Source organism: Cyprinus carpio, chromosome B4 (assembly GCF_018340385.1).
Source record: "Cyprinus carpio isolate SPL01 chromosome B4, ASM1834038v1, whole genome shotgun sequence".
NCBI classification, from domain to species: Eukaryota; Metazoa; Chordata; class Actinopteri; order Cypriniformes; family Cyprinidae; genus Cyprinus; species Cyprinus carpio.
This window is the reverse complement of record NC_056600.1, coordinates 22,429,451-22,497,646: the sequence shown is the minus strand read 5'-3', so window position 1 is coordinate 22,497,646 and position 68,196 is coordinate 22,429,451. Positions and strand designations below refer to the sequence as shown.

The 68,196-nt window shown below is 36.7% G+C and overlaps 3 protein-coding genes across 5 annotated transcripts in view; 2 read left to right on the top strand and 1 right to left on the bottom strand.

The window, feature by feature from the left end:
- Nucleotides 1–20,878: 20,878 nt before the first annotated feature.
- LOC109071508 (tyrosine-protein phosphatase non-receptor type 5-like) lies at nt 20,879–47,305 on the bottom strand. The gene is made up of 13 exons (XM_042722400.1): nt 47,065–47,305; nt 45,321–45,613; nt 38,110–38,253; nt 36,579–36,689; nt 31,844–32,193; nt 27,517–27,706; nt 27,244–27,328; nt 25,604–25,683; nt 25,197–25,334; nt 25,001–25,111; nt 24,624–24,781; nt 24,336–24,449; nt 20,879–22,789 (listed from the first exon to the last, which is right to left on the bottom strand). The coding sequence occupies exons 1-13, from the start codon at nt 47,120–47,122 to the stop codon at nt 22,696–22,698; spliced, it is 1,926 nt and encodes a 641-aa protein (XP_042578334.1). The 5' UTR covers nt 47,123–47,305; the 3' UTR covers nt 20,879–22,695.
- A 2,992-nt stretch (nt 47,306–50,297) lies between these two features.
- rab21 (RAB21, member RAS oncogene family) lies at nt 50,298–59,657 on the top strand. Its single transcript, XM_019108397.2, has 7 exons — nt 50,298–50,652; nt 51,685–51,744; nt 52,773–52,880; nt 53,176–53,239; nt 53,841–53,895; nt 58,271–58,359; nt 58,936–59,657. The coding sequence occupies exons 1-7, from the start codon at nt 50,521–50,523 to the stop codon at nt 59,076–59,078; spliced, it is 651 nt and encodes a 216-aa protein (XP_018963942.2). The 5' UTR covers nt 50,298–50,520; the 3' UTR covers nt 59,079–59,657.
- A 2,697-nt stretch (nt 59,658–62,354) lies between these two features.
- The window catches only part of LOC109094514 (transcription intermediary factor 1-alpha-like), a 14,965-nt gene continuing 9,123 nt past the window's right edge, over nt 62,355–68,196 (top strand). The window contains exons 1-9 of one of the 3 annotated variants that reach the window (XM_042722397.1): nt 62,363–62,478; nt 62,553–62,883; nt 63,911–64,029; nt 64,172–64,319; nt 64,524–64,656; nt 65,199–65,315; nt 65,874–65,988; nt 66,349–66,495; nt 66,698–66,812. In XM_042722397.1, the coding sequence (XP_042578331.1) occupies nt 62,628–62,883; nt 63,911–64,029; nt 64,172–64,319; nt 64,524–64,656; nt 65,199–65,315; nt 65,874–65,988; nt 66,349–66,495; nt 66,698–66,812 (1,150 nt within the window). In that variant the 5' untranslated portion in view covers nt 62,363–62,478; nt 62,553–62,627. Of the gene's footprint in view, nt 62,884–63,910; nt 64,030–64,171; nt 64,320–64,523; nt 64,657–65,198; nt 65,316–65,873; nt 65,989–66,348; nt 66,496–66,697; nt 66,813–68,196 lie in introns of all 3 variants that reach the window. The other 2 variants (XM_042722395.1, XM_042722398.1) reach the window with 2 other exon arrangements.

Here is a 68,196-nt window from a genome sequence, read left to right as displayed (position 1 = left end):
AAGAACCACAACGATCTAACAACATGAGACACCCGTTAAATTCACTTAAATTTAATTTAATACACTTAATTTAATACACTTAAATAGACACATATAATGGAACGCAGGTGGTGCTGTTAATCAGCTGTGATCAAAGACCAGCCCACAGACACACACCTGCACACTAAACAAGCCGAGAGAGAGACAGCGAATTCATGAACCGTGACATTTCTCTTAGTCTAAAGACTCTGGTGGTCTCACATTTTTCTCCTCCAAAGTTTCAAACGAGATCTCATAAGCATTGCACACTGTGCTCAGATATTTCTCCTTCGCTAGTGACTCTGGGTCTGTCACATTTGTCTCCTCAAAAGTTTAAAAGAGATCTCAACAACATCACACACTGTGCTCAGATATTTCTCCTTAGCTAGAGACTCTGGATCTCTCACATTTGTCTCTTTTAAATCCTAAGAAGAGTTCTCAACAGCATCACACATTCTGCTCAGATATTTCTCCTTAGCTAGAGACTCTGGATCTCTCAAATTTGTCTCTTTTAAAGATTTAGAAAAAAAAGCTATCTAAAAGCTATATCTGAGCACAGTGTGTGATGTTGTTGCGATCTCTTCTAATGCTATAAGGAAGATCATTGTGAGAATGTTAGAGTTTTTTTCTCAGAAGAGAAGTTTGAGAAGCAGGAGACTCAAGCTAAAGTTTTCATTCAATCTTAAGGTAACCTCATTTCTGTCTAGGAGAAATATTTGAAACGGTAAAGAGATCTCTTTACTTTTTATTTTATTTTTCTTCCCTCTGGTTAGCTTCAATGTCATTTATCTACACCATTTCAATCAAAGACAGTACATCCATTGTCATATTTGAAGTTGTTTTATGTAGACAGTGTTTTATTGCACAGTAATTTAACAGAGGAAACCATAACCTATATTTACATACATGCAAAATTTTAATACTAAACAAAGTAAAAAAAAAAAAACAAAAAAAAAAAACACTGGGATACTGGTTTTACATTTGTTAAAAAAAGGTATTGCTCTTATATTAAACATCTTGCACTTGTAAGTCCTTTCTAGTGTGTTTGGAAAATGTGGTGTATACAATGCTGGACATTGAAGATAAATTTAAACATTTAAACTAGTAACCCTTGATATTCTAAAATGTTTAATGCTATTTAAATGATATTATTATTTATAGATTTATAGTTATTATTTACAATATTAGTAAAAGTTTAAAGTTTCTCCTAAAATAAAACTGAAGACATCTTAAGACAAAGCTGATATCTGAATGAGACATATAAGAGAATCAACCCTTAGTATCCTGAGCATAAAGTAACCTCTGTCAGAGTCATAGCCTTGTGGACAGCGCATCGATGTGAAGCACACCTGGACCTCAGACAATATGTGTTCGAATACCAGCTAAAGGTACTTTTCTGCTCCTGTTCAGTTCTCATCTGTCCAATTGTTTCCTTTCTCTACTCCTACTGTCCTGAACATTAAAGGTGAAAAACCCCATTGCAATAAAAAAGCAATAGCAACCTCTGAGCAGTAAAACGTTTTTATAATGGAGTTTGCCAAGAGATTCCAGCAAGACAATAAAGAGATCTCCCATGTTTCTCACATGTTTCTCTGCATTGTCATTTTGGAATCCTTTCTTTCAGAACTTTCTCATGTCTCAGTTGTGTCTACTTTTTTTTCTCCTAAGTATTTTTAGAAGAAACATCTGAGATAATGTTGAGACTAAAATGAGAATATATGAGAATCACAACTAAGTCTCCTGAGGTTAGAAAGAGCAACCACTGAGCAATAAAATATTCCTATAATGGAGCCTTGATAGAGATTGCAGCAAGACAATAAAGAGATATTCTATGTTTCTTCCAACACATTCTCTGTTTTGACTCTTATTTTCTCAAATATTTCTTATGTCTCATTTGTGTCTACTTCCATTTCTCATAAGGATTTTTAGGAGAAACGTCTGAGACACTGTTGAGACTAAAATGAGAAATACATGAGAATCACAACTACAGTAGGTGGACATCCAAAACGTTACTTCTACCGCCGCTCGTACCGCCGCCACGGCGTCTGCAAAGTGCATTTGCAGCTTTTGACCGATGAGTGGCGCTTTAATCACAAGTTTTCAAACAAGCGCATCAAAGCACATTTTCGGAAATAGACATCAGTTTTATCTCGCTGATGTGTTACATTTGACGGCTGCAGTCAGGGAAAATGAAAGAAAAACACTATTGTTAAAATATTTAATATTCACAGATGAAAGTTTGGTACTTAGGAAGTTATGTGCATTTCTTAGAACGAATTCAAGCAGGATAAATGTCAAGCCTGTGCCTGAGCCTGTGCTTATATTTTCTCTAAGCTACACAGTATTACACCATATTTTAGATTTGACACATTTAATAGGTGTGCAGTATTATTTATATAATATGAATTATGTGTTATATTATTCAAAATAAATTGTGGTTTACTTTGCATCGTAGCATTAAAAGTGGTAGCCTATTTTAGTGAGCTAGGCTACATGGATTTATATGCAAAATGTCAATATTCTCATATATTAGGCCTATATTTTAATTTATATTTTAAAATTCCTTTAATAAAACAACATGCATTTTTGTTATTCGTTACCTGTCCTTTATTTTAAAAGACAACTTCTTGGGAAAATATATTTGTCTGTAGACTGATTAAGAAATTGTTGCGTGTTTTATAAATTATTTTCTTTATTTTAGTAAAACGTGAGGCACTGTATAATTTCGTTCCCATTATTTAGGCCTAATTAAAACAAGAAACAAATAAATTAAACCTGCACGATTTAGCTAAATCATTGAAATTCTAAAGAATGGACGGATTAATAAAACGTCCTCACGATTAAACTCAAGTTCTCTCATTATAATCACCAAAGTGCAAATAATGTAAAAAAGAGCTTCATTAATAGACAACTTCAGTGATTTTAAAGGGAGCCGCCGTTACTGGCTTACATAGAATTTAAGTAAAAAGAAAAAAAAAAATTGCAGCCGCATTTAAATGCAGGCGTGTAAAATGTCTGCGTGCAAGATTTGCACGGCGCGAGTGATGCTGAGTGCACGCGCAGCATTTATTCTCATTTGTTTTATCTTCATTACAAATCTTGTTTGGTTTTATTTTGGAGAATTGCATGTAAAAAATAATTTACGTTGTAATGCATATGCAAAATGTGAATAATTATTCATATTTAAGTGTTTGTGCGAAAATTATTAATGCGCATGCAGGACAGGGAGGCGCTCTCTAGATCACTTGAATTTTTTCCTGATAATGAATTCACATAAAATTGTGGTCTCTCACATACATGATAAATATATCTACAGAAAGCTTGAAATGTCTTTTAAACGAATCAAATCAGAATAAAAGCATTATGTAATCTGTGAAGGATGTATTTCTCTTTAAAGGCGCGTTCATGTGGAGAGAGTCAGCACTGTGAATTTCATCTTGCAGCCGACAATAAAACATTTGTTTATTAATAAATAATTAAAATGTCTCCTTTTTTACAATTATTAGGCTACTTCTGCCTGTGCTTTGGGGCAAACTTAATGCATGGGCTTGAGCACGGAATATATTAAGGCTCATTATGGATTATAGATGTAAATGTAATATAAACCTGCGATTAGTTGAATAATGAACGACTAGTAACTAGAAAAATCTTACATGGGAGCAGGGCACGACTTAGGGGGGCGGGGGCCCCTGGGCTTGAGGTTATGTCTGGGCCCTATACCTATACACTACAAATGCCCTCAAATAGAACATCATTGTGGAGAAACACAAAATACACAAACATATGCTTTAGGTAAATAGTACAATTAATATGCAACATGTCTAGGCTAGTCAAAGATTAAATGTAACATTAAATTTCCATTATAATATAATAAACAGATTGTTGAGAGATCAAAACCCTGAAATAACTTCGAGCAAAAAAAAAACCGGGAGCTGTTGGCTCATTACTATTATAAAAGTTATTGTCATATATGTGTCCTCTTATTAAATCAAATAAAAGGACATGTTGGCTATTAACAATCAAATGAAATCACTATCAACAAAATTCATAGATGAATTGTGCATAAATGTTAAGTTTAAATATAAGATTTTAATGTAGAAAAATTAAATGATTGCAAAAATGAAATAGGCTACTTATTTAAATATGAAACTAGAATCGCCAGGTGGCAGCAAGTGACTGTCTTAATGAGTGAGTTGAATCAACCGATTGGTTTGAAAAGCTGATTCATTTAACTTTGCAAACGACTGTACTTCTAGCCTGATTGAATCATTTGCTGGTCTGTGTAACGCTGAGGAACAAAACACAGTTGTTCGGAGACGCAGAGGTTCTGCTGTTTGTTTTATTTTCTTTCTGACGGTGCAAAACGTGTGTGTGTCATTCTTCTATGTGAAATAATCATAAATACCAGTTTATGCTGTTTGATTGTGGCCTCGAATGTCATAGTTGTAAGGCCGGGCATAGGCTACACTGTGCCATTTTTTGCGATTTCATCAAGGTATCAACTCACACTGTACGGGCAGATCGCATGCGATGTAAAGTCAAAGCTCACGATTTACGGATAATAAATTATTAAATTAGCCTATTCCTCATTGAAAATGATTTAGATATATTACATAATGATTAGGCCTATAATTAACATTCTGTCTAAAGTAGCCTATGTCCGAACACTGTAATATTCAGTCATCGATGAAAATATAAAACTTGTTTTAAGGCATGTCTCTCGTCTCCTCTAAGAATATGTGCCGTTAAGCGTCAGATGCCAACAGCTCGGTCAGTTTTTACTTTCACTTTCTGAAGCTTTGGGAGTTTAAAACTTCTTCACGGGCATAACGCTCATGCAGTTTGCACATTGTTTGTGTGGAATGCACTGGCTCACCTTCATGGTTTAAAACTTAAATATTTAGAATTTTGCGACGTGTTTGTCTTTATCACTAATTGCAAAATGATGGACAATGGTTCACATTTCCCGTGATAACATTATTTTATCAAAAGATCTCTCTCTTTTCGTTTTCTTTCTCGCTGTAGCCTATTAAAGATTAAATAGGCTAGTTGAAGTTCTATTTTCGTGTTCCTGTTTCGAGTTTAGGGCAGTCAGTGCTTCAACTATGCTTTACCCTTACGGGGGCGACCAAAATTTCTGACAGGACGAAATCGGATGAAAATCGCAGTGTATGTCCGGCTTAAGTTGTAGCACCGGCTGGCCCGTTTAGATCTTGCGTGCTCAGTGGAAATGCGGCTAATAATTTATGAATTCTGACTGGCATATAACGAACAAATCAAATAAACGTAAACGGGCAAAGGCGGGGCCCCCTACAAGGCGGGGCCCATGGGCTGCAGCCCACTCAAGCCCAATGGTAAGTCCGGCCATGCATGGGAGGCAGACCTATTAAATACCCTCTAGACATCTCTTTTAAAGTTTTTAAAGCATTTTACACGCGTTTGCATAAATTCTTCTTTCAGAACGGCCTGTAATGGAGAGATACCTTAACACTGATTTTTCCTCTGAAACACAAAAACGAAAATGTAAATAAAATTGATTTTTTTTTTTTTTTGAGAATGTCCAAAAGTACTAATCATACAAAAAAACATCTGGTTATAAAATTGTAAATAGGCTACAAAAAAATAAAAATAAATAAATAAATAATAATAATAATAATGTCTCCAAAAACTCCAAAATGTTTTTTTTTTTTTTTGTCATGTCTGTAACGCATGTGTATTCCCAAATCTAAAAAAGCCTATAAAACATCATAGACGGATAATACTGATGTCTGGACTCTGTTTGGGATTTAGAAAAACACAAAGAGATATATAGACAATATATGGTTATGAAAAGGCTACATTCTGTGAGAATTTATATTTCACAGTCTAAAAAATATTGTTTAGACGAAACAAAATAAAATTAACGCAACAGTTTGCATCATTTATTTATTTATTTTTTTTGAGTTAAGGCAATTTCATCTGAAATTAAGTTATAATAACTAATAAACTGTATTGCGCTATACAGTAGTCAACATTTGAAGTGGATCAAAACCTTTCTTCAAAGTTGCCCTAAAACCAAAATAACGAGTCCTATCTAAACCTGTTCTACAAGTTTGATACCCTCATAAGACACTGTCCATATGAAAGACCAAGAGATTCACACATTTATCTCGACCCCCACAAGCTATACAGGACTACCCCAACCCCCTCGAGCTGAACTGAACTCGGTCTGTTTTTGGGCTGTGAGGAACGCTGTGTTGTCATGTTACTGAGGTAAAACATGCCTGCACTCACAGCAGCCCTACTCTTTTTATTCATTATTTTCCCGCAGCCCATATTATTGTTTTCACAAGACCATAATAATAACAAATTATCAATTGATAATTAATCACTATTTTACGAAAATCATTGTTATTTGTGAACGTAGCGTTTGCGGAAGGCTTTAAGACCAAGCGGAGTCCTCCATCAGCTGCTCCCGCTTCACACTCGCGCTAACTGCACCCAGCTTCAAAGTCCGCAAGTTTTGATTTAACTAAATCAGTTTGAGCAAATACAACTTACTGATCATGAGCCCAACATTTAGCAAGACAGAAAAACATTCAGTCTACCTGAAGGAAGACGTATTTCATTGTAAGTTAATGCTGTTATATAGAGAGTTAAATGGAGAGAGAGAGAGAGAGAGAAAGAGAGAGAGAGAGAAAGAAATAAAAAAAAAAAACCCCGTGTTGGCTATTCCTAATTTTGGAGCTCATTATATTGAAGTACAAATCCAAACACCAGAAGCAAACTCTCAGTGTTCTTTCATTGAAAAGTATGCATTTTGTTTATTCACAGGCTATATGGTTGAAATAATATTTTAGTTCAAAACTTTAAGTGCCATTGTTTAAAAAAAAATGCTTTATTGGCTAACGTTTCATAGACCTTCAGTTGTTATGCTTTAAAATCCCATAACATTTGTAATTTCACAGTATTTTCACCTGTTTTTTTTTTTTAGAATAATTGTAGCTTACATAAATAGGTGAAGCAAAACAAATATGAATAATATTTGGATCGTCCCTTATTTTTTCCCTTATTTTCTTAAAGAATAAACACTTATTTTCTACAAGAATAAACATAACATATTATTAATTCATAGAAATAATTTAAGGATTTAAAACCTTTTTTTAAAAACTTGAACTTCAATACTATTAAACTGACTTTAAAATCTCAAGGAGTTTATAAGTTAAAACAGGGTAAAATGTCACAGTGCATGTTAAATAGCCTAAATGAACTTGTGTTAACAATATAATTAGAACTAACAATATAATTTGATTTTTTTTTAATGAACAATTCCTTTATAAAATGGGACAGCAACCTTTATAGCAAACATTTTTAAATCGTCCACAACTGAGCAACATGCGAGGCAGGTTGAGCGTGCGAAGTGAATTTGCTGCACAAAGTCATTTTCAGATGCAATGAAAATAAAAAAAAATCAAAAACCCTGGATAGCCTAGATTAGGGCCCAGACTCTGTTCCTAAGTATATAATAATTATAATTACCCCACAGTAACAAATTTTAACCGATTAATCGCCTATTTCCGTTTGCTGCATGTTATTTTATTTTATTTATTTATTTATTTATTTATTAAAACAGGCTAAAAAATAAATTAAGTTTGTGAGAGGAAAAAAATATATAAGTCATGTATAAGTTGCATTTTATTACACTCAGAAATAATAACGGCTGGCCTAATAATGTTATAATGTGCCAACAGGATATTTTTAGTTCTCTTCACTTTACCCTTTAAATTTAAAAAAAATTGCAATATCAGAACAGTACAATAATTACAAATATATAATTCTAATGGATGAATAAAATTGCAGTATATAATAATATAGGCTTAACTATAAACAAACAAACAAAAAAATAAATGAATAATAATTTACAGCGAACCATAAGGTAAGGTTGGGCTCTCATTCGGGAGAAATCCATATTCGTGATGTTGCCTATTTCAAGCTTAACTATTATTCATTAGGAAAAATAGGCTTTGTAGTTCACGCGTGTTTCAGTCTCGACGAAAAAAAAAAAAAAAAAAAAAAAAAAAAATCATAATTAACAAAAATATGCCAAAGTGGACCGCTGCTCGCACTGGATGGCACGGTGAACGACTACTGTTTCCAATGAATGTGCGCGAGGCACCAGCGCGATCAAACAGCTGAAACAGAAAATACAAAATTTTTGGTCACACAGTAAAGGCATAATTCAAAAATGCAAAGTGTCAGCAGTTTGAAAAAACAAGAATAATAACAGAATTAACAATAATTATTGCTAAATGCTGGACCGTTCTCATTTCGATCTGCAAATGGAACCTGAAGGATTTTTTTTAAACCAAGAATGAACCGAAATGAAAACATTTAGCTTTTTATCTGTATATATAGGCCCTATATTTAATGACTGTTTAATAACAATTGCAAGCATAAGATCGTTTGTGTAAAGGTCTTTCTTTTAATTTTTGATGAGTAGACTGTAGCCTAAGACTATCCTACATTTTGAAATGAACTCACTGTACATTTTTTAATGGTTTTTAAATATGGTACAATGTTATATCATAATGTTATTGTTGTTTTTCCTCCTCCTTTTATCCCATTTTACAATTACATTCAGTTCGCAATCCGTCCCTTTGCGCCACCTGGCGGTAGTTTCGCGAATAAATTTAACACGCGGCTGACTTGCAGTTAACGCCGCGGCCCTGCGGCGGCGGTACGCGCGGCGGTATTACTCATTTTGGTTGTCTACCATCTGTACGTCTCCTGAGGTTAGAAAGAGCAGCCACTGAGCAATAAAATAATCTCATCTAAGTCTATTGAGCTTAGAAAAAGCAACCACTGAGCAATACATTTTTCCTATGGGACCAGACCTCAGTGACAGGTGTCCAGTCCAATGTACATTGCTCCAGGCATCCTGAAGTTGTGTCGCGCTTTGAGGGATAAACATTTGTAATACTGAAAGCTCTGTTTTCACTGCTTGGACCTGGGTCACATGATAGCTCTGAACCAGGCTGTGCTGAGACCCCGATGGGCTCCTCTCTGTTTTTCTGGAAGGTTTTTTATTTACAGCCTTCCATCTTCTTCGAAAGAATGCAAATATTTTGTTGCTCATTCATACTCTTTCCTTTGTATTTTTGATAAAAGAAGAAAAAAAATCAAATAATAAGCTATTTTAAACATCTCTAACCACAGATTAAACATTAAAAATTTGTCTATCTTTTAAAGTTGTCCTAATTTTATGCTGTTTGACTTTAACAGGGTCAGTATGGACTATGAATTTGTTGCATTTAACTCATATGGATACGGATTAGGTTTGGGAAATTAATAGTTCATTCAAATACTGTCCTTCTTATCAGAATGGCATGCAAATATATTGCATAATGGCAATATAACCATACAATGTATTGATGCAGAGCTAAGTAACAAAGTCCACATTTCTATTTAAATCTCACTGTAATTTGTAACTCAAATGCTTTGTTGACATTAACCTGTTGGGCTGGTCTTCTCAGTGGTTGCAGGAGAAGCACTGCTGCTTCCTGCTGGCTCAATAAGATCTTCAGATTCTTTCAAATCTCAGCTCTTTTTTTTGTGTACATGATGTACAGTAACTGGTACTGTGAGAAACTTGTCAAACAGTGTCTGGTACACTCTGCGTTCCTCTTTGTCTGTACAGGTTGTGTCTATAAAATGTACTTATCTCACACGATGAATATAGATATGAACTGACGTCAACAATTCTTGTTGTAATTCCAAAGTTGCCATGGAAACAGGATGTTGGCTAAAAGCAGCGAAGCATTACTGCTTAATACTGACCTCATTAAATATAAGTTAACATAAATTACTGCAATCAATCTTATTTACTGACTCAATATTAAAACGTTATTAAATTATTTGATTTACACATACCTTATGTATACCTAATATAAGATAATACCTTTTCAGCTTAAATTTACAAGACGTCAATAGTTTATAAGCACATATTGTCTGCTTTCCGCCTTCTGCTTGAGCAGACAGATATGGCAAACGTACTCCACAAGGGCGTAGCTACATGGTGACCATTGGTGGCCAGTGCCACCCCTCTGGCCACCCCTGTTTAAACCTGAAAACAGGCGCTACGCAGACCAATCACTATATGACATCTTGTACCGCGAGAGCGATTAGAGAGCAGTTGGCGCCGTACATTTTTGGGCACGCCTGACTTAACAATGCTATTCTGTGGTGCAAACCGTCTGCACTATCCAGATTGAACAGTTGAGAACTGCCTAGACAAAATAAACCTCTTTGTGGAGCAGGCTATTGTAATGCAGAGTTGAAATGTTGTTACCCAGAGAGAAAAATAAATATGTAGAGCTTGAGGAAATGATCCACATGAGGCGAGAGCTGGCGTATTTTCCCTGGGTTTAATAAAATAATTTAAACATCGTCACACTCGTCCACATACATGGGGGTGGAGTAAGAGAAGGGATACAAATAAATATTTGTTTTAAACAGAAGGGATACACACTTAGGTCACAAACAAAAACAGAAACATAAAAGGAAAAGAGTACAAGACTGGTAGAGTGGTTATCTGTTCTCCTGCTCACCTTTTTCATTCCCTTCCAGACGCTTACACTCTATGCACATGCGCAGTTCTCAGTCTACCTCGAACTACCGTAAATGCTCTAAGTGACCGTTACAGAGTCCCCCCTAGAAAAATTGGCTTTCCTCAGCCAACAGCCCTGTGAAGATATACGTAGGAAATAAACAACTTCATACATGAATAGTTGTAAATACTTTGACCTCACAGAAAAGTAAGGCTAATTTATGAGAAATACTGACATACATGACAGTTTTTAACTCACTGAAAACCCTTCGTCCAAGGATACAAAAAGAAAAGTTAACGAGCAGAGAAAAAAAATACATAGGCATTTCATAAACCCATAGCAGAATACATTTTACAAGATAAGTTTCCATATTATGTCTACAAGAACAAAACACAACATTGATTAACCTAGAAACAGTCAACAAAAACCAGCAACAGTATGTTATACACACCACAATCACATGCTCACTTTAAGTTCAACCGGTCTGTGTGAAATGGATTGGTCCATCTGTTGGTTGCCCAACATTAGGGAATCCTGGGGGCAAGTCTAGGTCGCAGGTTATAACCTTGGTTGACACAATCAACATCACTCTCTGTCAAATCATAAAGAAATGCCAGGATCAACACACTGACTCACTCCTACTCCACTGACATTATCAAATAAATCAGACAGAGAAACTCTCACATCAGACTCCAAATGATCACCGACATCGTCAATGAGAAATTCACAGGACGTCACACCAGGATTTTCATGACAGAAGCCCCCATCACTCAACAAAGTACCGTTCTCTGGAACTTACGGAGGTGGATCCACAGGCACAACCTCCAATACATTACCAGAATCCTACGTATAGAAAGGTTCCATGTTTTCCACTTGAAACACCCCAGCATCCTTCCCTGAGGTCACATCATTAAGCCTATAATTTACATCAGACAACTTTTTAGTGACCCAGTAAGGACCTGTGTATAAGGACGCAAGTTTGGCAGCAAAGTTCATAGATGCATCCGACCGGAACCTGAACCTCAGAACCTCTGATATAAAGTACTTTGGGGCACCATGCCGGGACAAAACTTCACTGGGTAGCTTCCTAGCAGCAACAAGAGCTGTAACTTCCCTCACAGCACAAACTTTGATCCACTTCAAAAAGTAATCGATGAACACCAGGATATATGCGTTACCACTCAGCATCTGGGGCAAAGGGCCCACGAAGTCCACCCCTGTATATTCCCAGGGATATTGAGGGCGGATTGGAACCGTGAAACCACCAGTTTTTTTTCTGGCAAGGCTTAGTGAACTGGCAGATGACACATGAACCCACATACTTCTTCACATCTGACAGCATGTTAGGCCAGAAAAATCTCTGTTTAAGCCTTGCCACCATTTTAGTCACACCCAAGTGACCTGCAGTCGGATGACCATGAAACTACTCCAACAGAGACCTCCTGATAGTCTGAGGAGCATGCAGCTTAAACTGTTTCATGGGGTGCAAGGTACAAGATGATTTTGGGTCTTTGTGATACAGAAGACCATCAAGAACAGCATACAGAGGATCTTCTTCTGAGACACACTTTCACCATCCTCCAACACCCTGAACAGCTTTCCAATGTCCGGATCGTTCAGCTGTAAAACTTCTCAAATGATCCTTGACAATAAACAACACAGATGGCAAGGAATGCCCAAGGATGGGCTTGCAAGCCAAGCATATTGTGACTTGGTGTTATCAAGACAACTCCCTCCAGCTCAACCGTGGCCTCTGAGACATCACCCAGAACAACTGTTTTGGAAGGAACCTGAATCACGACAAAAGTTCTCATCATAAAATCAATGCCCAAGACAAGCGGTGCTGAAAGGTTTTGAATGACTACAAAACGATAATAAAAGCGTTGGCCCATGAAACCAAACTGAAGCCAAGCTTAACCCATTGGACAACACACTGCCCCATCTGCAAGCTGTAAAGGAGGGGCAGACCAAACTGTTGTTTTGAAAGTCCCCCCAAGAACAACTTTTGAAACATCCACTTGCACGGCTGAAATGGAAGCACCTGTATTCAGGGTAGCTTGAAGTACCTGGCTGTGAAAATTGACCTGAACACGGAAAGGTGTGTTCCAGGAAGATGAGGATGTGAGAACTTTCACATGACTTAGAGCAAGCTGAGTGGACTGAGATAAGTCAAGTAAGTGTAAGTGAGACTCAATTACTGTTTTGGGGGCGGATTGCCTCTCTGAAACACTTTAAGTAATAAGGTTCCCTCATGACAGGAACTGACTACGGGTCTTGGGGTATATAATGACCACACGGATCTAAGACTGCATGTAGCTCATGAGCACGTAAGAGAAGGTCCATCACAGATGTTACTACAGTACCAGAGAGCTCTACCTTGTATTTCTCCACAGCGTGCTTGCATATTAGCTCAATTTGCTCCAGCTGAGGGTGTGGAGTTCTCTATTTTTGAAATTCACTCAGCATAGGGGCGACAAACATAGGAAAAGGCTCATCTGGCATCTGAACCTGGTCCAGGATACCTCTCATTATGCATTCCTGATTATCAGACAGCAGAAAAATCTGCTAAACAGATCACAAAACTGGGCCCACGTAGAAACATGAGAACTCGGGACATTAAACCACTTTTTCGGCTCCTTGAAGAGAAAACGGGGAAGCTCAAGTAACATCTGGGAATCAGTAAGATCTAGCGAAGTCCTGTATATGTCAACAGACTGAAGCCAATCATCTGGACTCGTCTTACCCTCACCATTGAATATGAGAGGTTCAAGACAAGACTGATGGAGGACAGAGGCCAAGACCCTGGACATAGCTGACAAATCAGCCGAAGCTGGTTGAGACACTGCAGGTGTAAAAAATTTACCTTGAATCACCCATTAGAACCTGTCCTCAAACATACAGGGTAGAAGCGGCTAAAGGACAAGATTTTGATTGTGACTCAACAGGAACAGTGTGGGAACAGTACCTTCATCTGGACTCATGCAGTCAATCACACTCTTTTGCAGGTCCAGCGAGTCATGGAGACAGCGCTGCAGTACAGCCACCTCGTCCAGTAGGAACTGAACCTGAGATTGTAAGTCTCCATGCCCTCTCTGAGATGTACTCTGTCTTGGTAAATAGTCAGAACATGTCAGTTAGTCAAGTAGTTCACGATTTTCAACCATTTTGTATAATGTGTGATATAACAGGAAATTACAGAAATATCATCAGAAAAGCAAAACAAAATATTATATGCAAATGCAGTTTACAATGAATCAATCAGGAAATAAGCACAATAAACAGTACATCAAACCTGTTTGTCCCCTGAAGAAATATTTATGTGCACCCCTACAGTCTCTGTTAAAACAATATAAACAATTTAACTCCAAGAAGATGCGAAAAAATACAATACAATCTTAAACCCAGCAATATTTTATCAGACACAGTGTTCCTTGTTGCACGTGTCAGGCCACATGAAGTGAGGGAAAAACATGACCAAAAATGACACAGTCTTATGTAGTCATCTCAGAAATGTTCAATCCAGCAAAAACACACAACAAACAATGTCCGTCTTTCAAAGGGCAAAAAATCCAAATAAATATTCCAAGTATTTTGTTCTTTCTTACATCTCTTGAATCAAAGTTCTGAATCCAAAGAACAATAAACTGTCCATCCCGTTGAAAAATATGTCCAACTAGATGATACAAAACATCTCAGGTTACGAATGTAACCATGGTTCCCTGAGTAGAGAACGAGACACTGTGTCCTCTAGGGGTCGTTATGGGGAACGCCTCGATGTGACCCGTGTCTGAAGCATACATTGAAAAAACACCAACAAGTTGGCCGGCGACAGCCCTTGACGTCATTACCGGTGCGACCATGGATAAATAGAACATGTCATTCACTTCTTCGTCTGAAGCTTGCATCCGAAGCATGGCAGGAAGCTAGAGGACAGTGTCTCATTCCCTACTCAGGGAACCATGGCTAAATTCGTAACCTGAGAGGTTCCCTTTCAAGGGAACTTCAAACTGCGTACTCTAGGGGTCGCTATGGGGAACAGTATACCCACGCTGCCATGCTGAGGGGAGTGCAGGCCAGAATCATGACGAGCACTAAGTACCAACTCTACCATTCCCATGGGAGTTGCCCCTGGGACGTTAGACGGCTGTCCGTGACACTATCCCTTATGGCCAAAGGCCTAGGCTACATACCCAACTTACCTGTTAGGGCCTTGGCCCGGGGTAGAGCTCAAGGCTTGGAATCAAGAAAGATTCTTTTAAAGGGATACGGCAAAGAGCCTAGCATTTTATACTAAGTCTATGGATCAAAGTGAAGGTAGATAAAGAACAGCAGGAACGTGGATCGGGAGAGTTGAAAACGCGACTGATCAGTCCGCTGCCATTACCAGAAGCCACTCTTCCATCAATTATTGAATGCAGAGATTCCTACTCCAGAGGCAGCAAAATACCACAACCACTTAAGGTCAGTAGCCTCTCAGATTCCATGTCTAGATCCCAAGGCCAAAATTATGATTCTTCTCGGAAGAGACCTTATTCAGGCACACAAGGTACTGGAGCAATGCAATGGACCACAACATGCTCCCTTTGCACAGAGGTTGGCCCTTGGGTGGGTGATAGTTGGAGATGTATGCATTAATGGAGCTCACAAGCCTTGATCAGTTGATGTTTTCAAAACTCATATTTTAGGAAATGGGCACCCCAGCTATATGAGTCCATGTCCAAACAGTATGCATGTGAAGGACTTTTTCAATCTTCATGATTAGCCACAGAAATCCTCTACGCTGAACCCTGAACAGAGAAGATTGCTGATACATGAGTGTCCGATAGGAGAATCAGTTTTCTGCTACTTAAAGAACGATGATGAACCAGCTCCCTCTATGGATGACCTTGCCTTCCTGAAGATTATGGAAAGAGAATTCCATCAGGATGAGTCAAATAGCTGGGTTGCCCCACTTCCGTTCCATAGCCCATGGCAACACCTTCCGAATAATAAGGTTCAAACCAACAACCAGCTCATGTTACTGACTCGCAAACTAAAAACACACCTCAAGGTAAGGGAACACTTTGTGGATTTTATGCACAAGATATTTGAGAATGAGCATGCAGAGTTGGCACCACAATTGCAGAATAATGAAGAGTGCTGGTATCTGCTGATGTTCAAGTTGTACCATCCAAAGAAGCCCGGCAAGATAAGAGTAGTATTCGACTCTAGTGCTCGACATCAAGTTGTATCATGAAATGGCGTCCTTCTTACTGGCCCTAATGTAAACAATAGCCTTTTGGGGTTTCTACTGTGGTCCAGGAAGGAACATGTGGCAGTGGTGGCTGATATTCAACAAATGTTCTATTCCTTTGTGGTTGCAAAAGAGCATCGGTCCTTTCTATGCTTCCTTTGGTGTGACAACAATGACATAGACAACAAGGTGCTGGAGTACCAGATGCGTGTGCATGTATTTGATAATAGCCCGTCTCTAGCAGTTGCCATATATGGACTCAGGAGGGCTGTCCACGCAGGTGAAAAAGACTATGGATCCGAAGCAAGGCACTTTGTGGAAAGGAATTTTTATGTGAATGATGATGGCCTTATCTCCCTCTCCACAGAAGAGGAAGCTATCAAGCTGCTTAAGGCCACTCAGAAAATGCTGTCTCTGTCTAATCTACATCTTCACAAGATTGCCTCCAATAAAGTGGAAGTTATGAAAGCATTTCCTCCAGAAGATCTTGCAAAGGAGTTAAGGAATCTAGATCTCAGCACTGGCCTCCCACCAGTTCAAAGAAATTTGGGGGTGAGCTGGGACATGTCTGAAGACATGTTCATCTTCCAGGTTGCAGACCAGGTGAGACCTTACACCAGACGTGGGGTTCTGTCAACGATCAACAGTTTGTTTGACCCACTTGGGTTTGCTGCACCTGTCGTAATTAAGGGCAGACTCCTGCTCAGAGAGCAAACCACAGAGTCTTTTAACTGGGATGCACCTCTGCCAGACGATAAATTTAAGGAATGGAAAGTTTGGAGAGACTCATTAAAAGAGCTTGAGCATGTCAAGATTCCCCGCACATATGCTACAATCTCTCTATGTCAAGCATAAAGAAAAGAGATGTGTGTCTTCTGTGATGCTATTGCAGCTATCACTTACAGCAGGGTTATCAATACAAGCAGTAATGTAGAAGTTGGCTTCATGTTTGGCAAGGCTAAACTAGCTCCCCGACCTGAGATCCCTGTTCCTAGACTTGAGCTGTGCACAGCTGTTCTGGCTGTGGAAATAGCTGAAACCACTGACAATGAGATTGACACCAAACTGGATGTGGTGACATTTTATTCTGACAGTTTAGGCTACATCTGTAATGAATCCAGGAAATTTTATGTGTATGTTAACAACAGAGTGCAGAGGATACAGAAATCTACACGTCCTGAGCAGTGGAAGCACGTACCTACCGATCAAAACCCTGCTGACCAAGCCACAAGATCAGTTTTGGCAGCTGACCTCTCCCATAGCATGTGGTTGACTGGCCCAAAATTCTTGTTCACAATGACACCGCCTGAAACTGATACTGGTCTCTTCGGCATGATAGATCCAGAAGTAGACATTGAAGTACGGCCCCAAGTTGCTTCTTGTGCTACACATACTTCAAGCAAGGAGTTGGACCCCAAATGCTTTGAAAGATTTTCAAGCTGGCGATCGCTGACTCGTGTGTCCTGTGATGAAGTGTGTCCTCTTATTCTACCTGGTCATAGTCACATCACATCTCTACTCATTCAACATTATCACAAACAAGTTGAACATCAGGGACGCTTCTTCACTGAGGCTGCATTAAGAGAGGCTGGTTTTTGGATCATAGGTGATAAGAGACCCATCAGTAGTGTGATCTTTCAATGTTTTCAATGTTGCAGATGGTGGGCAGTGCTGTTCACATGTATGAGCACTAGGGCCATACATATTGAAGTCATAGAGTTGATGGATAGCTCCAGCTTTATAAATGCTCTCCGCAGATTCTTCGCTGTTCGAAGCCCAGCAAAGCTGTTGTGATTAGACTGTGGCACCAACTTTGTTGGAGCATGAAAGGAGTTGAAGATGGAGTCAGTCTCAGAAGACAGAAAAGTACATGAGTATTTGAGTGACAATGGATGCTCTTGGGTGTTCAACCCTCCTCACTCATCTCACATGGGTGGAAGTTGGGAACGAATGATCGGAGTTTCAAGGCAGATCCTTGAATCTATGCTACAAGGACTTGGACATTCAAAGTTGTCCCATGAGGTTTTGACCACTTTCATGGCTGAAGTCACAGCTATAGTCAGTGTCGTCCCCTGGTACCTGAGCCTACAGATCCAGACGCTCCTTTCATTCTGTCTCCAGCAACTCTACTCACTCAAAAGACTTCTGTAGTTCCTCCTCCACCAGGAGAATTTGGTGAAAGAGGCCTCTTCATTCGTCAGTGGAGGCAAGTCCAAAGCTTGGCCAATACATTCTGGAATCGCTGGAGAAAGGAATATCCTGGGAGAGATGGGAAAGTAAGAAAAGTTGAAGTCAAGGCGCCTATATCGGATGTCATTTTACTGCCATCTCCTGGGTATGAATAGACAAATGCTATTATGCTTGATGGCATCTTACAGACAGCAGACGGGGAGTGTACTGTTTCCAGTGTAATTTAGTTTAGTGTAGTTTAATTTTTGAGCCACTAGGTGGTGCTATTCTATATGTTTTGACAGTAACCTCTGATCAGCAGCCATCTTGTTTTACTCAGTTGATGCTGATAGTCACATGGTTAAAGCAGCTATTTTCAATCTTTTCATCATCTTTGCAATCCTTTTAAGAAGCTTTGTCTGTAAGTATTAAAGTGTTTACAAGAACTTTATCATCTTCTTACTTAGTATTGGTGATGTTATTCAGGATAAATTTTATGTTTAGAGAGGTTATTTTCAGTACAGTGTTACATGCATTTCCATTATTATTGTATAGTATATGCAGTTATCCCTTAAGTGAACTATTACATATCTTTAATGCACATTCTTTATAAACTTATTTTTTCATTTTTTTTATTTGTATTTCAGTTTTACTCTGTTCCACTTATATTTGAAGAGGTGGTCTTAATAAATCCATGCTTCAATTCAATGTGTCTGTGGAAGGAGTTATCTATCTGCCTAGTCAAAGAAGGGGAACTCTTTTACGAGGGCAGAATAATGTGTGCATATTCAGGAGAGACACACTGGCACCAGTGTCCAAAAGCAGTGGGATACACACAACATTTAGGCACACTGAACATCCTTTAAATAAGACTGGTCCAGAGTAGACATTGTGTATGATAGTGTGTGCTTGGGCTGACATAGCTGGAGCAGAGTGGCAGACTGAAGCAAAATGATTGTGTTTACCACAGTTGCATGCCATGTTTGGCCATGGGCTGGGCAGTTCTGTGCTTTAGACAGATGAGATGAAGATCCACAGTTATCATAGGGCCGTGATGCTTGTGCTTGTGCTTGTGGGCATGGCCGAGACCGTTGCTGGCGTCTCAGTAACATAACTGCAGAGGAGTCTACTGCCGCCAATGTGTCATTCTGGCTGGGTTGTAATGTCGATGGTGGCATGGGGCAGGGGGCCGAGCAGTCCGCGATTGTTTGCTGTTTGGTCAGAGCAGACACACATGCAGCTGCAATCTCTATTCATAATGCAATTGTGATTGCCCAGGACAATGATAAATCATCCGGTTCTAACAGCAGACACTTTTGCATCAATGGTATGTTCATTTAACTGGTTGTGAAACATTTCATCCTGCAACGCACCGAACTTGCATGTGGTGCCAAGTTGGCTGTGTACTGTTGCACAGACTCACCGGGCAGCTGGTGTCTTTGGAGGAACAGAAAACATCGCAAGAGAGCGCTCTGTGGGGCTGAAAAGTGTGTGGTCAGTAGTTCCATGGCTGTCATAATCACTTGTGGTCCCGACTCACGCACTCCCAGCACACGCTTACCCTGGGCTCCCAAGCAATGCAGTAACCACGTTTTTTTTGTGGCTGTGCTCACTTTAGTCAGCCCCACTGCCAAGAAGTCTCAAAGAACTGTAACCAGTGAGTCCAGGGAATCGAAGGCTTGCCGGGTAGAGCAAGGAAAGGAGCAGGAGGTGGTGGTGCGATATCAGCCATTCTCATCGCCAAATGTTGCGTTTGATAAAGATCACACAGACACAGCGAGTAACATTAACTTATCATATCTTTTTACTTAACCTCTCTGTTCCAGACCCCATTAACCAAACCCATACATTGGTCAGGCATGACAGAATGCTTTCAGCACAATCAAACTCGATGCATCACTGAACACTAATCCAATGCATTAACAAACAACACTTGTGTGAGAAGACAGTTTTTGTGTACTGTCTGCATTGTAACTGACATTGCTGACAAATTATGTAACCAAAGAAATAAAATAAATATATGCCGGGGGTTGGGGTATTTGTGTATGGGGGGGGGGGTGCATAATCATTCTGCATTGTGACTATGTGAAAGGGCTGCCACATCATTTTTGTGTATTTTTTGTTCTGTAAATCAGTGGATTTACTGATTTTATTTGACAAATTAAAAAGAAGTAGTATCAATTTTATTGTTTCCCCATTCATTTCAATGTGAGTACTCCCATTACATCAAGAGTGTGACTTTTTATTCACAACAAAATACAACCAGATATCAATCCAGTTAACTTTTTATTTGTAGAGCTACAGAGTGTTGACAACCATACAAAGTCTCATGCCATTTAGATAAACACACAAAAAAAAATTATTTTAGCAAATGTCATTTAAGGGGTTAAATGGTCAAAGATTGACAAAATGATTTTAAAATACCCAACTTGTGGAGTATTCACTTAAACACAGTTATGTCTTAACTGAAGCTAGGGAAAAATGGTGTCAGTATATAGGATCTGTGCATTAAGACAGCACAATATACCTAATATACTTGCTGCTATCTTTGTTAATAAAAAAAATTATAAAAAAAAAACTGCTCTTAACTGAATTAACTTTGTAGCTTTAATTCATAACCTTGTTCTCATTTTATTACTATTTACCTGTCTCCAGTAAGCTAGAGAACTTTATGTAATAGTTACAATAGTATGCTAGTATTGTGTAAAATGCATACTTCGGGCAGCCACATATACAGTACTACAGTGCAACACAATTGTGATGCCACAGCAGATCACACTTAATTTACCCCCCCACCCCACGACTCTAATGTATGATATATGAAAAGAACAGCTAAATAAGAGCGTTAGAACAGAAATAATTAAACCAGACATGACAACCCAGGTTCATTTATTGGCAGTAATGACCATAAAGTCAGAATCATAATTCCTGTACTTTGCTTTCTGACTAGACAAAGTTTCACTTTACAAAAACACATTTTCACATGTTAATAACAGAATAAGCATATTGGATGAATTTGCAGTGCCAAAAATGTAAACACGTGATATTATGGCTTTAGGTGATGGTTTAACATTGTTATAGGACCAAACACACAATGTAAATGGAAAGAATTGTCTGTATAGCAATAACTAATAACTTCTAAAGTTTATAGTTCTTAAAGTTAAACTTCTAAGTTATACATTTCTAACATACATACATTACCAATTCTACCACAACCAAAGAATCATCTAAAAAAACAGCTCAGATCATCAGTTTGGGTTGCTTATACTGCTACCCTCACTGTCTGAGGCATCCATATGTGCAGTTTATAATATTGTTATTGTGGTTATGATAGATTGTTCATTATTTACAGAATTCAATTCACATTAATCATCATTAAGCATAAATAGGAAAGTCACTGACTGCCTAACATTAAGCCCACACAGTGGAAAATATATAGCATAACAGTGCACACTGACAATAACCATAGTTTATAAAAGTATCAGGTAATAGTAACAATAATTTTCATAATAATAAATACAATAGAAAACAAATGTATTAGAAATATTCACTTTCAAACAACATATTTAATTCCTAAAGCCATAAACAATTGCAGTATTAGCAGCAAAACCCTTGTGGTCCCAGGATACACGAACTTTCACACTAAAACTGTGTATGCATTATTATGAATATTTAATAATTATTTTATTTCTATACACAAGTAAAACCTCCAAAATTTTTGCTTTTTTATATAATTACATCTTTCTTCTTTTTTTTTTTTTTTCAAATGTGTTGTGATGTTATTTCTTTTGGTTTCAAAGCTGTCATGAATCATGACTGAAAATGTATTCAAATTTGTTTGTTTTTTCTGATTCTCTTTTTTAATCCATTTAAGAATCAGTGTCAGATTAAGTGAGTCTCTAGAGAACAATACAAATGATCAGGAATTCCATATGTGTTAGTTATTTAAAGGAATCCACTCAAAAAAGTAATTTGTTCTGGGTTTGCTGTTGGTTTGTCATTATGTGCATTCAGCAACGCCAACGCAAAAGAAATTCTGAGGCATCCAGTCCTTCTTCTCTCATAACATTCAATTCAGACTGCAAACAGCATTTCTTTTGCGCCACTGTAGATTCAGTAGCAGCAAAACAGGAAACACAGTCTGAATATTTAAAAATTGTGTTCAGCATCAGCAGAAAAAAATATGCCTACAAACCATTAACCAATAATTACAAAAGTGAAAAACAAATATGTATTCTAATGAAACATCTGAAGAACATATTTTGATACACAGAATTTCTAATAATACCTCATTTATACTGCATCATGAAGAGAATTCAGAATTTTTCAAATGCCCAGTTGGTGTTTTCAAGCCTATATTCGGATAAAATGAAGGAAAACAATATAAAAGTTTTTAAAAAGCATTATTTAGTGGAACTAGACCTTGTACAGTGACACCTAACACTAGTGGCCTTGAAAAGCATGGCAGAGGCTATTGAAAAGTTATGACAAGAAATACATTTGCCGGCAATAACGGCTTCCAGAAAACATCAGAGTTGTGATGTGTGCAACCCTTGCCTTGACACGCAGATAACAAAATTCCACAAAGATCCATCTTCACAAACATTATCTGCTGCCTTCTCTCCTGAATCAGAAAGCTCATGGCAATAGCAGATCTCTTGTTATGAAAAATGAAGCTCCTCTAGCTGTTCACTGTCCAGGCTCCACGGGAAGGCGGCTTTCATAGAGACTCAAGACATGATGCACAAATTCATATTGTTCCTCCGTTTGGATCATTCCACCCCTGTGGAAAAAAAACACCACATGATTACAGTAAAGGCTTGCAACAACAACAACAATTAAAATTAGAATTTTATGAAAATGTTGTTATAGTTTTTTGCTTGTTTATAGTTGTTTTAGCTGCTGAAAAAAAGGTGTTTTTATGGTAATTTTCTTCCAAACAGTGAATTTTAATCCTACAGATTAAAATGCATGACTGAGCTGCATGGCTTAAACCCTGTCTGTGAAACCAGGCCTACATTTCTCTGTTTAGTCTAGCTAGACCTAGCTATTAAACCTCCATCAGTTTGGAGGATTTTTTTGACTTATTCCATCAAGTCCCCAGGAGTAGACACATGCTTAATGCATGTTTTCAGCAGGAATTGGATGACTATATGTACCTTTCCCTCTCACAGGGAAGGGACAGCACCTCAGTAGCCCAGTACAGTACATCAACTATAATCTATGGCGATTTTGTCATGGAAGAGATGGAAACAGACCACATCTGAGACTATCCAGCTACTTTCCAATTCCATCTGTCTACTCCAGTCCTTCCCAGGGCAAAGCCTATGCCCACTACAGACCCAGGGCATACCCAAGAACCCACTCCTGTTACAAAGCCAGAGGCTGAGGGCATGTCCATCCTGGAGCTGAATCTTATAGAGCTGGATTCTCAGGAGTCTGTTCCTGCCCATGTTCCCATCCCCAAGGCCTTTTGGGCACTCTGCTTCCAAGCACTTTCTTGGACCTTCTTACTCTGGTGGTTCCATCCAACTTCCAAGCTCCTTTATCTCTGCAGGTTTGGCCCGGCTCCCTGGTTGCTTTGTCTTCACCGGTTCCACCCAGCTTTTTGGCTCCTGTTCTCCATTGTTTCTGCCCAGCTTCTTGACTTCTTCTCTTCTGGCTCCATCTAGCACACCTGCTCCACCTCGAGCTTTCAGGTTCTCAGCGCTCAGCGCTGGCTGAGCCCATGACTCTGCTCACCCTGTGAACACACCGGCTCATCGCTCCCTCTGTGGTCTCTACTGTGGTCCGTCATCCCTCAGGCTCCCTTGTTGCTTTGGCTTCAGCTTGGTCCATTGTCACTTTGATTTTACCAGACTTCCAGACCTCTGCCTGCTCCTTAGCCTTCCACTCTCTTTGGCTCCACTAGGCTCATCCTTCATCCTCACTCCCACTAGCTCGGCCGTGGTCTGCCGAGCCCCCAGTTGGGGGTGTTATGTCAGGTTGAAGGTGTAATGTCAGGTGTCATATTATATGTCAGTTGTTTCCTGTTACTAGATATTTTGAATGTGGGTAACCAAACACATAATAGACAAATACAAACACTAGTATGAAAACCAGAAAATGTTTGGTTGCTCACATACTTCAAAATATCTTCTTTTGTGTTCAGCAGAAGAGAGAAATTCATACAGGTTTGAAACAACTTTAGAGTGCGTAAACGATGAAAGAATTTTTGTTTTGTGGTGAACTATCCTAGTACTTCAAGTATTTCAATTCAAGAATTTATGTTGTATTCACATTCATAATTGTTTTCGTAATTGTATTTAAAAAAACTGAACCAGTTGTACCTGTCTGTCCGGAGTTGGCACACAATTCCCAGCACATCCACAACTCCCTCCAACTCCAACTGACGACAGCCGATTGTTGTGGCTATGAAACACCCTGTCCGACCAATTCCAGCACTACAAAAGTTCAAAGATAATTTAAATGGTTAATGATTGATTTTATGTTTGTATTCTAACTGAATTAAGACTGTTTTTGCTATATTACATGGACAATACTTTGCATATCATGCAATGGTAGAAAAGTGTTAACCGGTAGACAATTCGTAATGTTTTGCTGGTAATCTCCTGTACCTGCAATGTACAATAACCGGCCCACGGGATGTAAAGCCTCTCCTGTCCTCCTCAACATCATTCACCAACTGCAGCAGGGGTCCAGCGCTCTCTGGGGTCTTATGGTCTGGCCATGAGGTATACCAGTAGTGCTGCACTTTACGACTCTGGCCTCCTTGCTGGGGATGCAAAAACATTTGCTTCATTACAGTATCTGACAATTGAATTTCTCTTGGATTAACCGATTCCACTTGTATTAGTCCCTTTGTATAGTGTCTGCCAAAAGGAATAAATAAAAATGTATGCTAAAAGAAATCATTCATAAGACATAATCTTGCCACATAATTGCTACTTTTTAATAATTTTTCTAAAGAGTGTTTATCTTATAATGCAAATACCTTTAGTGTAAGGGAGCGGATTATATAGTGGTCACATTCCTTCACATTATTAACGAAGACCTCCACCCTTCCATAGATCCCCCTCTTCTCAGGCCAATACAGAACACATTTCTGAAAAAGTAAAACAAAGTTTTGCACATCCACAGTCGATTTAGCCATACTAAGAACATTATAGATATTTTTTATTGAAAATTACTTCATTTTTCTCCTTCAGTTTAGTAATCATGATGATGACAGGGCAGTCCTCTTGCCAGACCATTTGCCAGAAGTCATTCACCGTATTGATCATTGGACCCTGAGTGGCAATGAAGGCTCTCTCAGCTTTAAGATAGCCCTGGATAGAAGAAGTGCTGAACTTAAAACAGGTTTAATAGCATAACGGAGCTGAACTGTAAGTATAAAGAATCATCGGAGCCAAGTTAGACCAGATACTACATGTAGGTCAATTCTGAGATCAAACTAAACTCTCCTCTTACCATGTTTCACTTTACAATCACTGTTGGTAGTAGATTTAAGTTAAGTTTCTTCATGAATGACATTAAGTGGCACTTTGTCATGGGCTATTGAAGAATTTGTGAGTGTGTCACTGAAAACTGAACTTACTCTTATGTAGTTGGCATTAATGTAACTGCTGAGCAGGTCGTTTGAGTTCTTACTCTTCAGAATAACTCTGGAATGTGGATCTGAAATTAAATGTGAATTTTGTGAACATTTTTGTAGTATTCTATTCAATTCACCAGGTGCCCAGTAGGGCACAACACAAGGAAATTAAAAAAGCAAACAAACATTTTCAGCACAGTGTTACAAGTCACAACACAACAGAATCAAGCCAAAACAAAACAAATACAATGGCATCCTTCTGAACTAATCAGTGAAAGAAATTATGCAAGGTTCATACTGTTAAAAAGTGTATATAGGACATCCCTAGTATGAAGCACTTATGTAAACTTTAATGCACTCTCTTTTGTGGCTGAACAATTGTGAACAAGTGTGAACAACTGAACAATTTCAGTTATAGATTTAGTATCTGATACAATTAAGAGACAGAAAACCAAATGAGAAGCTGAAGTGCAGACTGATGTCATCAAAACTGTTGTAAAACCTTTTACTTGCTAGTTCATAAAATTTAAATATATGCACATTATTTAAGGTCTACACCACCACTATTAATCGGACTGAAATGTCATTCTGATTGATTTTGGTTGGACTGAACAATGGGTTTACTTTACTATTTAAAATATAAATATGAATGATCAAAAAAAAGTTTTTTCACTGTAGAATAAAATCTTACTTACATTGCGTTTAGGTATGGTAATATTTGAGAGCAGTGCTTATTACCGGGTACTGAATTACTACCAATACAGCAGAACGGCTATGTTTTTAAAATTTCAGTATCGAGTTGGTACCAAAATACCAGTACTTTTGAAAACACTATTAGCACTTTTATGGTGTTTATTGTCCTTAATGTTTAAAAGATCAATGTCTGTTTTCATTAGCATTTTTATGGAAAAGAGCAGCGTGATCATTCTTCAGAATTTCTCCTTTTGTGCTCCACAAAAGAAAGAATTCAAATGAGTTACGTTATGTCAGAAAACGAATTTTCAACGGGGGAAAAAAATCTGTCCTTTATACACAAGTTCTTTAACCACACTATCAAGCTATGCATTAAGCTGTTGCTGAATATACTCAACAATGCTGTCTTTCTATGACACTGACAGGACAGGACAGGACAGGACAGGACAGGACAGGACAGGACAGGACAGGAAAGGAAAGGAAAGGAAAGGAAAGGAAAGGAAAAAAAGGAAAAGGAAAGGAAAGGAAAGGAAAGGAAAGGAAAGGAAAGGAAAGGAAGTGACATGTGGCCAAGTACGGTATCCCATACTAGGAATTTGTGCTCTGCATTTCACCCATCCAAGTGCACACACACAGCAGTGAGTAGTGAACAAACAAACACGTACATACTGTAAACACACACCCAGAGCAGTGGGCAGCCATTTTTGCTGTACCACCTAGGGGTTTGGTGCCTTGCTCAAGGGTCTCTCCTCAGTCGTGGTATTGGAGGTGGAAGAGAGTGCTGGTCATTCACTCCCCCACCTACAATCCCTGCCCGTACCGAAACTCACACCCGCAACCTTCGGGTTACAAGTCCGACTCTCTAACCATTAGGCCAGGACTGCCTCCACTCAGCTCAGAGTAAAATGACATATAGTTAAAAACTATTCATTAGAAATTCTAATACTAACTTGGCAAAATGGTCTTGTATCTATTTTTTGATCCATGATTTGGGATATCCAGTTCTTTCTGATCCACAAAGTTCATTGGAATTTCCTGTGGATAAAAAAATTACATGCTCTGAAAACTAAATACAACAGAAATGTTCAAACTGTCATAACATAAGCACTGAAAGATGCCTAACTGAACCCCAACTGTCTGTAATTCCCATGATTAAGTAAAGCCAACCTGAACCACATTATTGCTGAACTTACTTATTAGTGTGGCACTGGCGTGTTACTTACAGCAAACTCTGCCTGCAGCAACTGTGTGTTCAGTGTGATGTCATGTAGCTGTTGGCGTGAGAGGACCCGACCAGCTGACTGCAGGTATTCCTGAGTTGCACGCTCACGTGGGGTCACAACCGCACTACTCAAAGGCTCCACCGAACCCAAAGCACTCATGTCCAGCACCAGCGAGACATTAGATCCACGTCTGCATGAGACACAGAGACATATCAAAAAAATCTGGAAAACATTAACAAAACACAGTCACGTAAGTGTGGTAGAACAAATCTACCTTTACTTTCACCTGCTGGCATAAGAAATAAAAAAATCATAGCCTAATGGTCTAAGACATAAGCATTGCCATTTCAGTTTGAAACAGTATCCCAGACAGCTAAACATTTGAACTATACCGAGCAAAGTTTTCTTGCTGCCTTGGATACACACTCAGTTGATAATGAACAGGAAAAATTAGAATTTATAAAAAAGATAATTTAGCAATTACAACTAAAAATCGTGAGTTTCACAAGGGAAAGGGAAGCTAATATGACAGTAGAGTATGGACTTCTGAAAAACAAAACAAGTTGGTATAACAAGGGTTTATGCAAATATTGAGCCTAATGCTGTGTTCCTTTTACATTTGGATGTCGGAGATGGGAATTACATCACATCCAACTTCACGACGTTACAATACACAAACTGAAAAACCAAGATGGGCATGTCTATTGAAAACATTAAAAAAAAAACTGTATTTTGCACAGACACTGATGAAGTGTTGTTCACATATAGAGGTTGGAGTTTGAGTTCCTGCCTCAATGGAAATCTGCTCCTATGTTTACATGTCCTGGAATGTGAACGGGGTCCAAAGCAAGGTATGCTGCACCAAAGTGATTTTTTATAACTATTAACTAATAGGTGGCACTGCTGATGTTTCAGTGTGGGTCACCAGTAGGTGACCAAAGTGTCAGTGTGGGGTGACAATTACTCACACAAAGTTTGGTGTCAACAAGCATTGCAGAGATACAGCCTCAGATTCAGTTTTTCCAACATGCCATCCAACTCACTGATTTATTAAATGATATAAGTTTGGTCTGGCAAAATAAAATCCATAACTTTTAAACTCATAAATTAGGACCAATAGTCTAAGTGGAGTTTGCAAAAGTAGGTTTTCAAACAAATTTAAATGGGGGACAACATGTTCTGCCAACAAATTTTACATTTCATTATAATTTTCACCACAAACTTCTAGGTTATTCCCATGGTGCCAATGACACATACTGGATTTCGTAATGATATGTTAATGAGTCTGTAAAATACAGTATTTTTAGGTAATATAGCCAAAGAACAAAATTGCTCCCTGCTGAAAAAAAAAACATTAGAAACCATCACAGAAATTCGAATGGTTTTTATTATAAATACTATTACAAACATTACAAACCATCAACTTTTACCATGAAAAAAATGGTTTCCTGTAGTGTGTTTTGGGACATATTCTATTAGGATTTAGTGGTGTTAACAAGCCACCAATAGAAGACGACAAATTACCAGTAGAGACCAACAGGGACAATCATTTTCCATTAAAAACAATATAATTCCCATGTTAATCAGTTAAAACAATTATAAATTCTGTGATGGTTTCTATTGTTTGTTTCAGCAGGGCTGCCATGAAAAAAAATTGGTATTGATCAACTCTGTATGACACACTAAATTAAACAAGTTGAAGTTATAAGAAAAAAAAAGAATATATTTCTTTTTTTCATATTTCCTATAGGTGGCACTGTCCTAAAACTGTGCAAGTACCCTCAGGTTATGTTTATCATGAAATTTACCAGGTTTTGTTTCAATACAGCTTAGCACTATGGAGATTTTGGAGTACTAATCATAAAATTCAATCCTTCAATATTTGAGAACAATTTGACTAATTTAGTTAATTTCATAAATTTTTGTCAGGATGGTCTAAAGATGAATTGGCTGAACAGAAACATTTTATGATGGAAAATTAAAGGGGTCATATGATCTGATTTCACTTTTTCCTTTCTCTATGGAGTGTTACAAGCTCAGTTAAGAGTCAACCACACACCCCTTAAACGTCTCGTTCTAACACACCCCCACATGTCTACATCATTATGTGGGAAGATTTGCATAACGCCGCCCAAATGTTCACGCAAAGAAAGAAGGCGTGACTATTATTATCTCTGTTGTCGCTGCTGCCATGTTGTGGAGTCGCTGTGTGTTTCGTTGTGAAAGCGAAACTACTTTGTTTGGCATTCAAAAAGAGGACACAACTAGAACTATCAGTGGTTAAGTTGTAATTCAACACTGTTCCAGAACAGTTCAACCCAAATATTCAGATGTGTGCTGCTCATTTTATGGAGGATGAGGACTGTTTCCTGAACCAGTAGCCTGCAATGCGTCTGTGGCACAATGGCTGTTTCTATAAAGTTGGGCAGTTCAAACTTTGCAAGGACAGTCTGGCGCTTCTGACTCACAGCCTGTAGGTACATTTTTTTATATTTAAATTATTTGCAAATGATGATTCAAACACGAGTTTTGAGCAGTAGAGTAGTCTTGTTGTTTGTTGTTTCACAGATCACAAATGTAAACATTGTTTTATGTTTACGCAGCGTGATATGCAATGCAACGTGTAAAAAGACAGTATAAGTCATTATAATCAGTAATTATGTCCCCACTGGATGCAACAAATGCCTCGTTTGTAATGGGTTTTATTTGTTTTGTCTCGTCTAGTGATGTCCGGATTGTGAACAAATCTTTCTGTTTAACCGGATCTTCTTAGTGAACCGGTCGAACCAGTTCACTAAATCTATCTGAATCGTTTAAAAGGTTTGCGTCTCCAGTACGCACTAATCCACAAATTACTTAAATTATTCAGTTTATAAACATGCCTTACACTCCCTCTGACACGAAATAAACCAATATCCTGAGTTATTCAGTTACTCCTACTAGTACATTGACTGAACCGATGATGGGATGTGCACGAGCAGAGCAGCTGGATTGAGTCTCATGCTGCTGGCCTGGGAGACGGCATCACAGTATGTTAAGGGGTGTAACATTTCCGTGACACGCTTGAGGCATTCGGCCTATCACAACGCACTGGATAGCTGGCCAATCAGAGTACACCTCGCTTTTCAGAACGATGAGCTTTGTAAAAATCGACGTGTTTCAGAAGGCGGGGCATAGAGGAGAAACAATAATGTACATTATATGGAAAATAATGTGTTTTTTTACCTTAAACCGCATAAACACATTGCATTACACCAAATACACAAAATAATGTTCTTTTTAGCAGCATCATATGATCCCTTTAAGACATAGAGCTGGGGTTCTCAACTCTGGCCCTCAAAATCCATTTTCGTAAGCATAACGTTTAATCTACAAAAAAACAGAGTGAGATTTGGTGATAACTAAGTAAATATTTTACTACTATAATACTGATTTCTTGCTAGAGTAACATCAAAAGTGGAAAAAAAAGTTGGTCAGAAGCATACATTTACACACAAACTGACCACCAAACACAAATTTAAAGACACCGTCTTTATTTTTTTAGCTCAACTGTTACAGAATTTAATTCATAGGATTGTGGGATACCAAAGGCAGCTAAAGATCTACGCTGCCTTTAAAAATCGATCAGATGTAGGCATCTCAGGAGACTGAAAGTGAATTCCTACTTTGGAAAGGATCTCCCAAAGGCAGCTTTTAGCATCCGGATGAAGCCTTAGTACAGGCAGGTGAGTTTGATCAAGGTCGGAGCTAAACTCTACAGGAAAATGCATCTCGAGGACCAGAGCTGAGAATCCCTGTCATAGAGTGTATTTGGCTTGGTTATATCATTAAAATCTAGTTGCTTAACAAGCTAAGATCTCTGAAGTCTCATATTCCATTCTGCACATTTGCATTTAGTTATGCAACACAAGAATCAATGATGTTTGGAAAAAAAAGAATCAATCCTCTCACAATGTCATCTTGAAAAAAGCAGATTCGTCTAAAACTCTCCTTTATAAAAGGAATTTACATAAAAATAACAGCATGTGAAATTGAAACAATATGAGAGTAAGTAAATAATGACATTATTCCTTTTTGAATTAACTCATCTTTAAAACGGGTACTATTCTGCTTTTTACACTTTCAACTTCCTTTAGTGTGTAACGTTGCTGTTTGAGCATGAAACAGAGCTGCGAAGTTACAAACCACAAAGTCCACTCCCAAGTGAGTTATTTTCTATGTATCAGTCAGCACTGTTTCTGAACTCCCTCAAACGCCTCAACTTATATAAAAAGGGCATAACAGGACCCCTATAAATCAAGTCTTTCATGCACAAAGGAAGTCTTACCGCTCCTGCAGGCCTGCAACCGACTTCATTCTAAAGGGTGAATGTGTGGAGGACACAGTGGGTTTGAGTTCAGCCACAGAGTGGCCGGGTGGGCACTGTGGCTCTGACGTTGTCACGCTGGAATGGGTCTGATGGATGCTGATATTACAGGACGGGGCGCTTGTGCTGCTGGTAGAATGGGTGGCACTGGGTTTGGACGTCTGGTTGGCCTGGACCATACTGTTCTTGAGGGTCAGAGGGGGCTGAGCACCATGAACAGGGATGGGTGCCAGCTGTACGTCCCGGCTGGGTGGGGATGGGTCTTTGAACTGATGATCCAAGAATTCCTTCTCCTTTATTCGGTAAAGCACCTGAGGAAAGGAAATGTTACTTTTTAATATTAATCTATTACTCGTGGCAAGTTTGAATCTCATAAAAACGTGTCCAGGTCACCCTAAATCTGAAAAAACAAAAAATATATTTTACATATTTTATAAGACTCATGAATTACGTTTGTCATTACTATAATAATGCTCCTATTTAATTCATATTGCAAACACCTACTGTATAACTCAAATAAAACTTAGGATAATGGGTCAGAAGAAGTTATGAGAATTCCTTTATTTTTTATTATTATTTATTTTTTTGGTGGGGTGGTCCCAGCTTAAAGAGCAATTCTAGACTTGTAGTGATGTAGCTTCATTTCAGTATTTTTTCTTTTTTTTTTTTATTCAGTATGAACATTTAATCCAAACACTCGCAGCAAGATACACTGCTAAATGTTTTTATTAAAATGCACTCAATATATTCATATGTAAATTCTGATATATTTATAAATATATAAATTAAGTAAATAAATTAATTATATTACTTAAATTATTACATTCACATATTATTTCAACTTGCACATTTTACAATATATATTTTTTTATTAATCCAGTCTTCACTGTTACATTGTCTTTCATAAAGCATACTAATATGCTGATTTGCTGCTCAAGAAACATTCATTTTTATTATCAATGTAGAGAATAGTAGTGCTGCTTAATATTGTTGGAATCCATGATACATTACCATTCTAGTAACTATAATTAAACTTAATTAAACTTTTATTCACTAAGGACACATTAAAATTATAAAAAGTGAGGATCAGTTTCAAATAAGTGTTGTCCTTTAACTTTTTATTTATCACCGAATCCTGAGAAAAATCCATCATGGTTCCCACAAAAATATCCCACATAAACATCAAAAACAATGTTTTCAACATTGATAATAATAAGAAACTTTATTAATTACTCAGCACCATTAATAACTGATAACAAATGGGCACAAAATCAGCATATTAGAATGATTTCTGAAGAATCATGTGACCCTGACGACTGGAGTAATGATGCTAAAAATTCAGCTTTGATGAGCTTCTTTCAAATACATTAAAAATTTGAATTATTCCAAACTTCATATACTTATTTTATATTATTACTTATAATTACATATAATTATGAGATTCATGTCAGTATGTTTATACAGTAGGTAAAGTTTCCTGTAATCCACGGTTGACTGTTAAGATCTCACAGGATATTTCATCACATTATCTGAACTACACAACACTTCCTCATCACTACTTGCCTCTAAATGTTTCTCTACTAACCTCAACAGCCTTATTGCTGTTACTAAAATTGCTGCTCTTAACCATATTCAACAGCTCAGCCGTCCATTTTATACTCATGTAAATCATTCATTATGTGTACAAGACATGGTTGCTCTATTAAGGAAAAACAAGAAATAAAGTAACACTTTATTTTAAAGACCAATTCTCAGTATTAACTATTTGCTTATTAGCATACTACATATTACTGGCATATTGGCTGTTTATTAGTGCTTATAAAGCACATATTAACAGTCTCTGAATACTTTTAGTCAGTTTCCAATGCTGTTCATAAATTAAACAAGCTATTATAATCTTCATGATTAAAAAACTAATACAATATTGCTTTGAGGGTCATAATTTCATCTACACAATTCAAAGTCATCTTCTTCTATAAGTAGATAGTCTACAAAGAAACCAGGCCATGGAAAAGCCAGGGTATCTAGTCGGAAAAGCCCTTTACATCTATTTTAACAATACAACTAGTTATAAATATATAACTAAAATATTTAAATATGAGCATGTTTTCTCGCCTGAAAATAAATGTGCTCACAACTGCATCCAGGAATTCCCAATTTTCCCACAAGAGGTCTCTGTCACATCACAATGAGATGTTGTATGGTTTCAGTGCATCTTTAGGCCTGACTTTAAACAGACAAACACTTTCTTCATTATTGGCCCTTAATGTGGTTTTGAATTGTGTAATTACACTTGCAAAACCATCTGGCAGCCCTACAAGGACAAAAAACAGTTTTCACAATTCACACTCTCATAGCGATTCATGACTGACACCTAAACACTTCGAAATACAGTTCACCCCAAAATGAAAATTCTTCATTAATTACTCACCCTTATGTCGTTCCATACCTGTAAGACCTTCGTTCATCATCAGAACACAGATTAACGCAAATTAAAACACCTTCTTGGAAATAATGAGATTCAATTTTATTTTCTGTTCTATTTTATATTTCTATTCAGTTTTATATATCAAACAGTACTCTGCTGGGTAGGAAAAAACATAATGAGTAAATATTTTATGGCTGACATTTCAGGCATATTTTTCATTTTATATTATTATTTTTTTTATATATATAATATAGTTGCCTTTAGTTGTTTAGGAATGTCCCTTGCAAGAGGATCATTGTATTAGGTTGTCCAAGGTATTAAAGGGTTAGTTCACCCCAAAATGAAAATTCTGTCATTAATTACTCACCCTCAAATCGTTCTGAACCCATAAGACCTTTGTTCATCTTCGAAACACAAATTAAGATATTTTTGATGAAATCGGAGAGCTCTCTGACCCTCCAAAGACAGCAATGCAACTGAAATGTTCCCAGGTCCAGAAACATATTAAATACATGTGACATCAGTGGCTAAACTTCAGTTTTGCAACGCTACGAGAATTTATTTTTTTTTTTTTTTTTGCACAAATAAAACAAAAATAATATAATTTACTCAACCATTCTTCTCCCCCGAGTTACGTCTTCCGCCATTTCGGAGAGTACCCAAGAACGTATTGGACGTAATCAGCATTGTTTACGTTCGAGGAGAAAGATCGCGCATGAACATAATTTGCGTAATAAGTGTTGTTTACGCTTAGGGAAAGCGTGCGTATGCATTTAATACTCTCTAAAATGGAGGAAGACGTAACTCGGGGGAGAAGAATGGTTGAGTATATTATGTTATTTTTGTTTTCTTTGTGCAAAAAAAAAAGTATGACTGATGTCACATGGACTGTTTTACCAATGTATTAACTACGTTTCTGGAACTGGGAACATTTCAGTTGCGCTGCTGTCTATGGAGGGAGAGGTAGCTCTCGGATTTCATCAAAAATATCTTAATCTGTGTTCTGAAGATGAACGAAGGTCTTACGGGTTTGGAACGACATAAGGGTGAGTAATAAATGACAGAATATTCATTTTGGGGTGAACTAAACTTTTAACAATTTTGAAAACCAGTCCTGTCCCTATATTTACAGAATCACAATGCTATTAATTCTTCAACGGTCCCTGTCATTGTGAGCGGCTCACAGCTTAACATGCTAATTATTCCTTAATCTCTTCAGTCCATCAGCGCCAGAGAGTGTGGGTGCTCTGAGGACGCTCAATGATGTCATTACCGGACTTAAGACAGACTTAAACATTAAGAGCAAACGTCGACCAATCAGAGGACAGAGTGAGGTGCGATCAAGATGGCAGCACTGATCCCTTTAAAGTGCTGAACCACTAAAGGAAACCATGTGACTTCCTCTGCCACAATACATCCGTTTTGCAATGACTCTTTCTGTATCATATCCTGTGTCTCTGGTCTTTCTCACAATTACTCACAGTATAATACAAACGAAGTGTCTTCAGTGTGTACAGTCTTTAATGATCTGAGTTTTAATCTTAAAAACCATTGGCATTTACTTCACAAGGGTTTCTGCTGAGACAAGCATTAAACAGGAAGTATATGAACTTGTACAAGTGAACGAGTATTCAATATTTCTAACCCGTAGGTCAGCCAAATCACAAATAATATCTTTTTAATATCACAGACAGCACTGAGATGAAATGGAGAGTAAATTGTGAACCAAATACTGAAGTGACTTGGGTTTGAATAATGACACTATTGTTCATTTAGAGTTGATTTACAACAGAATTTAAATTTGTCTCATATTTGAAGAAGTTTGAACTTTTATTTTATTTTTTTATTAGTGTGAAGCAACTTTGTTGTATGAAGTGGTATATATAAAGATGACTTGACTTTGCCAAAGTTTCTTACTTCTCATATGTTTTTTTCCTGATAAAAACCCCGGTATTCCCACATCAGAACTCAGGCATCTCAATACGGACACAAATAATTCTCCTTAGAATCTGTCAAGAGTTGTCATTTTGAAGTGTTAACAACTATCTACTCATTTGAATCTATTGGTATTTCTATGAAGGAATTTTAGGATAAACTTCTGAAGCAAATTTGATAAATCAATTAAACATAAGCGAGAACTCCATTTCATTGATGCAAACTCAACATCATGCACATATACTCTTTTAGAGGGTTGTATCTTCCCACATACTGTAGCATCACATATTATGAAAATCAAGCATATGGTAGAAGACTTTGAGAGATACATACCATTAAACAGGTGAAGACGATGATGAATATTGTGAGGCAGATAACCAGCACATAGAAGCCGTCTTTACCCCAAATGCTGTTCTTCTCATGGTGGTCTTTGAAAACAGTCTTCTGTTTAAAGCCAAACAGAAAAGACTTTTAGCAGTCTTAAAATCCAACAGTGTCAAGCAGATCTACAGTGCTACATCAGGCGTGAGCTTTGAGAGCATTAATATAAATTTAGACTGTGCTTGGGTAAAAGTGATACTAGGATCAACAAGTGCGATCTTAAGGAAGACATTGACATTGGGTTAGACAGAAGCTGACTCCACCCCTAAATCTGCCCACACACACACACACACAAACACACACGTCCTGCTGCACAAATGCACCTGTACTTGGGTAGTTGACAGCAGGGTCCTGTGAGGTAACGTGCTATATTCAGTTTAAAAATTTTTTAAACATTATCATTAATTATATCACATTAATGGAAAGACTACATAAATATTGTACTTTGTCATACTGCAAAAAAGCTTAAATTTTTTTTTACAAATGGTGGAAAAACACTACAATAATTGTATAATTAATAATGTACATTGCATTATATTATATTATATTATATTATATTATATTATATTATAAACATCAAAACATCATTAGCACCAAATATGCTATATAATGGATTATGATGTGCTAAAATGCATTATACCCTTTATATTATAAAAAACTGCTTCTCCAACTGAGAAGTAAAAAATGTGTCAGTGTTATTTTAGTATTTTAGTTGATATACTATTGTAGTTTTCATTATTATTTTTAGAATATTTTCTACTTCGGTTTCTTTTCGGTTTCAGTTACTTTTTTAACTTTTAAAATTATTTTTAAATGTCTATATAGTTTTTATTAATTTTTATTTATTAGTTTTAGTTTATAATTGTAGGTACTTTAGTACGTCAAGTTGAACTACACAAAATGCGAAATGCTGTCTTAGAAACTAGGTAAAATAAGTAAATATTTTATTTTTATTTCAGTTTGAATTTTTAAATGAGAAACTATAAATGTTTAACCCCTATTTAACCCCTTAAAAGTCATTATATTTATATAACCTTCTTTCATTTTTTTCATTTTCTTTCTTTTTTTAAAATCTTCAAATAACTAATTAGGTTAAAGGAGTTCAGATAATAAAAAAAAAATGTTATGAAGAAGAAACACATTTTGGTGGTCAGATTTTTTAAAAATGTATTTCAAAAACTTTTTGAAACATTAGAATAGTGTCAGAATGAGTCTCCAAAGTCTCAGACAACACAGCTCAAAAACAGCCAGAGGAGGCTGAAAAGCTGGACATATAGCACAAATGGTGCAAGCTTATGATGGCTCTCATTACGGCCCACTGATGCAAATCAGACAGGTTTGCCACAAAAGGTCAACATGTAGGAGGCAGGACTGTTACTCTGCTACCAATTTTATTTACCTAATACTATGCGATGCAACAACTGTGTGTTACGCAGTTTTACAGCTGACTGTAACTTCATCCTAGAACTGTTGTGACACAAACCTCAGTGGCTGCTTCAGTGGTGGCAAGCGGCCCAGAGCTGTGGTGAAGGGTGTTGATGTTGAGCAATCGGATCATTTCCTCATGAGCCACAGGTTCTGATGCTCCAACAGACGACACGTACAGCTCGATGTCATCATTCTCCTCCTAAAACCATGAACTGAAGTCAACTGAACAGTTTTTATTTAAATGTTTTATCTATCTATCTATCTATCATTCTGTCAATTTATCTATCTATCTATCTATCTATCTATCTATCTATCTATCATCCATCTATCTATCTATCTATCTATCATCCATCTCTCTATCTATCTATCTATCTATCTATCTATCTATCTATCTATCTATCTATCTATCTATCTGTCAATTTATCTATCTATCTATCTATCTATCTATCTATCTATCTATCGTCCGTCTGTCTCTGTCTTTCATCCATCCATCTATCCATCCATCTACCATCATCCATTCATCCATCATCATCATCATCATCATCCATCCATCCATCCATCTTTCTATCTAGTCAGTAAAAAAAGACAGACAATAAAAAACCTGGCAACATCCCTAGCATCATGAGGATGGATTTAGTACATAAAAACACAACACACCTAGCATCATGAGGATGGATTTTGTAGAGACAAACACCACTCACTTGTTTATTTCTTAAGTAAAAAGAACAAGAATAGTATTAATTGCTTTGCTGGAAAGTTCCTTAAAATCCAAAAAAAAAACACAGGACTAAATATGGGTCAATATGCGACTGGGGATTGTGCCCTCTGGTGGTGTGAGCAGAAGCTACAACATCAGATTTTAGAGGAACACTGACATCAAAGATCAGAAGAAACCTTTTGAAACAAATCTTTCTTTGACTGTGTCTCCCAAACCACAAAGGGAACTGAGAGAAGCAAAAAAAAAAAAAAAAAAAAAACAGGGACAACCCTGTGTGATGCAATGAAAGATTAAACGTATGCAAGACTTTAATCTCAGCTATCTATCTCATTTGGTGCATTTCTCAAATCAGAAATGAAATTCTCTAAACTACATGTACAACCTCCACTATCATCTAGTCATTTATACACATCATAAAAATCCATTTCTCATTCTTTCTGAACAAGTTGCGATATCTTTCTGTACATTCATGCAATTGATCATGCCACATTTATCTGCATCTATCCTACATTATCAGTTTGCTCATGTCATGTCCTCATCTATGTATCTATATAGTCTATCTATCAATAGTCTTACCCCTCAAAACTATCTAGTCGTCCGTTCATCTCTAAGTCACTGAATGCAAAAAGGGTCATCCAGTTGTCATAAACTGCCAAGCACATTTTTTTTCATCATCATTATTATCAGACTTTTTGTAAATTTGGCATCCATTGTGCAAGTGAATCTTGACTAATGAAGAGAATGTAGATAAGCAATGATAAAAGCATTTCTCTGAAATGCTCAGTCACTCAAACAAACAATCCAGAAAGCATTCACTGTATAGACAACATCCCTAGCATCATGAGTGGACTTATCTTTTTATTTTAAAACTTTGTGCACCACTTTTTCCTTCTCTATATCAAAAGACATTGAAAGGTTTTTTTTGCTTTTTGTTTTTTTTTTTGGTCATCCACTAAAAAAAAAAAAAAAAACCTTAAAATCTTTTCAAAATCCCACATACAAATCTAAATACAGCTTTTGAAATGGATATATGGCACACATAAGCATATGTTAATGTTCAATACTGCTTGTCATCCAAAATGTTGCCATAGTTTTACATCAATACATCCCTTCAGAGTACCTGGGGATTGACAACCTGACTGGTGGACTGTCTTAGCATACACAGTACACAAGGACTTGTCATTTAGAGGAACACTGACATGTTCAAAGACAGAAGATATTTATTTTTGAAAGAAATGAACTTTCTTTTTGAGTAAGAGACTCCCAAAGGTACCAAGGGTGTTTGAGCTATTTGTACAGTTGTTTTGAGAAAAAAACTTACTGTTGTTGCAAATGTCAAGGATGATTCGAGAAATGTACCAAAACGACTGACAAAACTTTAAAGGCCTCATATCATAAGGAATCACATTTTCCTTGATCTTTTGAGATCAACAAATGATTTTCAACATTTGCATAAAAAATTGCAACAAATGATAGGCTGCTTGTGACATGGACATGAAAAAAATTGATTAATTCAAAGTTAATATATTATAAATTATTAAAAAATAACAGAAACATTAAAATATGATTAATGATAAACAGTTATATAAGATTCTAAATATATAAAAATCATGCATAATTGCACAAAATTTTTTTATAAAACATAAGTTTCTCGTGTGGTTTTCGTTGTTATTTCTCTATGCTGGATGATCTTCTTTGTTTTCACTCTGATTAAAAGTACTGCATTTTGATCCATTCCCCTCATTTTTCCTGATCTCATGTGACAGAAGACAAGACCAAACTAATGGATCCCGCAGCTGTCCAGGTCCTCCTCCTGAAACAGAAGGGATGCTTCCTTGGGGACCACATAAGGTATTTTTTAGATATAGCCTACCTGACCCACTACCCAGATGTCTGTTTTATGTCGGGCTTATCACCTCGAGCTAGGCTAAAGTGTTTGGGGATGGACACTTCAGGGGACTCCAGTACTCTGGGTCTTCCTTCACTGGGGAGGAGGGAAGGTGGGGGGTGGTGCAATTTCCCAAAATCTGACCCAGGTCTGGTAGTCCCAAGTCTCATTGGAATTTTCATGATTCATGTGGACAACACTGAGCCAGTTCCTGGTCTGTCATCCCTCAGGCTCCTCCAAACTCGTTCTTCCGTCTGGCTTCACCTTGGTCAATCATCATTCTGCTTTCATCATGGACTTCCAACCCTCTGGCTATGCCTCATCTCTTCACCCACTTTGCTCCTCCTTCTCTCCAGCTCCTCCTTAACCCTCACTTCCACCATTGCCACCCCTGTCTGCTGAGCACTCGGCTCCACCTGGGCCCTCCAGACCAGCGATTTCGCCCTGGTTCTCCAATTCTCCTGGCTACTCCTCAGTCAGGTTTCTCTTGGCCTTACTACCATAGACTCCTATACTCCCTGGCTCCACCCTCCATTGTGCTCTTCATCACCAACTCGCCTGTGGCCTCTTCCACCACCAGCTCCTCTGTGGCTTCTGGCACTGCCAGCTTCAGTTTCTGTTTTGTTTCCAAGACTTTTAGTTTGTATTTACTTCCTTGTTCCTGTGTTTAGTCTTTCCTTTATTTGTTCCCATTTGGTTATCTATTGGTAAATAACACATCCCATGTTCCTTGTATAGTTCATCCCTGTTTCTAGTTTATCTGTCATATTTTCCGCGCTCACCCAAGCGAACTTGCGGACGCATCGAGTATAAATCAGACTTGACACAGAGAAAGGGACCGATGGCTGGCCAGCCGGGGTCCGTTTTTGGGAGAAAAATTAGCAGATTATTATTATTATTATTATTTTATTTTATTTAAATGTATGTGTGTGTACTTCTAACATGTTTGGTTGGTAAAATAAATGTTGTAAATTCAAATCAGAAAGTCTTCCGTGTCTGGAATGGATGTATTCTTAAGTCTATAAGGTAACAATAATATAATAAGATAACCTTGTTTGAAATGGTTTTGGCTAAAAGAAAAGTTTGGTTTCGTCTATACTTCTAGGTACTTGTACTATATTGACTGGGTTAAATAGAATTGCATTACTAAAAAGAGACTAAAATACCATTTTCATTGACTAAAACTAGATTAAAATGTCATCAGTTTTCGTCGACTAAAACTAGACTAAAATGTCATCAGTTTTCGTCGACTAAAACTAGACTAGACTAAAAAGAGTATGAACGTGACTAAAACTAATAAAAACTAAAATGACAGCTTCAAACAGAGACTAGACTAAGACTAAGAATTAAAACAGGCCGCCAAAAACAACACTACCTACAAATAAAGCTTATCCATCGGTTTGACTGAATGAGCTATCAATTTTCCTTCATGTTTTGTTTTCTGACATCCTGAGAATAATGTAACACTTAGTGGTTTATTCTCCCGATGATTTAATTTACAATATATCTTATTAATAATTCACTTGAATGCACAAAGAATCTCTCATTTTTGGAGATCATGTGACCCTTTGACAGTGGCGCACGCGCGGTCCTGCGCTCTGCTCAATTTGTCAAATATATTACAATCCTGATAGTAAATTTCGAACCCCTTTTTTATATACTCCATCATGAGTACTTCAACGGTCAAGTACAATTGGAAAAGAATGATTGAGCAATCGCCAATAAAGAAAAAATTCAAAGATTCCACCATCACTAAAGAAGGGCTCAACGGCGCCATTGCTAACGGTATTAAGCTAGCACTTAAAGAGCAGCAAAGTACTTTGGATTTGGTTGTGGCCTTGACAGTAAAAGATGCGATAGACTCTGTACTGGACCTGGTATTGCATGACCTACATATGGTCATACTGTACTAGTGACCAACAATTCTGTAAAAGAGCTAAAAGCAGAAGTTGAAAAGCTAGCCATCGCAGCGAAACAGACACGTGACCGGGTCGATTCCGTTCAAGCAGCTGCACATGAGGATAGGAGAATAGTCGCAAATCTGAGAAAACAGGTAGAACAACTTACAGATAAAGTGACAAACATGGAGGATAGGAGCAGGAGAAATAACGTGCAACTGGTGGGGTTGCCAAAGGGGGTGGAGGGCTCCAATCCAGCTGGCTTTCTCAGAGCTAATCTTTCCAAGTTGATTCCTGCACTGAAAGGAAGCGATATTGAGATCGAGCGGGCTCATCGCGTGTATGACCGAAGAAAAAGTAACTCAGAGCGGCCACGTACTCTTATCTTTCGTGTGCTGAGATGGCAAGACAGATCGGCGATCCTGAAGGGTGCACGGCAGGCATACCTGGAGAAATATACGCAGGATAATGTCACGCTGCTGTTTTTTCCTGACTTCAGTCCAGCCACGTCTGCTAGGAGAAGGAGCCTCAAACCAGTCCTTTGGAGGGTGACAGCACTGGGTCTGCAGCCATTTCTCATTTATCCGGCGATAATTCAACTACGGCACAACGGTGAGCAGATGATCTTCGACTCTTCTCAGAAAGCGGAGGATTTTATCAGCTCACTGCCACAGAAGCATCTTAACTGCCCAGGAGAGGAGTATAACAATGTGGACATGGACACTTAAGTTGCTGCTGTGATCTTCTATCCTGCAATTTTGTCTAGTGACTGATAAGTTTTGAAATCTTTTTTTCTTTTTGGATCTAATAGAGAGAAGGTCTGATTACTAGCTCTTGACACTGGGCTTGGACAGGTTTTGTGCTGGTGTGGATCGGTCACGTATCTAAATATTTTTCATTTTTTTTTTTTCTCTTAGGCAGACCTATATTCTCGGTAATGTGCGGTCTGCTTTGGTTCGGGTTCAAAGTTGTTTGTCGTTCCTTTTTTGTGCTACTTTTATTTTATACAGCAGACATTAATATCTTTATTTATTTCATTTGAATTTTGAAAAGTTTGCGCACTCGGATGGTTTGGTATATAGAGTTATATAAAGTACCTTGTTTATGCTTTAACACTTTTAAATGTCATTTTAATGTTCGATGGCTGAAGGGTGAGTAGAGTATCTCATTGTACACAGCTAAAAAATAAAAGGTAGAACGAACCTTTCAATGATTATTTACATCTTAATGAAAGTTAAAACCATAATTTGCGCAAACCATCATGGGGTGTAGGATTAAGGTGGATATTCAAGGGCTATAATGACACAGGTGCAAGCAATGAGGACCTAATGAGGAAAAGCAGGGACACAAGGCATCTACAAAGTAAAAGTCAACATAACAAGAGTAGGACATACATGACATAAACAGGGTTGATGTTGATTTCATGTTGACTTTAATTACCACCCACACTGAAGTAGCTCTCAAACCTGCATTCATTTTGACAGGCAAATTGCAGTGACCTTTTGTGTACTGAGCACATCCTGTATTAAGCTTCACCGGCATTAAAGCAAATAAATATATAAATGTGTGACTCTCACAGGCAGTGCTGTGCGCTGAAGTGGTGATATATGTGAGCCGTGATTGATTTTTTTGGACACCTCGTGGGAGTGGGGAAGCTTCCAGAGGTCTCGCATCAGGTGCATTAGTGTAATTGGCTTTGAGGGTAAGAGAGTTCATCTCTCTCCACCATAAAACACATTCCCATCACTGTGATACTCACAAATACACATCATTCAATCTGGTATGTATAGACAGCTGTCAAATGTTCGGTGCCAGGCACAATGTCAAAGCTAAGGCAAGTATATCTACTGTTAATAATATGCTTAAAGTACCATACAAAACACCTCAAATCAAGCAAATTACTGGGTAAAGATGCATTGTTATTTAGGCTAATTCATCCTATCTGTTTTCTTAACATATTTTTTGACCTCATAATGTTTAATCAAGACTTCTCTCTAGTGACGTATACAGGACGCCTACATCTCAAGATCCAATCAACAACCAATGCATCAAAACCAATTCTCAATCATTTCAATAATCCATCACACTCTGACTTATGTCACAATACAGAAGAAAACATCTGCCACTGCTTTGTTTCATTGTGACTTTAAGTCATCAGACTTATGACAATAAAACAGGTGCAAAAATCCAAAAGACTTACATTGAAAGAGGGACCAGAGCCATATCTAGAGACCAGCAAATCACAGAGACTCAAGGGTGGACTCATTTCATGCCAAGACAGCTATAATCAAACTAAAAACCCAGGGATGCATTGCAACTATGGATGCAAGTTGTGCCATTAGCAACACAGTCGAACAATTTAGTATTTTTCCGAAATCAACATTCGTAAACAGCATTGCAAAGTCGACTTGTGGTAAAAGAGTAAGTAACATTATTAGTCTTCGTGACATGCAGGTGTAAGTTCGAAACTAAGAATGAATAACAATCAATTACTTATAATGTTGAATGGCTGTAATTACTCATTTTATGGCCAGAAATAATAAAAAAATCACTCATAGTAGGCTACTTGGTAAAGATGTTTTATTAAACAAATATTTAAAATATCAAATTAAAAAAAAAAAAAAAATGTATGGATATGCATGCATATGCGTCATCTCAATCAATCCGTTTTCTTTATTAATTAATTCAACACCCCAGGCTTCTACATTTTTCTACTACAATCTCAAAGCAACCAAAAAATCACAAGCTGTGTAGGCGCTCACCATTGTGACCGTATGGTGGGCAGATACAGGTTGGTTCTCCACATGGTCAATGTTTTGCAGGAAGCTGACATCTGGTTGCCTCTGTGGAGTTCTCTGGAAATGGGATTCTAGAAACACTGCGGGCATCAGCTTTGCCACCCGTCCACGGGACTGGGCCTGAAGCAATTCCTCTTTAAATCCTAAAACCTTTTCCTGACTGAGAACACCCATGTGCTGGTATACAGGGCCAGTCAATCCATCAGCCTTGCGCCGATGCGGTCTCTGATAAACTTCATCGTCTACAGAGATGCCCCCTGAAATATAGACAAACAGAGTTTCACATCATAGCTGTTACTTTATAATATCTGGAATAGTCTATTGACCAATTACAGTGCAGGATCACAACAGCCCATTTTATATTGTTTTTGCATATTGCTTACAAAGTTGGCTTATTTAAAATTGGCTTCAGTTGGCTTATTTTGTAAATATGTATATAAAAAAAATCTGAGTAACAACTTCAATTTGCTTGCTACTTGCTAAAGAATATCCACCAATTCTGAAGAACTCCAAACCATCTGAGTGTAAGAATGTAAAACACCTAGTGACAATACATAAAGGAAACAGATATTGATGTCCAACACAAACATGAAACTTGGACACTTGGAGCCAACAAAATGAGAAACCTGAGAAACCAAAAGAAATAAATGACCTTCACTCTTAAAACAAAGGTTCTTTATTGGCATCTATGGTTCCATGAACCATCCATGGAAACCTTCTTTTGGACAAAAGGTTCTTTTAAAAAAGTTTTTTAGATTACTAAAATGTTCTTCATAGTAAGAAAACATATTTTAAGAACTGTTCACTGAAAGCTTCTTTAAGGGGAAAAAAAAGAGAGAAAAAAAACGTATTTTTTAAGAGTTCTGATGGACCCAAAGATGACTATAAATGTGGCTTGCAGCTCATGGGAGAGCCTACTTAACTCCAAAATGTAAAGTCTGTCATGATTTACCCATCATCATGCCCTTCCAAACCAACTTGCCCTTTTTTAAAATGATTTTTCAAATTTATAAATAAAACATTGATTGATTGAGTGTGCTATACAGATTTTCACTTCAAAAATTCACGTTTCATTCATTGTGTTACTTGCTGTTTCTTTGTAATTGTTTGCAAAATGTAGGCTACTGGCAAATTCTGAGTGAAAATTGTTTCTACAACAATGTTTTATTGCACTCAAGTCGGTCTAAATAAATAATTACTGCAAATGATTAAATATGTTAAGTGCTGGATAAGTGAAGTAAGATATATTCAAGCCTGTTATAAGAAGCATAACCATAATTATGGAGTGTAACCACATGCAATGTCAATTACAGTAATGCTGTATGAGGAGCATACACAGGCACAAGACAACCTAATAATGAACATAAACTGTAAAAATGGATGTGCATAAATATTTCTACTGTACCTGATCTAAGCTTCAGAAATGATTGTGCTTGGGAGCATTGTTATTCTTTTTAGCACTGACTGACAAGAAACATTTCCCTGTCGAATAAAGGTCCGTATAACGTTATTTCACTTTGTTCTATGACCTGCACTGTTTATAGTTTTCATTTACCTCTTCAAATGATCCCATTGCCCATGTTATTAAACGCACACCGTGTAATTTGTCAAATAAACGCCCAGTACACTCATTACAATAGCAAATAAGGAAATTATTATAGCAGGAATTTATACAAACAGACGATCTCGAAATTGTTTTTATCCTCACCTGTGACGTGCAGTCCCATTAATGAAGAAATAACGACTACTGCCGTGTTCACGAACATGATTCTTCTTCTCGTACTACAAATACATTATGGCTTCATGAAAATCAGTCGAGGTTGCAGTGTCTCTATGGTTAAGACACTGAAACGATGGCTGTTTAATACAATAATTCTGCATCTGCTGAGGATCACACACCCCGATGTGTCTCTCTAGCGCTGAGAGGATTCATTTGAGGAATCGATTCGTTTGGTTGATTCATTTCAAAGAACCAATTCAAACGCCGAGACATACGTTACGTCCGGATCGATACCAGAACATAAATAAAGCATCATTTTAAAACTATTGTGTATTTTTGTAACATACTATGAGAATCAAACACATTCAGAGCTCGCGGTACGAGGCATTGGGCTTTCACTGAATTAATCCCAATGTTCATCCTAGCTTTGTTCTATATTTAGTTCTGTAGGTTGTGTCTCTGTAAATACTAGTTGTTTAGCATTCAAACATCCACCCACCTCACAAACAAACTTCTTTATTTAGTCTAGTGTTTCATACTGGACGCTCTGCGATTCTGTTCGAATGAATCTTAAAAGAACCGGTTCGAAGAAACGATTTGTTCACGAATCACTAGTTCTCAGAAGAGAAAATGAGTAGGAGGAGAAAAACATAAGCTGAAAAATTAATACGCTTTACTTGCCAACATGATTACACATACAGTGCTTTTAAAGGTAGCTATAAATAAAAAAATCCCTCAATAAATGAATAGATCTGCACATCTTAAATAATTTATTATCAGGCTATTAGGAGTAGCTTATACTGGTTAATCAAAAATCCCATACTTTTAATTTCAGCCACAATTAACAGTTGTCCAGGCTGTCTAAATTTAACAAGCAACAAGAAGACTAGGCGACTTTTAGGCTAGGTTTTGTCAAGCCAATGTTTAGTGTCTTGACAAGCTGATGATAGGCCTATTGATTGTTGATGTGTTGTCTCACATCTCTGCTCAATAATGCTGCGATAATCATTCGAGTGACATTATTATAAAACTTAATACTATATTGACATATATAGAATTACATAGTATATACACAGTAGCAGTATATTTCATTTCCATAAAGTTATGTCAATATTCTCATTCTCACAAAGGATGAGTTCATTCATTGTGGAATTGTGTTAGCCCAGTTTAGTCAAAAGACTTGATTCTATCAGATGTCTAATCCCAAGGCACCAAAAAACTTAACAGGCGTGTAGATATTAAAGCAGTCTTTCTAGAAACGTGGCCCTTTTATTGTCAGCATCACTCGGTTCTTTGTGCAAAACCTTTTATAGATCAGATTTGATCAAGAAAAGACTAAACAGGAAAAGTCACATGGGCTCTTCATTCAGAATTAACTCTAGCCTGCTCTATAAAACGTGTTGGGCTTATGAACCAGAGAAATAAAGAATAAAATTATAATAAATAAATACAATAAAATAAAATAAAAAATCAGGACATTGACTGCAATATCATGTTTTTGCTGAGCGACATGAATGAGTAATTTCTAATATTTTCATAGCAGTGTTATTTGATATACTATTTATAACTTTTGTTCATTTTTTATTCATTTTTATTTATTAATTTCAGTCAGTTTAGCACTTCAGATTAAACTAAATGAAAATGAGAAATATATAAGCTGATTTTGCATTTTGTTTTATTATATTATATTTAATTTAACATTTGTTTCAAGTACGTTTCAAGTTTTAGTTTTAGTTAACAATAATAGTTTCCCTGTATGAATCTCTACAGTGCTGCTGCTGCTGCCGATCCTCAAGCACGTCTCACCAGCATCCTCCAAACCTTCTAAAACTCAACATGAGAGGCATCACAAATCCTCTCGTTTTTCTCATGCACTATTAAGATGATATATAGGATGTTATTTATTCTGTTCAAATCTGCCAAGTCAGTCTCACTGCTCTTTCACTCACGTCTTGTGGCAAACATGCAGCTCTCTGCTGTTGCCATGGTGATCTGATATCTGACATTCACCATGCAGCAACAAGCATCCCTGCCAAAATGCATGGCCCAAAATAGATCTGATGTATTTTATGTGATTAGTCGGAGGGCAACTGCACTCCTGCAGCTGAATCCATCTTGGATCTGAAATGGTTTGACTGCTCTTCATGTCTAGAGAGTGAACGTAACAAGCAACTTATATGTATAGATATTTTACAGATTACTAATTCAACATTCATTTTTATTTTTGTATACTTTTTTAAATATATCTTTTTGTAATTAGTTAAAAAAAGACTTACATAAAAGTCATATTTAAGTAGCTTATTTACATTTTTAAATAATTTAAAATAAAAATGATACTTTAGGCCTACTAGGTTAGCCTACTATATTAATATTTGAATCAGTTATTACATTCCTATTTCTAAAAAGCTTTCATTTTGATTAAAACGTTTAAAAACTAAGTAACAAAACACACTGGATTTATATTTTTACATTTTAGCACTGGTGAGTTATATGGTGGGCTATCTGCTGCTTTTAAAAGTCATATGACTCTACTGTCACTTGCAAAATACTGTCACATGCAAAAATACTCAGTTGATAGAATGGAAGTAAGACATCGTAATGTGAGTTGGGAGATGCTTGATGAAAATGAACCATGTTTTTTAATACAAATTAAACCAAAAAACATGGTTACAATAGTTAAACCATGGTGACCACAAACTGTCCATGGTTTTGCTACACAAACCATACTTTAACCAAGGTATTTGTGGTTATACAAATGGTAATCAATATGCCCAAAAATAAAAAAATACGTTTACTACACATTTACTACAATAAAACCATGTTTACCTTTTCTAAGGGTTTAAATGTCAATTTAAGTTCATATTTGCTATTAATCAATGTCCAGAGCACGGTTATCACGTGGTTTCTGTTCATTTTCTCTGCGCTGATTAGGATGGACCAATCACAGTCAGTTTTGATTACCTATTGGCTTTTGGTAAAGCATTTTATAGAGAATGGTGAAGCGGTTTACGTGTATGTTTAGATATGTTAATGCCTTTAAACAATATAATAATATGCTCATAAATTTTAGCACACAAATGTCACAGTAACAAATAAACCGTCCCGAGGAAAGAACGCAGCTCAAAGGATAAATGATCGTCTTCTGGGCCACCGCGCGCCCCCTGCAGGAGTCTCCCGTATGTTCGTCACAGGAAACAGTCAATCGTAGATCACCTGACCCCCGCTCAGTAGCGTCACAGAGAGCGGAACGCCATTAGATTGATGGCAGAGCTTCATCGGGAGCGAGGCAGTGTTTAATAGAGGAATCAGTGCGAAGACTTTACGCGAAGCGCGGATCGGTAGCTGTCTGTGTGTGTTGCGGTCGTCTGTGGATCTCTATGGCTGCTGTGATCGGCTAGGGGCTCGAATCAGGCTTTGTTTTTGTGTCAGGCTGAGAGTTTGGGCATGGCGGCGGCTGGAGGGAAGACGTACTCGTTTAAGGTGGTGCTGCTGGGGGAGGGCTGCGTCGGCAAAACATCGCTGGTGTTGCGATACTGCGAGAACAAATTCAACGACAAACACATCACCACTCTTCAGGTGAGAGAGTCAGTCTGATTCGATCTGGACATTATTCACCTGCGAGCATGACCCAGTCTCCGCTCGTTTGTTTGTGGTTTCATCTGTAATCTAAATAAATAACGCGTGGTCACATTTTAAGAGTTTTGTCGGTTTATTTAACGATTTATCAGCGATCTGTCAAATTGTTTTGCTCTCAAGTTTGTAAATCTGTTTTGTTTTCGTTATATAGTTCCTGGGCCTATGTGGTGATAGATTTATGCGTTGACAACAATAACTACGATATTCAAATATAGTATACAGTAATTACTTCATATAATAATGTATATAATTATGTAACTGTATATAAAATGCATATAATATTTAACATGTGAAGCAGTGGCCTGCAGTGTGACATGCTAAAGGCTATGCTTTCATTTTTTTATAAACACAATTTGTCTAATTTTTCATGATTATGATGCATGTGGTTTGTCATGTTACCACATGGAATTATTGTAGTTAAGATCATTATAAACATTTGCATACATTTAATCCCACATCTTCATTGTGGACACTAACTTAGCTAACTTAAGTAGTTATTCATCAACTAACATTACTCGTATTCAGGTAGGGAAAGCTTTCTGGCCTTTCTACTTTGTAATTTTCTCTTTTACATAGAAACCTTAACCTTTAATTCAGTTTTTATCAGTGTGGTTAGTTTAGAATGAGGATGGACTCATAATAGTTTATCCATGTTACTGTGTAACAGACTATAAAACATACAGAAAAGGATCCTGTGGCCTTGTTGTTACACTGTGAAACCTGTTATGTGTTTCAAGGCATGTAACATACAAAGGTATGATAACATTTCCAAAACAAATAGGTACATTGTTAAGTAACTAAATATTACACATGCTTGTATATGTTTTTAAACATGTCTGAACTGCTATGTTTGTCTTTACATTACTATGGCGGTAAATGGCACACCAAAAAACATTTTAGAAGTTTGAAATGTTAACAGACTTGAATCTTGTAAATTAATACCAGTTTATGCATTTATGTCATTGTTTGCAGGCATCGTTCCTCACAAAAAAGCTCAACATCACAGGAAAGAGAGTGAATCTGGCTATATGGGTGAGTCACACATGTGTGTCTGTGATTGTAGCATTTGTGTTGAGGTTGATTTTGAATAAAAGATTAAGTAAAGTCTTTGTTTTGGATAGATGTTACTGATCTGTGAGAATTAACAGCTTGTTCTTAATAGTTGGTGGGATGCTTTCTTATAGCAGCATGAAATCTGGTGCCTTTCACATCCTGTTTCACTTATTTAACGAGAAAGTTGGACTCGACTTGTGTTTTCAAAGATATTAGTTTGAGTGGATTGTTAAAAGTGGCCGTTACCAGAAAATGGAGCCCAGTGATTGGAGGGAATGTCAGCTGTATAGGAAAGATGTGCGAAGCAAATTATATTTTATTTTAACTATATATTATGGTTAAATTGTATGATATTTTAACTATATTATGTTTTAATAAAATATAAATTACTTAAAAGTAAATTATTCACACTCAAACCTAGAACATGTATTAAAAAGTAAACGAGGACAGTTTTGCTTTCACATTAAGTTTAAATTGTTAATTGACTTTAGAATCAAGGGAGTCAAACACAAGAATGCTCAAAGTGTCAGATTTGTTCTTTACTTCCAAGTTCTTGACAAGAATGTATCCAGTTAGTTGCCTAGAATGCAAGATACTTAAAATTGTTTTCACTCTATAGTTATAGTAGCTGATTGGTTCTTCCAAGCTGGCAAGACAGTCAATCAGTCTCTAAAGAAAAAAAATATTAATTACATGACTAACTTGTAAGACTTGTCTAAGCCTTTTATGCAACTGACCGCAGCTCAGTACTTTTTAGCCCTTCCTCCACCCCAGCACCACATGTCTAGGTCTGCTATAAAGGGTTTCTTCCTACTTTACCTAGCAGTAGCATGTATTTTAATCCCTGTATTTCTGAGTATGTTTCAGCAGTGAGCTTTGCTCAAGCCAGCAGCCGCAACATTTTTAGTTGAGGGGATAAAGAGTGTTTTCTCAGTCCAAGTTTCTGTTATCTGATCTTGAAGTTGTGGTTTCTTTATATATTGAGTATGTATTTATGTTTATCACAGGACACTGCTGGTCAGGAGCGTTTTCATGCCCTTGGACCCATCTACTACAGAGATTCCAATGGTGCAATATTGGTGTACGACGTCACAGATGAGGACTCATTTCAGAAGGTGAATGTTTTCCCCCTTACTTATACATTAAAAGGTCAAAATCAATTAATAAATATATGAAAACCAAAGATAAATGTGTTAAATCAACGGTCAAGTTCTCTATTGTGCTCTAAAGGTTCTTTGGGGAACCAAAACTGGTTCTTTCTTTGGCATTGCTGTGAAAACCCCCTTTTGGAGGCTTTATTTTTAAGAGTGTTTTACCCCCGTATTGTAGCTTGTAGATAAATGCAGTAAATATGATTCATAATTTTTTGTTCTTGCTGTATATATCAGACTAACCTTTTTTTCCTGACAGGTGAAGAACTGGGTAAAAGAGTTAAGGAAAATGTTGGGGAATGAGATCTGTTTATGTATAGTAGGTGAGTAACATTCATCATTTATTAACTTGTTTCATGTTTTGTGTCTTAACACGTTTGTTACTTATTTATTTGGTCTAGCAGTTTAAAGTTGAATTCTACAAATGCCTCTTTTATTTTCCCCTCTAGTTTTGGTGGCAAATCTGCCAAATAGATATAAACATGTTACAGGGTTCCCCTGGTTGTAGAAAGTATGAGAGAATTTTAAAATAGTAATAGGCTGGGAAACTCACAAAAATTGATTCACGGTCATGGTAGTTTAATGTAATCTAATTTTAATCTAATCTTTAAAATATTTTGTCAGTTATAACTTGATTGCACAACCATTAAAAGGGATTTACTTGAAATCCTTAAAAGATTGGGGGAAAACTTTTTTTTTATTAGGGCTGCTATACAGCAGAGTTTAGATTTGTCTTATATTTGATAAAGTTTGCATCATTGATTGTTGGTGTTTTTTTTTTTCTTTTTAATTTTAAGCAGCTTTGAAACAATCTGTATTCTATAAGTAAATAAAGCTAACTTGACTTCATATCAGTTCAATTATTTTGGTGTAATATTTATGGTTATCTGCTGTGAATATTTACTATAAGATCTTTTTTTTTAGGCAATAAAATTGACCTGGAAAAAGACAGACATGTTTCAGTGGAGGAAGCAGAGGGGTATGTACTTCTCATGTTTTTACAGGATTTTTAAATATGCATTGTCGATAACAGACCATATAACGGAAACCTTGTCTTTCTGTTTAATATGTGGTTTTGTACATGCAAATTGACAGACACAGCAGTAATTAGAGATCAGTGTTGTGGCATGCGAATCCCAGGACAAAGTTCTATTTTTACAGCTTGAAGCTTGTGCTTTACTCCTGGCCTTGGAAAATATAGAAAATGGACAAGAACAAATTTTCTTAAAGGGTTAGTTCTCCCAAAAATGAAAATTAGCCTGTGTTGTACTCACCCTCAAGCCATCTTAGGTGTATATTACTTTCTTCTTTCAGACGAATCCAATTGGAGTCATATTAAAAATTGTCCTGGCTCTTCTAAGCTCTTATCATTGTGGTGGGCAGGTGTTTCTGTTCAACAGTCCAAAACACATTAAATAAAGTGCGTGCATCCATAATAAAATGTGCTTCACACGGCTCCAGGGCATGAATAAAGGCCTCCTGTAGCGAATGTATTTTTGTAAGAGAAAAATCTATTTTTGTAACGTAATAAACACTTTTCTATCACTTCCGCTATCTATCATACGCGGAAGCAGTTCCGGCGGATGACGTAGGACATTGGCGTTGCGTGATTAGTGACGAACGCGGAGAGAGAGCAAAACAAAACGCCGGTCATGAATTAGAAGTAAAATAAGTATTTGTAAAGGAAAATGTTGGAGGATTCCAATATAAGCCAAGAGGAGACCAAGTAAGGAAACTTTGCTTCCTTTTCTCCTGTTAACAAACTCCCAAGACTAGCATATCTCAGAGGTGCGTGCATACGTCCTACATTATCCGCCGGAACGCTTCCGCGTACAACAGTCAGCAGAAGTGAGAGAAAAGTGTTTATTACATTTGAAATAGGGATATTTTTCTTACAAAAATGCATGGACGTTTTATTATGGATGTGCGCTCTTTATTTAACGCGTTTTTTAACGCGTTTTGTTATAGCTGTTAAACTGCTTAGAAGAGCCAGGGCAATTTTTAATTTAACTCTGATTGGATTCATCTGAAAGAAGAAAGTCATATACAGCTAGGATGTCTCAGGGGTGAGTAAGGCCCCGTCCACACGGAGACGGAGCTTACCCCAATCCGATCTTTTTTTTCCTCGTCTCAAGAAATATCCGCGTCCACACGAAACCGCTAAATGATGTAGTATACATGCCAGACCAGTATGTGGCGCTGTAATTCTGCATCAGAGATACACTAAAAACGGAGAAGAAGACTTTTTGGACTATGCTCATAAACCTTGCACGTGGTACACAAACGAACATGGAACAATACATTTATTAATCTGTGTTAATGTTAGTTAATAAAAAGACAGTCGTTCAGTGTTTGTTCATGTTTTTGTTGCTGTTACGTGACGTAGAGGTGTCTGACTGGGGGGAGACGTGGGCTGATGACATCATCGTTTCAGAAAATATACGGATTAGCCGTCCAGACGAAAACGCTAAAACGCTAAGGCGGCGTTTTTCAGATTTATCCACTTTGGGACCCGGTTTCAAAAAATAGCGGTTTCACCTTAAGAAAACGCCGGATCTGTGTGGACGAAACGCCTATCCGATAAAAAATTTGTGCGTATTCACAGAAACGCGTCTCCGTGTGGACGGGGCCTAAGACACAGGCTAATTTTTGGGTGAACTAACCCTTTAATCTTCACCTGAATCTGTAAAGACTGACCATCCCATAATTAAAAGTATGTTAGCTAAAGGTGATAGCTTATCTGGTAATGAGAAAGCAGACAAGGAGCCCCAAGGACGAGTGTCAAATTCTATCCTAAGATTTACAAACTCTTCAATGAATAACATGTGGCAGATGGAATGGGATGAATGTCATGGAATAAAGTTACAATAAATAAATCCTAGTATGAGAAGATTTTTTTTTTAAATTAATTTTAAATCTAGGTGTGATCAAGTTGTTTTTACTAGGTGCTGTTTAGGGGATGTAAAAAACATAGTTATTCATTAAAGGGTGAGCCACCACCATCATGCCTTCCTTGTCAAATTACAGTAAATGCCTGTTAAACATTTTTTATTGGACTGTACTATTTTTAATGTGAATAGACAACAATTTTATTCAGAGACATTTAACATATGTATTTAAAAATGTATCACCTGAATGTTTTTTTTAGATTTTTGTGTAGTAGTATTAATCTTAAATGTCTTATAGCTTCTTGTTAATTCTATGACCTTTGTTATTTATTCTATTTCCGCCATGAAGGTAGATTTGTTGATGACATGGTGTTAAATATATAAATAAATAGGCTCCAATTATAAGCTATCAGCAGTGTTGGTTAATTAGTAATCTGATTTGGCTTGTAAAAGACTGTATTGGTCAAAGCGTCCTGACACATAGATATCATACTCAGCAAAATGTTTATATGACTACAGTTTATTTATGTATTTGGGTTTTGTATATGTTATAAATGTAAACGCAGTTTTATATATTCGTAATTTATAATTTCTTTTAGGCTAAATATGGTATATTATACTTAGATCACATGCCCTAAAAGACTGGTCACATGATTAAAACAATCACAAGATCACTTGACACAAGTGGGTATAAAAAGTCTATGCACCCTTGTTCAAGTTGTAGGTTTTTTTTTTTTTTTTTTTTTTGATGTAACAATGCAGAAAGTCAGATCTTTTCTCAACCTTTAAAGTAATGTTAAAATCATCAAAATTAATGTTAAAAAAGAAAGAAATGTAAAACTAAATTTACTTGATTTAAATGTGCACACCCTTTTATAATGGAGGCGTGGAACTCTGTTCGGAATAAGCCAATCACATGCAAACTCTCACTGAAAAGTAAAGTTGTAAAAGTGATTTATCTACACACCATTTTTAAATTAATGTGCACTCGTTATCTTAAAGGTGCTGTATGTAAGATTTTGACTATACTAAAGTATAAAAATACCATAATATGTTTGCAGATATTTAAGAAACATGCTAAGTTAACATACTTGTTTATCTGAAAATCAATGCTTACAGTCAGTTAATCTCCTTTGAAAATGTGCATTCCGGGCCAGAATGTCATGTTTGTGAAACCCGCCCACTGTCAGTTTACCCAATTGTATTTCGGCACCCGGGTTGCCAGTTGGCAAAAAACACAGCATATTTCATTTCATTCATTGCCAAGTGCACTCGTTTCTGTTGGTGTCGTCAATCTGGCAACCTGTATGTGCATCAAGTCTGAGGAGGAGGTGCCGGGTGAAAAAAAAAAAAAAAAAAAAAAAACTCTCTCCAATATTTAGAATTTGGACTGCAATACCTAGTTCAACCACTCGGTGTCAATCCTACATACAGCACCTTTAAATTGAAATGACTTGCTTACAACAGTCTATTTTTCATATATCTGGGCTGTGGGGTAGGGTGGCCAGATGGAAGCTATCGCTTGCCAAAAAAGCCCACCTAAATTTTGCCCAAACCATGTGGCAGAAAGTTTTATGGTCTGATGAAACCTAATTTATCCTTTGGCCCATAATATTAACTGAATTTCATCTTTCAGCTTGATAGTAACCTCAAACATGAATGGCTTTTGAATAAAAAAATGTTTTAGAATTGCTGAGTAAAAGCCTAGATCTAAGTCCATTTGAAAAAACTTGAATGCCTTCAACAGCGTATACACAGAAGATTCACCTGCAATGTGATCAATCTGGAGCTCTTATGCAAGGAAGCCTGTGAAAAAATGACAAATCAAGATGTGCTATGTTGATGGACTCTTGTTCAAAAGAAACAATTAAAAGCAAAAGGTGTTTCAAACAAGTATTTAGTTGAAGGGTGTCCACTTTCTTGGAATCAGGTCAAGTCATTCTTGTTTTTCCTTAAAAGTTGTTTTTTCCTTGTTTGTTACTTGAATTTTGTTTGTTTTAATACTGAATTAAAGGTAGAAGAAGTTCTGACATCCTGGATTCATGTTTTTACAACCTTTTATGAACTGGTGTTCAGAATTTCTATACCACTGTATATGAAAGGAATAGAGCAATAAATGGTAATCTTTTCTGTCTTGCATTTGAAAATGTATTTTATTAAGTGCCACAATCTTTACATACAAATGCATTAATATCAACCTACTCTTGTCTAATCTAAGACAAACCTTCGTTCCTAAAATCAGCATTTATGTCCTGTTTTCTAAACATCTCTGAAACAGTCATACATACCAATCTTTTAGCTGTCAGGGAAAATACACAAAAAATATAAACCAATCTTTAAACCTTCATAAATATTTCATTAATGATATTAGAAAAAATGCTTACAGCACTTTTTAAGTGCTTTTTTGGAAATCTGTATAAATTGTTTTTATGTCCTCAGTTATAATAATTTTTTTTTTTTTTTCAGATACGCAGAGTCAGTGGGGGCAAAACACTATCACACATCAGCCAAATTAAACAAAGGCATTGAGGAGCTATTTCTGGACCTGTGTAAACGTACGTTATTTTTAAATGCTGTGTATATTAGTCGGTCAGTCTGTCAGTAATAATGATATTTATAAATTATTATTATTATTATTATTATTTTATAGCACAGCAAACTTGGAGCTTTTTTGTTTTTATCCAGGAATAATAATAAATTAATATGTATTTTTTTATTAATAGGATTGTTGTTGTTTTTTTTTTGTTGTCATTTTTTTTTTTTCACTTTGCCTGTCTGGTGAACCTGTATTGTGCTAAATCTTTGTAGACTTAAATCTCCAGAACTTTTTAGTAAGGATTTTATTTATCAAATCACCAGTAAAAAAAGCTTTTGTCAAAAAATAAATGTAGACGACTACTTTGTTTTTTCTCAATAATCGTCTTTCCAAAAAAGGTCAGTAAGACTCTTTTAACTGAAAGGTGTTGGTTTCATAAACTAAATGGATAAGAGTCCTATGTTTGACAGAACCAAGAAGGTTTTTAACCCTGTCTCACACAGTCATGAGAGCGTTATATAACACTACTTCAAAGAGGTTATTACTTTTTTTTTATTATTTTATAGTTCATTAATTATCAGTCTTTAATTTGTAGGCATGATGGAGACGGCTCAGGCAGAGGAGAGGTCAAGGGGGAACGGCGCGAGTCACACAAGCACAGCCCGGAGAGGCGTACAGATTGTCGACGACGAGCCCCAGACTGCCATGCCTGCCGGAGGCTGTTGTACTTCCGGCTAAACACACTTACCCCCTTTTACCATACCTGGGACTGATAACGGCCTCTCTCGCTCTCCTTTGTGTAAGAACTGCCACTTCCCACAGCTACACTCACCTGCGACTGCTCTACAGCTCTGTCAAGTCACTTCTTTAACAGTTTGTTCCTTATTGAAAGGGTCGATTTGTAACTCCACCCTTTGCCCGGCAGACTTTAGGGGCCAAAAGATGCCAGATTGACCTGTGTTGAAAATGTTCACAAATGATTACAAATAGGTACCAAACAATAATGCCCAGTCTTATAAAACACACATGCACTGATTCATTTCCCTTTCAATCTGATATGTTAGCACTTTTTTTTTGGCAAGGTGTTGTGCATGTAGAATCTTTAAAATCCTAGTTCTATTTTACATCTAAGAAAAAAAGAAATTCTTTATTATTTAATAACTTATTTACAATTTCATCAAACATCTACATGTCCAAAGACCGGTGTACTACTTGTAATCAATGGGCTTGTGTCATTCTTATACAGTCTCATTCTTCTGTCATTCATATTTTCTGTATCTTTCTTAAAAATGCAACATTAAAATCCATCTAGAACATGTAAACTCCTTGTAGATTTTGTCTTTTCTTTTCAACTTGCTGATTTACCACTATCCAGACTTTAAAAAGGTAAAAAAAAAAAAAAAATCTGTTGTTTGCTTGCTAAATTCTTTATAGGGAAAAAAATCCAATACTGTGTACTTGTTTAAGCAATCAATTGCAACAGTTAGTCAGAAAAATGTAAAATATTCAATATTAATGTTTTACAAATGTATAATGAATAATCATGGCTGTGGTAAGTGTTTTTTTTTTTTAAACTTACTTTTACAATGTTAATTGTACCCCCTCCCCCCCAAAGACCTGAACATTTGGACAGTTTTTGAAAGTACTAATACTAGTACTCCACAACCACATCACCTGTAAACACTGAGGTGCAGCTGTGAGCCTTCTGTGCCTTTAAATAAAAGTGTCTAGATTGACCCACCTATTGTCTCCTAGCATGTATTATTGGAAAGACTTGTTTACTTAGTTTCTAAGAGGTTTTACAGTGGGACAGTTTCATTAAACATTAGTTACGCATATAACCATGGTTCAGGACCACCAGATGGCATATCTCTGAAAAACCTGAATGTCCTCATTTTAAAAGTCTCATTTCACCAAAAGAAACAAAATAATATACAAAAACAAAATATTCATAACTCATGGTTATATGCCTAACCAACATTCTGTTACCTTGGTTTCAGTTTGCCAGAGGGCTTAACTGAGTGGACAAAAATTAATTAATATGCATCTCCCATAAATTTTCATTTAATCATTTAGCAGACACTTTGCAAATGAGGAGAACAATAGAAGCAATCAGACCAACAAGAAAGAAAAAGTATACAAATGCTTTGACATGTCTCAGTTAGTCTAGCACAGTACACATAGCAAGTTTATATATATATATATATATATATATATATATTATATATATATATATATATATACATACACATAATCAAATTTATATATTTTATACATAGTCAAATTTATATATATATAAATTTGACTAAAACGAATAAAATAGAATAGGTAAGTGCTAGTATTGATTGATTAGGAGAACAACTACTGTCGGATCGTCTGGTTAGAATAAGAAGTAGAGTTGAGTGTCATCAGCGTAGCAGTGATAGGAAAAGCCATGCTTCTGAATGACAGATCCTAACGATGACATGTAAAAGGAGAAGAGAAGTGGTCTAAGCACTGAGCCTTGAGGAACCCCAGTAGCAAGAAGTTGTGACTAGAAACCTCACCCTTCCAAGACACCCTGAAGGACCTTCCTGAGAGACTTGAACCACTGGAGTGCAGTTCCTGAGATGCCCATCTTTATGAGAGTAAACAGAAGGATCAGGTGGTTAACTGTGTCAAATTCAGCAGACAAATCCAGCAAGATGAGTACTGAGGATTTGGAAGCTGCTCTTGTCAGTCTAAAGGCAGGGCAGTCTCTATGGCCTTTATCATTAAAGGGCCATTCTGAACCTGCACAGAATTAGTATCCCACCAAAAAAAAAAAAAAAAAAAATGTACTGAACAAAACGAAACTAAAGCATACGTGTTATGAACTTGAACTCAAGTTATTCGACTTTGTAGTACAAAGTATTTAAATCTGCTCATGACTTTCCTTTGTGTTAAGTAAGTTGCCCAGCACTGTTTTGGAGGTATTTGGTATTTGTTTCATGACAAAATGACCACCTGGCTTTCAAAATGTTTAATAATCATTGCATTACATGGACAAACATTAATACACAAACATGAAAATTACATGCCCAAAGTCTTTCAGGTTTTAACTATTTTTGTCCAGATTTCCATAATCAACTGAAGGTCCTGGATAGTGGATATGATAAAGACTGTGTTTCACAGCTATACATCACCACCTGATTATTTGTTTCATACATTGTCTAACTGCTTGAGAGGTGCCTTTTTCGCCCAAATTACATAACATTTACATGGTCATTATATAATTGTAAATATAGTCAAAGCTTAATAAAAAAATAAAATAAAACATTACTGGCATTGTGTGAATAATATGCAGTCATGTAATCCATAAAAAAAGGAACTGTAATCTGATTATGAGCATTATAAATGGTGATTTACTCTAATAACAAATTGTTGGAATCCAGATTACATCAGTACTACGCAGCACTGCCTATTTATTTCTCAATTTAAATAAACGAATCCTGCTGATTCCTACACTGAAGGAATCTGCACGAAATACAATACAATAGTGCAATTTCTTTCTTTCTTTTTTCTTTCTTTCTTTCTTTTTTCTTTCTTTCTTTCTTTTTATTAATATTAAAATAATGGTCCATACCTAAGGGGGTGAATTGCTGTCCACATATGTGGAAAATCTCTTAATTTTAAAATCAATTAATTTTGTGTCATAAATAGTGAGTTGTTATTTTGTTAAAACGACTTGTTTTTTCCAAGAAAGTGTGTCGTTAAAACGATATATTTTCTCGTAATAACGACATATTATGTCACAAAAATGATATGTTAAAAAAATCCAACTTTTAACAAGACAAGAATAAATCACATATAAACTTTATAGAACTCATAAACTCGTTGTTTATTTGTATTTATTACAAATTTTATAGTAAAACTCCGTTTATTAATAAAAGCATTTTTTTTCGCATTTTATCTTACCACACGGTTTATTTTCTTTCTTTTCTTTTTTTTCTCTCTTTCTCTCGTGATATATTTGTCCTGCCTCGGCTGCCGTGGCAACACGTCACAATGGAGGCCGTGCGACGTCATATTTGTGGCCTCATCATCATATGCTTCTGGCAACAACACAGCCGTGCGTTTCATTTGTAAACTTTATTGACGACTGATGAGCGAATAAGCGGTAGGGATTCTCTGCGTTTTGCCTGTCATTAGAGTTGTGAAGATTAATTTAACATAGATGTTTACTAAAACCAGCGCACGGACTGCAGTACAGCAGCAGTTACTGGTGTGAACCTGAGATGTTCCTACTGATGTTCTTCTTGCAATAAAATGATGGATGGAAGTGAGAAGATGGAGTCTGATGATGTGGTGATCATCGTGGAGAATGAGGCGGAAAGTAAGCGCGCTGATGAAGCTCAGGGCAGTGTGAGGATGATGATGATGGCTCTGATGGACGTGTGTCCCGTGTGTAAGCTCAGCTTCAGTAGCAGGGAGCCCAAACTGCTGCCCTGCCTGCACTCCTTCTGTAAGAGATGCTTACCTGCTCACAACACACCGGCCAGCACCAACAGCAACGCGCAACAGTGTAAGAGTTCGCTTTTCACTTTCACTTATTCACAAGATGATTAATCCCAATCAAAGACGAAGAGCTCAACAGTACAAAGTCTCAAAGCTGCTAGAACAAAGAAAAATGGCATTTATAAATTCAAGCTGATCTTCAGTTAAAATATGAGCAAGTAATAATGTATTTTGAATAAATATGTGACCCTGGACGACAAAACCAGATTTTGGATAAATAAGCTTTTCATTGATGTATGGTTTGTTTGAATACCACAATGTTTGGCAGAGATACAACTATTTGAAAATTTGGAATCTGAGGGTGCAAAAAAATCTAAATATTGAGAAAATTGCCTTTAAATTTGTCCAAAGAAAGTTCTTAGCAAAGCATATTACTAGTCAAAAATTAAGTTTTGATATATTTACGGTAGGAAATTTACAAAATATCTTCATGGAACATGAGCTTTACTTAATATCCTAATAACTTTTGACATAAATGAAAAATCAATCATCTTGACCCATAAAATGTATTCTTGGCATATATGAATAGACATGTATGTCTTAAATTTACATTTCGGATAATTCCGATTATGATTTACTCTGGTTCTGCTTTGTTTGTCATCGGTTATTCAATAATTCGTCGAAATTGCCATCATTTTAAATAGAATCATTGATTAAGAATTTTATAGGACACTTTAGAAATATATTGCGTCCCAATAGTGGGGTAAGATGGCCTCTTTGAATAATTTAATATTTTGTGCTTTGGCACGTGTTTCTATGTATTCATTTTTCTGCACATGCTAAACTTGCATCTAAATATATTACATTATATAAGTATACAATATATCTCAGAATCAGAAATAGCTTTATTGCCAGGTATGTTTACACATACAACAAATTTGTTTTAGTGACAGAAGCTTCCACCGCACAAACAGAATGACATTGACAATTTTTTTTCTTTTCAGTTTGTAATAATATGTCCTCTTTTGTATTATGCATTCTGGTGACTTGGTATTGAATGTGTTTTCCTGCTCTTCTCTTTTGTGTTACGTTAGTGAACATGATCCGCTGTCCAGTCTGTCAGCAGGAGTGCATGGATGTTGAGGTCTTGGATAATTTCTTCGTCAAGGATTCTGTGGAAGTGCCGAGCAGCACAATGGAGAAGAGCTGTCAGGTGTGCATTCACTTCTCTCAGTCAGTGTTTGTACTACACCTCTGAGATGCTGCTATATACATATAATACACTGTAATAATAGTACATATAGGAATGAAATGATGTCTCTGATGAAATGCATCTTTGTGTCTTTTGCTCTCAGCTCTGCATGAGTTGTGACGATAACACAGAGGCCAGCGGTTTCTGCGTGGAATGCGCAGAGTTTCTGTGTGTCACCTGCATCGATGCTCACCAGCGTGTGAAGTTCACCAGAGATCACACAGTTCGGCAAATAACCGAAATGTCCTCAGGTTTGACGCTAAACTTTTGTAAATGATATCAGCTTGTGAGGAGTAGTGCAGTGACATTCAGACATTTTTAAATGTGACTTAAGTTTTGGTTACACTACTGATTATAATCTTTTATTGCAACTTCTGTAAATGAACTTCGCAAACTTGCAGGAGTGCATTTCTGAAGTTACAAAGATGGATATGAGATTTTCTTCCTGTTTACAGAGGCGATGGGTGCTTCCACACAGAAGCCTGTCTTCTGTGACATCCACAGACAGGAGCCATTGAAGCTCTTCTGTGAAACCTGCGATCTCCTCACCTGCAGAGACTGTCAGCTACTCAAACACAAGGACCATAAGTATGGCTCACAATTATGATAGCATTAAAAGAATAAATGAGGAATTCTCATATTAACATGTATAATGTTCAAAGGTATACTTGACCTAAAAATTAAAATTGTCATTTGACTTTTTTCTATGGAACATGAGAAATTCAGCTTTTTTTTCTAGACATGAAAGAAGATTTTGTTGTTTTTATGTGTGTGTGGTGAGAAATGTAGTGTGTTGTTTGTGTGTGTGTGTGTGTGTGTGTGTCCATATAATGAAAAGTCAGCGAAAGTCAGTTTACCAACATTCTTAAAACTTGGGTTCCACAACAAAAGGAAGTCATAGAAACTTGGGACAACATAGGCGTGAGTAAATGATGATAGAATTTGAGTTTTTGGGTGAACTAAATGTTAATATAAATCTAGTATGGTAAGCATTCTTCTGAAACAGTGTGCATTTTCCATTTTTTTCCTGTTCAGTGTCATAAAGTATATAGATGTGTGTTGCTGTAACATGTATGCGAATATCAGTGGCATCATCAGTATTATAGCTAACAGAGAATTTTCCAATACAGTTACCAATTTCTAGAAGATGCATATAAAAACCACAAGGAACATCTGGAAAATATGACCTGCCAACTTCAAGAAAAGAAGAAAGTTATAGAGGACATATCTAATACCATAAACAACGGGTATGTTATGTTTATTTATTTATTTTATAATTAATATTAAAGCAACCTGTGACCTTTTAAAGCCAGAGTTCCCAACTCACATAGCATACCTAGATATACAGTAACTTTGTTATTTCCTCAATGCAATACCTGGAAATGTCATTGAAAGTAATAATATTGAAATATCATAGACATTTCTATAGTACAGTATTTTCATTTCTGGAGGGGGTTCGTGAATTAATGATAAGCTAATAATTAATTAGATCAGATGTTATAGGAAATGTAAACAAATGTGAAATCTCCAAGCGAAAATTCAAGTAAATATTCTGCATCTAATGGATTCAGGAAACCCTGCTATAGTGAATGCATAGTGAATATACATTTTTCTAGCAATGCTCAACTCCCGAGATATTTCACTGGAAATATTTATTTTCAAATGTAATCAATATTAAAATGACTTGACCAGAAATGACAAATGCAGTGGGAAAAGTGTCAAAATGTGGGAACCCCTTTAAGATGTGTAGTATGTAAAAGCACATTTTAATTATTTTTATGGCATATTTTTCCTGTTCTTGTCAGTCTTCAGCAGGTGGATGAAAACCGCAAGACTGTGGCTAATGAAATTAAAAAATCTATCTGCAATCTCATTATGGAGATCAACAGGAAGGGGAAGTTATTGTTCAATCAACTTGAGGTAGTGTCCAGTATATCATCATCAAGAGCAGTGCTTCCCAACTGGTTGTCTTAGGTTGTTATGGGTTACGTACAGCAGGGAAAAATGAAACTAAATGCTAGTAATAAAACCTTATAATAATAGAGCATAATTTACTAAGTAACATATAAGCATCCTCACAAAAAAAAAATACCAACTAGACTACATTAAATAGGCTTGACTTGCAGCAAAACACATTCTATCAGTATAATATACAATTTTGGAATCACCATTTGATGTCTAATGTAAAATCTTTGTGCTGGAGCTAAACCAGTTGAGAAGCACCGTAGTCAGATTTGATCGTTTTGAATTGTATGAGGTTACAAAAGCATGTTTATTTAGGCAATCACAAAGGACCATGAAACCCTCTTGAAAAAGCAACAACAGGATGTGACCTCACTCTCCACACATCTTGATCACGTGATTAATTTCACAAAATGGGCCACAGCCAGTAACAGTGGAACAGCCCTCCTGTACTGTAAGCGGTTGGTAAGTGTCTTTCTAACGAAACATGAAGATTTTGCATCTCTTCCGTGTGATTATAATTGGTTTTTAATCTAAATTTTGCAAGATGTGTACAATGATCTTAGTTAACTCATATGATCACAATTAGAATAAATTATTTTGAATGTACTAATTGTGGTCAGCCTGCTGTTTGGATGATGGTCTCTCCTTCCTTTTCTCATCACAGATAACTTGTCAAATCCAGTACCTCATGCGAGCAAAGTGCAACATCTCATATGTTCCCCAGAGTTTGGTTCGGTTTCAAAGTCGATCTGCTTTTTGGGCCTCAAATGTGGATCTTGGTAAGATTCTTACAAAAACTGGTTTTGAAACTGGGAAAAAAAGTAAGACCTCAAAAATGCCAACCTTAATTAATTGTCAGATGTGGGATAAATTATAGATTACATTTTTTTTTTTTGACAGCCTTATAAATCATTAAAATCTAAATATGAACCCCCTGTCAGTTTTTACTGTTTTCTTGAATAATAAAAAAGGAACATTGTAGTCTTTATTTTTGTCACAAGACTTAAAAAAAAGTTAAAGATTCTTTGTGTTGTGAAAATACTTATTAAAAAAATATTTAAAAAATTACCATTCTTTAAAACACCAACACTGGCTAAATAAAAAGAGGCAAAATGTACCATTTACTATTTACAAATACTTGCATTTAACCAATTAATTCTATCAGTCACAATGCTGTTAACTGTTACCATTGCAAAGTAATGATCTCTATGAGCAATTTCAGTCGGGTTTCAGATCTCAACATAGTACGGAAACAGCTCTTGTTAAAATTACAAATGGTCTTCTGCTTGCAGCTGATTCTGGTCTTCTGTCTACTCTTATTCTTCTAGATATTTGTGCTGCCTTTGATACTTTTAGTCATTCAGTTTTACTTGAATGTTTGGCTTGTATTGGAGTAGCTGATGATGCCTTTTTTTGGTTTTCGTCTTATTTAAGTGATAGGAAGCAGTTTGTTCAGATTAAGAATGCTCAGTCAGAGCCTGTTACAGTTACTCAAGGTGTTCCACAGGGGTCAGTATCGGGTCCGCTTCACTTCAAAATCAGGCTCCTGTTTATCTTTCAAATCTTCTTCAGTTGTACATTCCTCCACGTTCTTTGAGATCATCCTCTGCAGAGTTATTGAGAATTCCAAATTTCAAGTTGAGTTCCTTTGGCATTATGGCTTTAAAATCTGTTTAGAATCTGTTTAGAATAGCTTTTAGTGATTTGATTGTTTGATTTGTATGTTTGTATGTTTTGTATTATTCTATTGCTTTTCTTTTATAATTAGTTCACTCATTTTAGTAAACCATGGCTACATTTATACTAATTTATTCCCTCTTTTTGATTTAATTAAATCGAGGGAGAGAATTAGTAAATTCTGGCCAGGAATAAAAGTTCTGGCTATGGACAAAAAGAAGAGTTTATGAATTAGTATTTTGCTGTTTACGGATTAGAAATTCAGGACTTCACATTGGCAATTTTAGTAGCATGAAAAACAAAATGGTTATTTAAAATGAGAATAAATTATTTTAAGAAAGTGTGCAAAGAAGCAGTTCATGACTTCAGTTTAGTTTAGACAGTCAGTTTAGACTTATATAATAGACAGTTATACACTATTGCAACATTGTATCTGCACTTGTATCTGCTCTGGCTTGTGCTGCCACAAGGATAACAGCACATGCA

Bases quoted from the DNA above. Each gene is read 5' to 3' on its own strand.
- LOC109071508 (XM_042722400.1), bottom strand. From the start codon at position 47,122: ATGTTCGTGAACACGGCAGTAGTCGTTATTTCTTCATTAATGGGACTG. The intron at 27,329-27,516 runs GTAAGTAACACG...TTTTATCCACAG, and splicing joins TGCTGCAGGCAGAGTTTGCT to GAAATTCCAATGAACTTTGT. The intron at 22,790-24,335 runs GTACAACTGGTT...TTTTTTCCACAG, and splicing joins TGCCAACTCCGGACAGACAG to GGGTGGAATGATCCAAACGG.
- rab21 (XM_019108397.2), top strand. From the start codon at position 50,521: ATGGCGGCGGCTGGAGGGAAGACGTACTCGTTTAAGGTGGTGCTGCTG. The intron at 51,745-52,772 runs GTGAGTCACACA...TGTTTATCACAG, and splicing joins GAGTGAATCTGGCTATATGG to GACACTGCTGGTCAGGAGCG. The intron at 58,360-58,935 runs GTACGTTATTTT...TTTAATTTGTAG, and splicing joins ATTTCTGGACCTGTGTAAAC to GCATGATGGAGACGGCTCAG.